Here is a 69255-nt window from a genome sequence, read left to right as displayed (position 1 = left end):
AGCGAAGCCAACCTGTGCGTGAACGCAGCCACCTCCTCTGCAAAAGCAGGCTGGCAGGCAGTTGCTAAGGCAACATTTTTCCCAAAGCCAGGATCTTCCGTGCAGCTTTTCAGCCCAGCTCCATCAGCACCAGTAATTCACAAACCGGGCTTGACCCGTGAAGAGCTCGGCTCTGCTTGCTGAGATCCCGCAGCCCCTCGCCCTGAGGTCCAGTGGAGGTGGGGCTGTGTGTCACCAGGGCAGATGTCCCTAAGGGGGACCCCTTAGTCCTGAGGGCTTGAGGGGAGACCCCAGACCCCCTCTCGGTGCTGTCTCCCATGGGTCGGGTGGCTAGGGAAGATGTGAGCGGCCGTTCGCGAGCCCGTTAGCGACGGCTGCTGGAATCGAAGTCACTAAATAGCGTTTTCTCATCTTGGTAAATTTATGGGTAATGGTCACATCTGTAAAATTACTGTCTGAAATTACACAGGCAGACATCCATTGCATGTCTGAAAGATAAGTGGTAGATAAATACTCATTTATCTAACGCGATCGCTCCTACTGGGCTTTCTTTCCCAATGTCCTCTGCTTAATAAGTTCCTCCTCGGCGCTTTCCAGACAGAAACTCGGGGAAAGTAATAAAGGGATCTGGTCGGGGCCATCTATCCTGCTCTGCAGGCACCCAGTTTGTGCTGATGTAGGAGGGAGAAATTACTTACACTGTAAACAGATATTTATCATGCTAGAAAACGAATGCTCATTTAGTTTGTAGCTAAATCCTAAATTTTTCTGTTTGTCAGGCTATCGGGTACAGCTCTTTGTTTCCGTGATGTTTCCTTCTTTCTCCCTGCTCTAGTTAAATGCTCTTCCATGGGAAACTGGGCAGTGAGTTGCTGATTTTTGTGACTTGTCTTCTCACGGTGGTCACTGGGGGCTTGCCACGCCAGCTCTTGTCATCTCAGTTCCAGAATTACTTCATAGCCACCAGTTTTGGGGATGAAGACGTTCTATAGGAGTAACAGTTGGAAGTTAAAACTGTCACGATCTGCGTGGACGGTGCCCATGTCTTGGGTGCTATTCTGTCATGGCTTTTAACACAATTTTCAGCTATTTGTTATTTTTAGTTATTTGTTTTGGCGTCGAGACCCCAGGGTCTAACGCGATCCGGATGGCTTTCCTAAGAACTGCATTGCTGGTGGAAACTTCACGTTGGGTTGTCCAGCGTGTATTCTTGAAAATATCCTATTCTGGCTAAAACTACTTCTGAATTTCATACATATTGAAGAAAAAATTCCAGCCAAAGACTCAAACACTCCAGCTTAGGGCCGCTGACCCTGCTCTGCACCGTCCCCGGCTCCAGCAACCCGTGAGTGAAAAATGGACACCATCGAGGGCTCGTTTAGCAGAAAATAAAGATGCCAAGTTAAAAATTCACTGGACTCCAAAGACCTCAAAAAAAGAAAAAAGCCATTAAGTGCCTGACACACAAGCGGTGGGAGCACAGGCAATAAATAACAGGCTCTGATATTGCTCTGAGCGCGTTCCTGAGCATAAATTTGCTCTGGTTATTACTTAAACCCAACGGGAGCGTTCCTGCGGCTGGGAAGTGGAAATCGGTGGGTTCGAGTTGTTTGGAGAGGAGCAAGCGGGGGGAAGGAAAGGCAAGAGGGAGCTTTCTCGGCAGCTTGAGCAGCTCTCGTTCATCTCGGGAGGGAAACCACCCACCCGACAAGAAGATGGGTGCTTCACCCAGCACCCAGTACAGCCCTCGCACGGGCGACCAGAGCAGCCGCCGAGGATGACAAACCCCACATGCCTGATGCTCTCACCAGAGATTCGGTGTCCCCAGAGATAAGGAACATTTGCAAACCCTTGCACAGGCTGTTCGTGTCCTTGGGTCCGGGTTGGTGGGAGAACTTCTGCACTTGGGAGTCTGAGAAACGAGAAGCAGGAGCGAAGAGCATCGCGTGGGGTTAACTCGGGAAAGGCAGCTGATCTAAATGAGCGGCGTCAGACTTAATTGCAGAGCTTCTTTCAATTATTGAGGCTGTTTTGTAATCTCCCAGCGCTGCCTCGCGTGCTCCCCCTGAGGAACTGCCTGAGGAAATAGGTATAATTCATGGAATCAATATTTCCCACCTGATGCTCCCGTGGGAACCCGTTATTCCACAGGGCAGATGCAAGCTCTGCCAGCAGCCAGGCACCGAGATGTGCTGGCCAGGGTGGACCCCAGGGGACCGGGGAGCAGGTAACTGGGAGCCTGGAGTTAGCAGGGAGGATTGGGAGAGCCCAGTGCTGCCCGGGAGCTGGGGGAGCAGGTGGGGGGCACGGCACGGGGTGCACCCCCCGGGCACCCCGCTTTGCTGGGGCATGCTCAGGCCTCCCACGCAGATGGATGCTCCTGCTGTGAAGAAGACTTGGGCAACATCTTCTTCAGCCTTAACAGAATTTTTTCAGCTGTGTTTTGAATCAAATAACGATGTTATAGACAGTGTTTGTTACAGTAAAGATTGATTATTGCTGCCAGGGAAAGTCCCACGATATCTGAAAAAAACAATTTACTGTGAAAGGGTGGAGCGGCTGTTGGGAAGCTCCCTGGAGAGAAGCCGTGCTAGCGCCCAAAATCGATGGCCCGTGCACGCATGGCAGCACAGATTCCTCCCCTGCGGGTCTCTGTCTACTCCCGCTCCCCCCCCAAGCCTCCCTGCCCCGAGGAGCTGCGTTAATCCCCAGCCCGGGGGCTCCTGTACCATCACGGTGGTCCCCAGTCCCCAGCCAGCACCCTCCAATTCTGCAATTAAGAGGAGCCCTCGAGTCGTGTCAAGCTGATAATAACACTTCATCTGACAGACGCTAGTGACAGCCTTTTGACAAATTGTGATTGTCTCTGCTCTGCTCCAAGGGCAGCCCTGCCATCGCCGGCGTGCCGGGAGGATGCTTGCTGCAGCTCAGCCTTCTAGTGCTGCTCAGCGCTTCGGCTCTGCAAGGCTTTGTTGTTTCTTTGACAGGTCTAAAATGGATGGATTACACTGGAAATATCCAATAATTCTGCAGAAACTGCAGAGCGTAGCTTGTGGGGTTGTACTGCTTATGCAATACCTGAAACACACAGAATCACAGAATAGTAGGGGTTGGAAGGGACCTCTGTGGGTCACCCAGCCCAACCCCCTGCCCAAGCAGGGTCACCCAGAGCAGGCTGCACAGGACCACGTCCAGGTGGGTCTTGAATATCTCCAGAGAAGGAGACTCCACAGCCTCCCTGGGCAGCCTGGGCCAGGGCTCCGTCACCCTCAGAGGGAAGAAGTTCTTCCTCACGTTCAGCTGGAGCTTCCTCTGCTTCTGTTTGTGCCCATTGCCCCTTGTCCTGTCACTGGGCACCACTGGAAAGAGCTTGGCCCCATCCTCCTGACCCCCACCCTGCAGATATTTGTAGGCATTTCTAAGGTCCCCTCTCAGCCTTCTCTTCTCCAGGCTGAACAAGCCCAGTTCCCTCAGCCTCTCCTCGTAGGATAGATGCTCCAGTCCCCTCACCATCCTCGTAGCCCTGCGCTGGACTCTCTCCAGTAGCTCTTCGTCTGGATTTTCGTGGGAACGAGGAGGAGCAGATCGCAAGGAGAACGCCGGCAAGGCAGAGGCAGCACAAAACCAGTTCTGTTTCATTACAGTTAAATCGCTTCTTCTCACATGTGTAAAATTTAAAAATAACCCAGACAGTTCATCAGAGGCTGCAGGCTACGCTGGCTGCTCCTTAACGCCGCAACAAGCAGCCTTCAGCTCCTGCCTCTGCGAGCAGATGACTGGTGCTAGGTGTAGGTGGTGGAACTGGAAAACTTGCTTTGAAAGAATCGCTTTCCTTCCAGACAACACGATTAGGTATGTTCCCTGTTATGCAGCTTTTCATTTCATGAGCTTCCTTATTTTTTCAGACACAAACGCTGATCCTTGTTTGCATCCCCAGTCTGTTCCTCGCAGCGTACTCCAGGTAGCATTTCGCGACGTAGCTACAAGCACTTGGTGCCATCAGAGCAACTATTGATTTCTTAATCTAGTGCGTGCCCTAAAACATGTAAAAGACAACAACCCCTGCTTATCACAGAATGGTCAGGGTTGGAAGGGACCTCTGTGGGTCACCCAGCCCAACCCCCTGCCCAAGCAGGGTCACCCACAGCAGGCTGCACAGCACCGCGTCCAGGCGGGGCTGGAATATCTCCAGAGAAGGAGACTCCACAGCCTCCCTGGGCAGCCTGGGCCAGGGCTCTGTCACCCTCAGAGGGAAGAAGCTCTTCCTCGTGTTCAGGTTTTGATATTAAGAGTGTATTTCTATATGATTATAATGCGTAGATGATTATTTGGTCTCCTCTGTGGGTAGGAATCCCAAGCCGCATCCCGGCATCCCACGGTGCCTGGCACTGTGCAGGTGCAGACTGGCCCCCTGAAACAGCTGTTGGATGTGCAGAACTGGCCTCTCTCCAGAAGCTGTCTGCTATTTTTCATGTTATCAGTGAACCATTCTCTGATTCTAAGCGTCTTTCTCTTTTCAGCTGTGAAATCAGAATTTTTCCTACTTTAACCCATTTACTAAAATGCTCACGTTATACGAGAAGGTAGCATCGCACAGCTGTGTGAGCAACACGAGTAATTCTGAAGAACAACTTGGCGATTCTTAACAACCCTTTTTAGCTTGCCGAAGGAACTGCGCAGAGCGCTTTGGTTTCAGTCTGCTGGGAGGCTCAGGTGACAAAAAGGAGATGAGATCTTCCCTTGGCTGGGTGAATCCAATCTGCTCAGCTCAATGCTTCCTTGGGGCCAAACTCTTTCCAGTGGTGCCCAGCGACAGGACAAGGGGCAACGGGCACAAACTGAAGCAGAGGAAGCTCCAGCTGAACCCGAGGAAGAACTTCTTCCCTCTGAGGGTGACGGAGCCCTGGCCCAGGCTGCCCAGGGAGGCTGTGGAGTCTCCTTCTCTGGAGATCTTCAAGCCCCACGTGGACGCGGTGCTGTGCAGCCTGCTGTGGGTGACCCTGCTTGGGCAGGGGGTTGGACTCGGTGACCCACAGAGGTCCCTTCCAACCCCTGCCATGCTGGGATTCTGTGAAATGTGCATGAAATGCCCATCCTAGCTAAAAGACCGATGGAGGACAGACAGGTGTAGGTGCCATTTCCAGAGACCCTTCATCCTCTGCGGGTGATGAGCAGCGGGGAGGCAGGACGAGCCGGGATCGCCGGGGCCATCGGCTCCCAAACTGCTGCTCACCGGGTCCCACCGAGGGCAAAGGCACGGGGCGCCTGGTCAGGGTGGGCTCTCTCGACCTCGCCTTCCCTTTCGTGTCTGAGCTGGACAGGAAAAGATCTTTTTCCAGCAGATATTCTCTGTTCAGTGGGGTCTCCAACTTGTTTAACCAGTTACTTGCGCTGTGAAATGTGGTTTGGTCTGTGGCCTGCCAATTACAAATTCTGCTCCGAATATTCAGTATTCAGTAATTTAGCCTGGATCACATGCTAGAGCTTCTGTTCCCAAAATTAATAGTTTTGGGGCAGGTTATACAAAGTCACGTACTTTAGATTACCCAAAGGCAATTAATTATGAGTGGCTACTTGTCACGATTCAACGCAGAAGTCCAAGTTCACAAGTAGTCGGTATTTGGAGTGTTTGAGCTTTAAATTTGTTTTCCACCAACATTTATGTGGCTCCTTAATGACTGTAAATAGTGAAATACAATTTGAAGAAAAGGAGAGCACTGAAATTTCAGTTTAAAAATGACAATTAGAGACTAAGTTTTTATTCATAGTCATCTCAAGACACTACCTTTTATTTAAAGAGAAACTATCTGCACAATTCTCTTCTCGTAAGGTATAACACTGAGAATTAGATCCTCAAAGCAAAAGAGAAACTAAAGGAAACTTTTATGGGTAAAAATTAATGCGTGCAAAACTGTGAAGGCATCAGAGAGAAGTAAATCGTGCATCTCTAGCTACGAGTTCTCGCAGAAAGGAGGCTTAAGCTGCGCCGAGCCAGCCTTTCACCACTCATCGGGATTATAAAATCCTGACGGATTGTTTCCACGGAAAATAAAAGATCTTAGCTTTCTGCAGAGACCAGGAGCACCCCGGGCAAAGCCTGTTTGTGCTCCAGGCACCGGCACTGAAGACGCTGATACATGAGACCCGCAAATAAAAACATGAAAGAAGAGGACGACAGAGATAGGAAACAACTAATAAAAGGCTTGGGCAGATTCTAAAATATTTTAAAGCCGTTTTCAACAGGCAGTTGCAGAGTATTTCAGGGTTCATATTCTCCAAGAGCAGACACCGTTGGAGGTTGGGTGTCCCCTGCCCTTGCTCTCCGTTCACGGGGAGTGAACCCCCGCAAGCATTCTCAGGGCAGCGTCACGCCAGGAGAAAAACCAGCAATATTTTCTGACTGGAGGGGTGTTTTGTTTACCTACAAAATTGAGGCCAACTGGTTTGGGCTGTGCTCCTGATCTGAGCGCATCGTTCCAGCCGCAACGGCGGAGGGACCTCGGAGAGCCAGGGAAACGCAGAAGGAGCAATGCAACCATCGCAGAGCCTGGGGAATGACATGAACAAGCCCCGTTCCCTCCCATTCATGTCCCTCTTGGAGAACAGTGCATGCGGTTAGGGGGAAATAACTAAATAACCCAGGAGAACCTCGAGCAAGACGTGACGATTACACCTGGATCTTGGTCAGGGTGGCGATGGGCCGGGCGCAGGGCCCACCGGCATGCCCGGCACGTCTCGCCGCAGCAGAGAGCAGCTATTCGAGCTCATTTGGATGCCCAAGGCCCTGGACTGCAGCATCTCCACACGCGAGCGGCTCTGCGGAAGCCACCTGGGACCCAGCTGGGTCAATGCTGAGCAGGAGCTAACAAGGCTTGATGAGTCTGATTTGAATTTGCGCCGCTGATTGCCTCTGAGATGAATCTTTATTCCGTGTCCTAAGCTTCCATTTAAATGTGAAGAGCTACTTCTCATCAAAGCTCTGGAGCACTTCGGCCACGTTTGTTCCTTCTGGCCCAAATCCCCCATCCCTTCTCCCAGCTAGGTAGGAAGCGCGTGCGAAGCACCCATGGCACGCGTGTTCCCACGTGTTTCTGTGGCCCTTCCCGCTCCGATGCCGAGGAGCGATTCGGCTCCCCGAGATCAGGCTGCAGCTGTGGTTTAGACCCCATCAGGGTTCTGCATCTTGCCCCCACGCGCTGCTTCAGCAGAGGGGTCAGCCCTGCCGTCCCCACCAGCCCGAGGACATCCCCCGGGCCGTGCTGTCCCGCTGCCCTTGGCTCCAGCACCCTGCTCGCCTCAGGCGTTAATTTGATTTATGAGCCAGAGCGCAACCAGAAGCTTTTCTCTGTGGGTTGTAATTTTATGGAAATCTTGTTAGACTAATTTTTAGCAGGGATAAAGCACTCCTCGTTCTCGGCACTCTATCTTCCAGCGCCTGGCAAATCCGGCTCGCTCAGCGCATTAAGGAGCACTCTGTTTCCAGGTTTTACAGATTAATTTCATTCAGAGCTTTTTAGCCCTTGCCACACTCCGTGTAATAAGAGCCACTTTTGGTGTAAAGATTTTTTATATGATTCCTAGCTAAAATGTCTTGCATTTGATGTTCTGGATGGGGGGATGTATGAGCATATGCACGTATTTCCAGGAGCTGGCAGCTCGCACAAAGCTACATCGGTGGGTTTTCTGGTGGTGACAGCTGGCTCAGATTGGCTGTGTAGGATGTGGTGCCACAGGCCTGAATTACCCCGGTCCTCTGCCTCTGGGACCGACTCACAAAGTCACCCTCATTGAAGAACTCTTGTCGACTTGCGAGATGGGCAGAAGAAATCTCTACAGCCACCTTGTCTGGTAGTTCTGGGTGTAGACCTCATCTACCTGACCATCAGTACAGAATCACAGAATCACAGAATGGTCGGGGCTGGCAGGGACCTGTGGGTCACCCAGTCCAACCCCCCTGCCCAAGCAGGGTCACCCACAGCAGGCTGCACAGGACCACGTCCAGGCGGGGCTGGAATATCTCCAGAGAAGGAGACTCCACAGCCTCCCTGGGCAGCCTGGGCCAGGGCTCCGTCACCCTCAGAGGGAAGAAGTTCTTCCTCATGTTCAGCTGGAGCTTCCTCTGCTTCAGTTTGTGCCCGTTGCCCCTTGTCCTGTCGCTGGGCACCACTGCAAAGAGTCTGGCCCCGTCCTCCTGACACCCACCCTGCAGATATTTGTAGGCATTTCTAAGGTCCCCTCTCAGCCTTCTCTTCTCCAGGCTGAACAAGCCCAGCTCCCTCAGCCTCTCCTCGTAGGAGAGATGCTCCAGTCCCCTCCTCATCCTCGTAGCCCTCCGCTGGACTCTCTCCAGTAGCTCCTCATCTTTCTTGAACTGGGGAGCCCAGCACTGGACACAGCACTGCAGATGGGGCCTCACCAGGGCAGTGTAGAGGGGAAGAAGAACCTCCCTCGACCTGCTGGCCACACTCCTCCTAATGCATCCCAGAAATATTTGGACTGCTTCCTTCTGCTGCAGAAATGCACAACACCCTCATCCAGGTTCCTGGGGTAAATCTTGTCTCTCTTGTATCCCTGGGGGTCGGCTTCTGCCTCCCCGACCAGGTTGGCAGAGCAGCGGGGCCCCAAGCTCGTGTCCGCACGGCAAGGCTGTGCCTTCCTCATCACCTGGGAAAACCCACCCTGCGAGCCAGCAGCTTCCTTGCCCAGGCTGCTAATTAACTCGCCGCAGGAATTAACAGAAAACCCTGCAGTTGTGGCACCAACCGGTGCCCCGGGAGACCACAGCTACCACCACAGGAGAGCAGGAACTGCACAAAGCCGGGTGTTCTCCTTCAGCCCCTTTTTCTGAGTTGACAAAAGCGATCCCACGGAATTTTACAGCTCTGTGGAAACGCGGGAGCAGCTTGCTCAAACGAGATGCAGTTTGGGGCTGCATGAAATATTTTCCTGTTGTGTTTTGTTCTGGTTTTGTAACGTTTCTGTAGATAACGTGAAGATGTCCAGAGGAAACTTAGGGAGAAGGAACCCGCACGGACGCAGTGTGATAAGCTGTTATAAATTGGCTCAAATGAAGTTAAGATAACGAGACAGGTCTGTTCAAATGAGGGCATTTCTTCCTATCACAACAGCCCCAGGTACTGAAAAGGAACGTTATTACGTTTCCAGCTGGCCAGCACTTACTAATTGCTGCTTCTGCAGCAAGTGAGAGTCACGGGAGACCAAGCCAAAATCAAGGAACTGAGAAAATTCAGCGCAGGCTTCATTCTACAGCTTTCCTCACCGTGAATAATGACAGGCAAATGGACACAGTTATTTAGGTGCTGATACTTGGGGTCTGCAACATCAGAGTGATCCTGGTTTATTTCAGCATGGTTGGGCACATCTAATGTTTAAAACATTGTAACACGGGGAATTAGGAAAAAAGGGATGCATTTTGAAGTTAAAAAACAGATCTGATTTTAAAGAGAGATGCAAACTACTTGCAATTGCAGACTGAATTTATGACTAGGCAGAAACGATCAGGGTCACTATCTGCTGGCCTTGGCCATGTTCTTTTTTCAGGAGAATAACATTTACTGGGTCTGAAAAAAATCTGGGGCAACCTTCTAGATGCAAAATGTATTTTAACCCCCAAACTTTGTTGCAATAAAGAACTAAATCACAGAATCACAGAATCACACAGAATGGTCGGGGTTGGAAGGGACCTTTGTGGGTCACCCAGTCCAACCCCCTGCCGAAGCAGGGTCACCCAGAGCAGGCTGCACAGCACCGCGTCCAGGCGGGGCTGGAATATCTCCAGAGAAGGAGACTCCACAGCCTCCCTGGGCAGCCTGGGCTAGGGCTCCGTCACCCTCAGAGGGAAGAAGTTCTTCCTCGGGTTCAGCTGGAGCTTCCTCTGCTTCAGTTTGTGCCCATTGCCCCTTGTCCTGTCGCTGGGCACCACTGGAAAGAGTCTGGCCCCGTCCTCCTGACCCCCACCCTGCAGATATTTGTAGGCATTTCTAAGGTCCCCTCTCAGCCTTCTCTTCTCCAGGCTGAACAAGCCCAGCTCCCTCAGCCTCTCCTCGTAGGAGAGATGCTCCAGTCCGCTCATCATCCTCGTAGCCCTAAATAATCAGGGGTTTTCTTTTTAACATCATTTTGGGCAGAAGAGGATATTGGTTTCTGACCAACCTTGTTCACTCCTCTTATTCTTAACTAATTAGCCCCTGGCTATCAAATCATGGTGCAGAAAATATGAGCTTATCCTGCTGAGCTATTATTGTTTAGGAAAGATATAGCGGATTCAATAGGCTATTGGCATAAATCGATTGAATTTTTTGGAGCTCAGTGGAGTTACACTGACAAGCACCAAGAGGTGAGTGCAGACACAGACTAGACTAGACCAGACTAGGCCAGAACATTCCAGCTAGAAGGGACCTACGATGATCACCCAGCCCAACATCCAGCGAGCACACGAGTCAAAGGGGTGACGGGAGCTCTTGGGGACCTGAACCATGCGTGGATGCCCAGCACAACTGGGAGAGGATGGGGGTGGCAGAGGAGCAGAGGAGGCAGGGGAGAAAGCAGGATAGACATGTAAGACTTACTAAATAAATCTGCAGTACGTGCCTTATCTAATTAACCTGTTGGCCTTCTGTAATTAAGTCAACTGTTTGCTCCAGGTTCACCTCGGTCATCTAATTTCTATGTTCTAATCTCAGTAAGCCTTTTACAAGTGGCTTCTACTACTGCTTGTGAGTTTAGTCTGGGTGGGGTTTCTTTGCGTAGAAGGCCAAGAAATGTGCTTGATACTATTTATAAAAACACACAGAAAGTTTCTCCTCAAAGAATCTTGGCAGTTCAGGCTGTGCTTTTGTCAAGGACGGGATGAGAAAGAATACAAAATACGTTAGCAACACTTTGTCATTGCTCAGTTCAGTCTGACCACTGTCATTAAATATCACTAATTGCTCCTGACAGCCCTTTGGAGGGCCCCTGGGCCATCGTGTGGGTGCCAAGGCTCCCCCCAACAGGTCCCACGTTTGGCACGGCGCATGCTCCAGCGGCAGAAATCCCACCCGATGCCCGCGGCTCGTCAGGCCGCCGTATGAGAGCAGCGTGCCCCGGCCCCTACGGACCCAGTAGTGTGGCCAGCAGGTCGAGGGAGGTTCTGCTTCCCCTCTACTCTGCCCTAGTGAGGCCCCATCTGGAGTCCTGTGTCCAGTGCTGGGCTCCCCACTTCAAGAAAGATGAGGAGCTCCTGGAGAGAGTCCAGCGGAGGGCTACGAGGATGAGGGGGGGACTGGAGCATCTCTCCTAGGAGGAGAGGCTGAGGGAGCTGGGCTTGTTCAGCCTGGAGAAGAGAAGGCTGAGAGGGGACCTTAGAAATGCCTCTAAATATCTGCAGGGTGGGGGTCAGGAGGATGGGGCCAGACTCTTTCCAGTGGTGCCCAGCGACAGGACAAGGGGCAACGGGCACAAACTGAAGCAGAGGAAGCTCCAGCTGAACATGAGGAAGAACTTCTTCCCTCTGAGGGTGACGGAGCCCTGGCACAGGCTGCCCAGGGAGGCTGTGGAGTCTCCTTCTCTGGAGATATTCAAGCCCCGCCTGGATGCGGTGCTGTGCAGCCTGCTCTGGGTGACCCTGCTTGGGCAGGGGGTTGGGCTGGGTGACCCACAGAGGTCCCTTCCAGCCCCGACCATTCTGTGATTCTGTGATTCTGTGACCCGTGCCGAGGGAGTTAAGCAAGGCTGAAGCAGATCGAGTGCGTCTGCATAAGAGGTTTGTAGCAGTTTAAGGAGGCTGAGTATACGTTAATTCAGCTTGCATTAGTGAGATGAAAAATGACGCTATTAATACCTTGTGAAAAACCACAAGTGAGCCACAAGAACTGGTTTAAGACAGCTTACTTCAAGGCATGCACCAGTTTTGCTAAACATAGTTAAAAAGATTTTTTTTTTTTCCCCCCCGAGTAGAGCAGACCTTCAAGAAAAATTTGAATAAGAAATAACTTTCCGGGATAATGAAAGGAAAAAACAGGGGAGACCCAGAGCTGGCTGCAACTTCTTCCTTATTGCTGGAGAAGAGCGAAGCTATGCCATGCTGGGCAGCAGCTGCCAGCTGGTATTCGCTGTGGGCACAGGGAGATGGGGTGAGGTATGGCGTATTTGCTTGTGTTGCGGTGCAATAACGCAAATAGCCTCGTCACAGGGAACAGGAATACCACATCCTGCTACTACTGCCAAAGCAGATCCAACCCTCTTCTGAAAAAAAAGAAGTCTATCAGGAAATACCACCCTTTCCTTATCAATTTTGTATGATTTTCTCCAGTAACTCTGTGAAGTGCTTGTTTAGTCACTGCTGCTCCACGCGAAATTTCTCTATCTGGAAAGGACAGGATCCAGGCACGTTTCCCGTTCTTGCGAACAACGCTGAATTTTAATTGTTAGAGGAATAAGCAGGAAACTGAGGTTACCGGGCGAGACATTGACCTTTCATTTATGGGACCCAAAAGAAATACAACTGCAATAGTTTTATTTAACATTTAGCAGCCTGCAGGAGATAAAGAGAAAACTTCTCTAGAAACTGCCAGGGCTTCGGAGAAACGCTTCTGTCTGAAGCCATCCGTCACAGCCAAACATTTCCAGTTACATGAAAAGCGCTGGCAACCAGCAGAGTTACTAATTGCCTGCGGGGCCAAAGTGAATCACTGCTGATTGGCAAAGCCAATTTGTCCGCTGCCGCGTGGGTGCGAAGTTCTGAGCTGCGAGGCCTCCGAGAAATGTTTGCCAACAGCTTGATCTCCTCCGTCTCCGGGCACTGGGAATTTACTGGCGGGGAAAGGGGCAAACAGACCAGCGACAACCCAGTTAGGGAGGTGGCAGCAGCTAACGCTGGCAACCGGTCTGGCTGATCTCGAAGTGATGCTCCTAGCTGAGCTGCATGGAAGGTGTTTTTCAAAGGCGCGCGCGCCATCGGTGAGAAGGTTTCTTTGTAAGCTGTGCAGCCCAAAGAACAAAACTCTGCAGAAAAACTCTTTTTCTCACGGTAGTGGCGGTGCTGGTTTGAGCCATCACCAGTAACACAGCCCGGGGAAGGGCAGGAGCCGTTTGAAGAGCTCTCAGCGGCTCTCTGTGCTGGAAATCGGGACTGGGAGCGGGATCTGCAGCTGGATCGTCCTCCCGAGATCACGCAGGGTTGGTTATCTACAGCCACCCCAGTTCTGCAGGACATATGGACATCAAAATACAAAAAATAACGGCAGAGGCTTCCGATATGTTCAAGTAGGGTATGAAGTGCAAACTCCAGCCCTTGGTTCCTCACACGATGATGTGTTCTATCAACTTGCTTTATCAGTGCGATACCTCGGCGTTCCCCATCACATACAATCACAGAATCACAGGATGTTCGGGGTTGGAAGGAACCTTTGTGGGTCACCCAGCCCAACCCTCCTGCCCAAGCAGGGTCACCCACAGCAGGCTGCACAGCACCGCGTCCAGGCGGGGCTGGAATATCTCCAGAGAAGGAGACTCCACAGCCTCCCTGGGCAGCCTGGGCCAGGGCTCCGTCACCCTCAGAGGGAAGAAGTTCTTCCTCATCTTCAGCTGGAACTTCCTCTGCTTCAGTTTGTGCCCATTGCCCCTTGTCCTGTCGCTGGGCACCACTGGAAAGAGTTTGGCCCCATCCTCCTGACCCCCACCCTGCAGATATTTAGAGGCATTTCTAAGGTCCCCTCTCAGCCTTCTCTTCTCCAGGCTGAACAAGCCCAGGTCCCTCAGCCTCTCCTCGTAGGAGAGATGCTCCAGTCCCCTCCTCATCCTCGTAGCCCTGCGCTGGACTCTCTCCAGTAGCTCCTCATCTTTCTTGAACTGGGGAGCCCAGAACTGGAGACAGCACTGCAGATGGGGCCTCACCAGGGCAGAGTAGAGGGGAAGGAGAACCTCCCTCGACCTGCTGGCCACACTCCTCCTAATGCACCCCAGGATCCCATTGGCCTTCTTGGCAGCCAGGGCACACTGCTGGCTCATGGTCACCCTGTCGTCCCCCAGCACTCCCAGTCCCTCTCCACAGAGCTGCTCTCCAGCAGCTCCGCCCCAGCCTGTGCTGGTGCCTGGGGTTGTTCCTCCCCAGGTGCAGGACCCTGCCCTTGCCCTTGTTGAACCTCATCAGGTTCCTCTCTGCCCAACTCTCCAGCCTGTCCAGGTCACGCTGAATGGCAGCACAGCCTGCCGGTGTATCCACCACTCCTCCCAGTTTGGTGCCATCAAAACTCGCAGGGCGAGGAAGGGCCATGGCTGGGGCAGGGGCTCCCCTCAGAGCTGCTCGGACCCTCGCTTCCCTCAGGAGCCCACACCCGCGCCTCGTTCCCGGCTGGCCCCGCCCCCCGCCCCGGGAGCGAGCGCCCACATCCGCGCCCCGCCCCCTGCTGGCCCCGCCCCGGGCGCGAGCGCCCAGCTCGGCGACGCCGCCTCCCTCAGGCCAGCCCTGGCGCCGGGGCTCCCGCAGAGGGAGGGGCTCCGCGCCTCGCTCGTCCCCTCAGCGCCGGGCGGCAGCGAGGAAGGAGGCGCAGCGCTCCCGGAGGACAGGTCTGGGAACCGGGGGAGAGGAGAACGGGGAGGGGGGGGAAGCTCCGACCGTTCCTGCGGCCCGGCGAGGCGGGCTGGGCCAGGCCGGCGGCGGGGCGGCCCTGGGACTCGGTGGCTGAAAGGGGGGGGGGGGGGGGAATGGAAACCGGGGGGGGGGGGTTGGAAGCGCTTGGGGAAGGGGAGCACCGAGCGGGCTGGAGCGGGGCGGCCGGCGGGAATCCCACCCCCGACATGCACCCACTATCGCGACTGTAGTCTCACGACAGCGTTGCGGGGACGTGCAGAGGGGCTCTGTCTCTCCCCATTCCTGTCGCACCCTGCGTTTGGAGCTGGCGGAGGAACAGTGGCTGGGGGGAAGGGAAGGGGGGGGGGGGAGGGGGTGTGTAAAGCACCTGGGGAGCGATGCAGGTAAATGAGCGAGGAGCGTAAAGCATAAAATGGCTTTCTAACAAGGCCCTCTCCTTCCAGAATGTCCAAATGCAGGCACCCTGAAATAGTTCCTCCAGACGTGGTTTTTTTGCAGCGCGGGTGTCCGCTGTCGCTCCTCAATTTGGGCGGAGGAGCGAGATAAGAACGTGATATGAATTATGTGAAAAGATCGGCTGAGACGGACGCAGAATGCACGTTTCGCTTCAAAAACGAAAAAAAAAAAAAAAGCTGGTTCAGAAATACCGTGTAATGCCAGTGTGTGGGTAACACTCCTTCATACCTATCAGATCAGGTTATTGTGGAGAAGCTTCCTTCGCGCGGTTCTATGCTCTTCGCAGGGATCGTGGAAGCAGATCTGGTCCTTAAGTTCGTAGCCAAGCGCATCTTCTGCGGAGCTGAACTGAAGCATCTTTGGTTTTTTTTTTGTGGCAGGAGGAGACAGGCAGGTACACAGAGCAGCGGAGAAATAGTCTGCCTCGTCTGTTATAAAAAGTAGCTCTGCGCCGTGGGCTGTAGGCAGGGAGAAAAGACAAAAAAATTGCCAAAGGTAAAATGAATTGCATATTTGCAGGCATATGGGGGGGGAAACCTGAGTCTCGGAGTTATGTTAATTCAAACCAGTGAGAGCGAGTGTGACTCCTCTTTCAGTTCTTTAATCAGACTTTGACTCGGAGGAGAAACAGTTTCCCCGTGCTGAAAAACTCCTCTCAACAAATCTGGTGGGTTTTGGCTGCGTGTGAAGTTCTCAAGATGGGGTGTTACCAGTAAATGCGCAAGAAGGCACTGTTGGCAGTTTTGCACGCGGCGTTGTTGGAAAGCTCTGTTAAAGCATGGTGCTAGGGAAGTTGGAACAGCTGTGGAGAAAAGCGACAGCTCTCGCGGCGCGGTGCTTATTTTTTGCCTTCAAAGACACGGCGATAGATTGCAGCCTGCTAAAATGTGCGAACTGGGGAGCAGCAACACGCTCCCTTGGAGCGTGCCTAGGAACGGCAAAGGCTGACGTTATCACAACCTGGCCAGTACTGAAATCCGTGCTGTCACTGTTTAAAGCTGGCATAATAGCGTCTCAAAAAATACGCTGCCCTTGAGAACATGTCACAAAATACAGTTGTACACTGCTTACCTGTGTACCTGCAAGCCCCGCCTGCTGCAAGTCCCAGTTTGCATTTGCAAGAGCTGGGTAGTTGTTTGTTTTTTTTTTTTTTCCCGGGGAGAAGCTGTGCTTTTCTCACTGTTCGTGCATGGCAGCCTCAATTTTCCAAGCTGATTTTCCTGTTGGCACGTGTCGGGTGTTTGGTCTCAGAACTGCTGCAGAGGCGACTAAAAGTATGCGGTGCGCTGGTTCCCACCAAAGCTTTGCGTTTCCTCTTTCTTTCCCTGAGAAACAAAATAGCCGAGAGTAAGTCAGCAAAGTCTGTGTTTTGCATTCTGTGTGCTGAAATGTGACGTGGGGAAGCAACGTGGTCAGTAGCGTAACGCAGCAGGTCTGGGTTTGATTTGGGTGGCGTTGGGGAGAAGTTTGAGCCTGGTGATCACTCCTACCCCCCCTGCCAGCCCGAGGTGAGGTTGTTGGCCTGGGTGGAGGTACCCGTGTCCAGCCGGGGTGAAGAGTGGCCCTGTGCCTGCAGCCGAGTACTCCCTGCTGTGATACTCCTGAACTCTGCTCCAGTTAATGCAGCGTTGTGGAACGGCCAGATGGCATGGAAACAGGCAGTTTCTGTGATCTAAACCACAGCAGGTTGATCTGGCAATGGGTAATTCTCTGGAATGACTGAGAGTGCATTAGGAGGAGTGTGGCCAGCAGGTTGAGGGAGGTTCTCCTTCCCCTCTGCTCTGCCCTGGGGAGGCCCCATCTGCAGTGCTGTGTCCAGTTCTGGGCTCCCCAGTTCAAGAAAGATGAAGAGCTACTGGAGAGAGCCCAGCGGAGGGCTACGAGGATGAGGAGGGGACTGGAGCATCTCTCCTACGAGGAGAGGCTGAGGGAGCTGGGCTTGTTCAGCCTGGAGAAGAGAAGGCTGAGAGGGGACCTTAGAAATGCCTCTAAATATCTGCAGGGTGGGTGTCAGGAGGACGGGGCCAGACTCTTTGCAGTGGTGCCCAGCGACAGGACAAGGGGCAATGGGCACAAACTGAGGCACAGGAAGCTCCAGCTGAACCCGAGGAAGAACTTCTTCCCTCTGAGGGTGACGGAGCCCTGGCCCAGGCTGCCCAGGGAGGCTGTGGAGTCTCCTTCTCTGGAGATATTCCAGCCCCGCCTGGACGCGGTGCTGTGCAGCCTGCTGTGGGTGACCCTGCTTGGGCAGGGGGTTGGGCTGGGTGACCCACAGAGGGCCCTGCCAGCCCTGAACATTCTGTGGTTCTGTTTCTCTGTAATCCTGAAATTTTGTATCGGGAAAGGAGCTTCGAGATGTAGGTTTCCTTTTGATTCTTGAAGAGCTGGCAAATTCCCATAGGTTGTAGGATGATGTGGGATCATGTTGGATGATAAATCTCCTTGCTAATCTTGCTGGTGGCAGCTCCTAATTCACACCTCATCCTCGCCCTCAAAACCTTTCATTTGCTTGTCTGCCCCTAAGCCCCATCGTCCCCTCCCGGCGCCATCGCCGTGGGACAGGCAGGGCTGGCATTAGCCGGGGCGGGGTGGGTATGGCTGTTTCTTGAGAGACAGCAGAAGAACCAGATACTAAGAAAACTTCAGAGGTGCTGTTTCTGGTGTCTGTCCGCCACGAGATGAAGGCCATGGGTGCAGAGAGGGGAGAAGCACACCCTGGGAAGCTTGCTGGCGGCGGCATGGTCACAGGCATGAGCAACATCCCGGGAGGAGCATCACGGGGAGTGGAGAGGACGGGCGTGGGAAGGCCTTTCTCCTCCCCGGTACAGCCACAGCTGGAAGAGGGAAATAACTGTGCTCTCTGCGGCTTTAGAAGGGGTTAAAACTTCTGGGATAACCAATTTGTGCCTGAGCAGTACAATAGACTTTAATTACAGAATCACAGAATGGTCGGGGTTGGAAGGGACCTCTGTGGGTCACCCAGTCCAACCCCCTGCCCAAGCAGGGTCACCCACAGCAGGCTGCACAGCACCGCGTCCAGGCGGGGCTGGAATATCTCCAGAGAAGGAGACTCCACAGCCTCCCTGGGCAGCCTGGGCCAGGGCTCCGTCACCCTCAGAGGGAAGAAGTTCTTCCTCGGGTTCAGCTGGAGCTTCCTCTGCTCCAGTTTGTGCCCGTTGCCCCTTGTCCTGGCGCTGGGCACCACTGGAAAGAGTCTGGCCCCATCCTCCTGACACCCACCCTGCAGATTTTTGTAAGCATTTCTAAGGTCCCCTCTCAGCCTTCTCTTCTCCAGGCTGAACAAGCCCAGCTCCCTCAGCCTCTCCTCGTAGGAGAGATGCTCCAGTCCCCTCCTCATCCTCGTAGCCCTCCGCTGGACTCTCTCCAGTAGCTCCTCATCTTTCTTGAACTGGGGAGCCCAGTACTGGAGACAGGACTCCAGATGGGGCCTCACTAGGGCAGAGTAGAGGGGGAGGAGAACCTCCCTCAACCTGCTGCCCGCACTCCTCTTAATGCACCCCGGGAATGCTCCAGTGTTCACAGAAGATTGTCTGCTGTAGAAAGAAGAAATGATTTACTATTTGAAAAGCAGCAATTTAAATGTATGATAGCCGTTAGCTTTTTAGAACTAATGACTTTCTGTCTCGAGGAACCTTCCTTACGATTTGTAGTCTTTGAAGAGCCACCATAAAAGGGATCGGATTATTTGACAAGCCAGCCCATTCTGATCACGGTTGTACATTTTTATTTGAACAGAAGGGTGCAGGGAGTGGAAATCCGCCTCACCGTGTGGCGGGAGGTGTGAGTATTGCAGCAGTTGTTTAAAGGGACACGCCAAGTATGAGAGCTTTCCGGGCCTATCCTAAGCGATATGGGACAGAGCGGTGTGCCAAAAATCTTCTTTACCTGTCTGACAGCAAAAAGGAGACTGCTTTGAGGATTGCAGAGGGGCTTTTGGTGAAGTGCCATCAAATGTGTTTCCCTGGAGAGCATTCCCTGGGATCAGGCGGGAGCTGAGCGTGCAAACGGCAGGGCCGGTCTCTGGCGCCTTGGGGTTTGCGAGAGCTGTGTAGGGCTGCGCTGCAGCCGCAGAAAAGCCTCCGTGTCTCTAGGTGAGCCCCTGCACAGGCCTGGGATACAGCGAAGCGAGTTTGCCACCCTGAGGGAGGCTGGGTGTTAAAGGAACTGAGAACCTAGCCCAGAGGTTTTGGGAAAAGCCGTGACGTGTAGAAATTCGGACCTGGCAAGGGTGCCGCCAGCCGATAGCTTAACTGTAATGGCAGCTTTGCTTTTTATTTACAGGTACGACGAGCTCCTTCGTCAGGTGTGGCTGAGGTCTCCCTGGCTGCAGTGTGAGCCCGGCAGAAGCCGTGGAGAGGGTCCCTTCCCCATGGTGGCTGTCCTCCTGCTCCGGAGGAGGCCGGCAGTGACAGGGAGCACTGTGTTGCGAAGTCGGGTCGGCAGCGTCCGTAGCGGGTATCCGTAACACGGCGGGCCCCGACAGGCGATTCCTTTCGGACAGCATCGCAGTGTAGTTCCTGCTGGCTGCAGCCTGGCAGGGATGTACAGGCCACTTGCACAGTGAGGCAAATGAACAAGTTCAAAGGAAGCTTGGAACTTCTTTTCTGGGAAGAGGATAGCTGTTAGAAGGACGGTCAGCTTGACGGGAATGGCGGCCGTGGCGTTTCAGAGCTGTAACGGGTGCTGTAGCCAGCAGTAGGCTCCGCTCGCTGCTTTCTGTCCATTCCCACACCGATACGGCTGGGTTTCCTTTTTTTTTTTTTTGGCTCTTACTATGCAGGCAGCACAAAATAAACCTTCTCCTAGCCTTAATCTTGCTTCAGACGTTCCATCAGATACTTCACTATCAAGGTGCTCCAAAAGCCAGCTTTGGATTGATCCGGGGGCCAGTTAGAGAGCTAACGATGGCCCCTGGCTGGTCATGGTCAGCCCTGTGTTCCCCTGCTGCTTCCCAAAATATTTTTGGAAGGAGATTCGAAGGGATCCACAGTATGGAAACTGAGCTGTATTGGCTGACTGTAAACCAGCGTGGCCGTTTAGTGGAGCGGTGCTCTTTCATGCCATCGGAGGACGGCCCCAGGCATCGGGACGGGCTTTCCGAGCTGCGGAGCTGACTTCCCTCCCTCCACCCCCTTGCTCTTTACTCTGGTGATAACTGCTCGTTGCGCATCTTGATTCACGTATGCAGGAGGAAGGGGAGTGTTATAAAAAACATGAGTAGCTGGCAAACGTTCAGGTCTTTTAGATGCAGTCATCCGGTTTGGAGTCTTCATCAGCATATCAGGGTTCCTAAATTTAAATAGAGAGCTGGAAAAAAACAGTGTAACAGTCACGTGCTTGGTGGCAAAGGCTGGGCTTTGTCAGAGGAGTTGTGCAAAAGATTTATGATGAGTTTTGGATTCAAAACATGGATTTGATAAGGTCAGGGAGAGATGAAGTAGGGATAATAATACCATGCTTCTGCAGTTGAAAGGGAAGTCTAGCCCACTTCGTGCCTTTCAGATAACTATATTAGCTCATAAATTTTCATAGAATTTATTTTTTTTTTCCCTGACACGCAGACAGAGAAGTAACATAATGAATGGTAGCTCTCGCTTGCCTTCAAAAGAGCAGGAGAGACTTGGAAGGTTTGAACAGCGAGGCAGCAGGGAGCTACCCAGCTTCTCTCCTGGCATCTGCGGCGTCTGGGGCCGCGGCAGCGGGATGGGAAGTGGCCCTGCGTAGGGACAGCAGTCCCGATGCCCCCCTGCTCTCCCCTTCAGCCAGGGGTGCTGCCCTGGGCACGTCCAGTCCTTGTAGAAGTTTTGGACTCCGTCAAAGGGCGTTACATGATTTATGGATATTTTATAAGATTATTTTTTCAATGCGCCACTGAAACTTCCTTGTACTGGCTTTCTTCCTTATATACATTCCTCTAAATGTCATTAATGCCTCTGCTTGTTTTCCTTTTTGAAATGTGAATTAAAGGTTAGAGTATTTGCCATCTGTGTTATTTTACAGTGGCAGGATTCAGCTGCCTTTTGCAAAATCCCTTTCTGGCTTGTGTATTTTGCAGGTATTTTGTAAATCATCGTTATTTTCTGGTCAGTAGCGCAGTTATGTTTGTGTAGTCAATTGAGTGTGATAGACTGGATTACGTGCTAAATGCAGCCCTGCTGTGGCTTCCTCAACCCAGAACTAACTCCTGTGCTTGCCGAGCAGGTTTTTGAAATGGTGTAACGGAGGAGGAAGATATGTACGGTTGCTTGTGTTACAACCCGCCTCCTACTATGTGTTTGGCCTAGAGGAAAAAGGCACTGGGGAAGCGTCATGATAACAGCTTCTGGTAACAGCTGGGCGCGGTCCTTGTCTTTGCCTTTTTTTCTTTTTTGTACTGCATGTATTTTTCATCTCGATTCATAGTGAAAATGACTGAATGAGTCACCCTTCTCCCTTGCCCACACAAATGTAAATACGCGTTTGCTATGTGTGTATGCGGCGAGAGAGTTTTTAGGCAGCGACACCGCATCGGCTGGAAGGGAAGGGCTTCAGCACCACCTTTGCTCTTTGCGCACGAGTTCACAGAATCACAGAATCACAACATGGTCGGGGTTGGCAGGGCCCTCTGTGGGTCACCCAGCCCAACCCCCTGCCCAAGCAGGGTCACCCAGAACAGGCTGCACAGCACCGCGTCCAGGCGGGGCTGGAATATCTCCAGAGAAGGAGACTCCACAACCTCCCTGGGCAGCCTGGGCCAGGGCTCTGTCACCCTCAGAGGGAAGAAGTTCTTCCTCGGGTTCAGCTGGAGCTTCCTCTGCTCCAGTTTGTGCCCGTTGCCCCTTGTCCTGTCACTGGGCACCACTGGAAAGAGTCTGGCCCCATCCTCCTGACACCCACCCTGCAGATATTTAGAGGCATTTCTAAGGTCCCCTCTCAGCCTTCTCTTCTCCAGGCTGAACAAGCCCAGCTCCCTCAGCCTCTCCTCGCAGGGGAGATGTTCCAGTCCCCTCCTCATCCTCGTAGCCCTGCGCTGGACTCTCTCCAGTAGCTCCTCATCTTTCTTGAAGTGGGGAGCCCAGCGCTGGACAGAGTACTGCAGATGGGGCCTCACTAGGGCAGAATAGAGGGGAAGGAGAACCTCCCTCGACCTGCTGGCCACACTCTTCTTGATGCATCCCAGGACCCTGTTATCTCTCTTGGCAGCCAAGAGTTGGGGTGGCAGAGCACGCCGTGTGAGAAGGGACCCCGAAAGGTGTGAGTACGTGAATGGGAAACATGGGTGGACGTGGGTAGCTGAGAGCGTGCTGCTTGGTTTCTGCTGAATGCTACCCCTGGGCTGCGTGGTGATGTGAATGGGTTCGAGCTTTAGGCAGTGTCTGGTGTTCGCCCATCTATTTAGAAAGCGATATTTGGAGGTTTTACTGGTTTTGCTTGTGTGAGTGCTCACTGCGGGCTTCTCGTGAGTTGAAGGGCAGTTCAAAGTGGAAGTCCTGACGGCTCCTTCGCGAGGCACGTGTAGCAGTGAGGAGCGTGGTAACGAACCCTCCTCCTTGTTAACCCCGTGCTCAAATGGGTGAGAGCTGAAAGTCCGTGTATTTAAAGAGGAACTTCTAAAACGCCCTATGTTCTGTATACATTTCATTCTCTATTAAAAAGGGTATCCTGATTTACTAAAAGAGAGTAGGACGTGGCTGTGGCTTGCCAAGAGTCTTTTGCATGCTGAAGCCCGAAGCTGTCTGCGCTCAAATGCCGTCAGGCATCCGTGCCAGAAAGCATCCGTCTGGTCCTCGGGGGGTTTCCACTGTAAGGAAGAAAATGAGGAAAGATCATTTCTTTCACACTGCTGCCACGTTTGGTACGTATTGTTGCTCACCGCGCCTAGACGGAAATCATTGCCTGATTTTGAGCAGAGAAGCCAGCTTTAATTTCATCTCAGCGTAGCTCCAGTGAGTTGTTTGATTTCTGAGGGGAAAACATGTTTGGTTCATCGTGGGCCATTTGCATGGCAGCTGTAAGGCTCTGCTTTTTTGGCAGATGATTGCAGACAAATTACAGTGTGATGCTGGGATGACTGGATGGAGTTTTTTCTTACCTTTCCTACATCTTGTCTCGTTCTCCCACTCGGGAAGGACTTGTGAGGCTGCTTTCTGAGAATGCACTCTTAAATTTAATTCTCTCTCTGTTCCACTTTGCATTGCAGATGGTCCTGTATGTTCTCTCTGCCAGGGAAGAGGTGTGTAACATGACTCTGTTAATGGCTTTGATGTAAATAATTTGGTCGCCATAGGGTTCTCTCTTGGCTGCTCCATCGGCGAGAGACGTTGTCCCACAGCCAGAGAGTAAGAGGCTGTGGGGCTTTGAGGGCGACGGGGGTCTAGAGTTTAGTTCTGCACTGTACTATTGATGGCTGGGGTAGAGTTAACACCAATCAGAATCCTGAGGATGGAAAAAAAAAATGAAGTTCTGTGGTGTTCTGCAGAAGACCAGGGGAGGCTTTCTGTTCGTGTTGCAAAGCTTTGTGTTTCTGTTCAAAGGACATAGCTAAAGAACTTCAAAGACCAGCCACGTCCAGGTTGATCTTGGGATGTCTTTCTGCTGCAGCCTGAATGATTTCTTTAGGAGGACAGACAGAGCTAGAAAAAAATGCATTTCAAAACTCTCTTTGCGTAGTGACTCTGATTTCCAGCAGGAACCTGCTGCCATCAGTGTTTGTCATCTCCTAGAAGTGGCTCTTGACAGGAAACCTAGCAGGCAGCCCGTCCTCCCACAGATCAGCTTTGCCTGGCTCTCTGCTCTCTTCTTCGTCGGAAGTCTCCATACAGCTCTTTGTTTATCAGAAAGTTAATGGTAAACACAGAATGTTAGAGGTTGGAAGGTACCTCTGTGGGCCACCCAGTCCAACCCCCCTGCCGAAGCAGGGTCACCTACAGCAGGCTGCACAGGACCTTGTCCAGGCGGGTCTTGAATATCTCCAGAGAAGGAGAGCTCCACATCTGTAGAGTGCCTGGAGATGAGAACAGGTTGTCTTGGTGGTACCGTGCCAAACTTGGTCAATGCCCACCTGTCTCTCAGGTCCTATCCAAAGTATTTCTAAGCCGCGAGCTGGTATTGGGGTCATCACTCTGCATGCCACGCGTTGGTCATTGGTGCCCTTGTCACCTGCATCCACTTGCTGATCTTGAAAGGATCCAGGAGCGGGATCTCCAGAGTGGAATGATGCTGCCACCATCATTCTGGGGGATCCTGAGGTCATCTTCATGCTGTCCAGTACCTTTGCCTGTGCGTAGGAATCTCATACCATGACCCCGGCCATGATGGCTCATGCCATGCACTAAAGAGAGTTGAATGGGGTTGGTCTGTAGTTTTTTGGTACTCTTGGGTCTATCAGGATGTTGCTGGGCTCTTGGAACAGCATTGCATTTTGAGTGTCCAGTTTGTGTCAGCTGGTTCACTCTGTCCGGTTCTGGGCTCCCCACTTCAATAAAGATGAGGAGCTGCTGGAGAGAGTCCAGCGCAGGGCTATGAGGATGAGGAGGGGACTGGAGCATCTCTCCTACGAGGAGAGGCTGAGGGAGCTGGGCTTTTTCAGCCTGGAGAAGAGAAGGCTGAGAGGGGACCTTAGAAATGCTTACAAGTATCTGCAGGGTGGGTGTCAGGAGGATGGGGCCAGACTCTTTCCAGTGGTGCCCAGTGACAGGACAAGGGGCAACGGGCACAAACTGAAGCAGAGGAAGCTCCAGCTGAACCCGAGGAAGAACTTCTTCCCTCTGAGGGTGACGGAGCCCTGGAACAGGCTGCCCAGGGAGGCTGTGGAGTCTCCTTCTCTGGAGATATTCCAGCCCCGCCTGGACGCGGTGCTGTGCAGCCTGCTGTGGGTGACCCTGCTTGGGCAGGGGGTTGGACTGGGTGACCCACAGAGGTCCCTTCCAACCCCTACCATTCTGTGATTCTGTGATGACACTTCTAGGCACCAGAGGCTGTTGAAAAAAGGGAAGGCGGTGAAGGTGTTACTGGCGCTGGAGAAGTCGGACGCCGGCCCCGCTGCAGCAGTATCCAAGAGGAGCAGCCAAGTCTCCCAACGCCGGCTGCGGTGGGGAGCGCAGAGCTTGCTCGCTCGGCTCAGGGTCTGCCGGGTCGAGTACGTGACGGTAGCTATGCCCCTGTGGTGTGCCTCTGGTACAGTCATCCCTGAGCTGGCCCTCAGGACAGCGCTGGGGTTTTTTTATTATTGTTTCTACATTTGAAAAAAGCAAAACAACCTTGGATGAATAGTAGTGGCGCTGATTTATTTTGCGGCAGAGGGAACAAATCTCTTGCTGGCCAGCTGCTGGTACAATATGTGCACTGTGATTTTTATATCCTGCACTTTCTAGAGCTATTGCTATTTATACAACATTTTTGGTTGCTCGACTTTTAACTAGTAGCGTGTCAAGGGAAGTAAAATCTTATTTTCTGGAGCTGACTTTTCTCTCATTGTGCACGTAACTTTTCCTTGATGATATTCCCATTAGCTACTTAATTGTTGAACTCCTTGCAACAACCCTCTCCGTTAATGAGAAAATATGTTGTCAGAAAATCCAGTAGATAGTCTGTTTGATTAGGAAAGTCTTTTCAAATTTAAAAATCTGCAAAATTTGAAATGTAGAAGTTTTAAAATTTTTCAGTCTTTTCCAGTTCTGAGAGGCTAAAAGTATGACTGACAGGCAGTGGTTTTAGGTTAGGTTCATCGGAATTTTAGCCTGCTTAATTTGCTTTTCCTGCACATGTAAACGTCTTGAGATGAAAAAAAGTTTCTGGATCGAAACCATTTTTCTGCAGAGTTTGTTCCCAGCCAAAAGTAACATTTTTCAAAAGCAATTTAGATGTCAGCAAATTGCCTTTCTCCCAGCTTTTAAGGAACGTGCTAGGAATGGAAGAAGAAAGCCAGACTTACAACTTTGCTCCTCGGCATCCCTTTCCGTGCGCTGGGGTGGATCTTCGGGAGCAGAGATCCGCGTTCCTTCGGAGAGAGCTGCCGACCGGTGCTGAGGCTGCTGCTTCGGGCAGAGGGGTTTTGACGGATGTGCCGAGGGCCGGAGCCCTCCTGCTTCCCACCTTTGGAGGTGCCGCATCTGGGGGGCTGCGCCGGGCGTTCCAGGCCGGGTGCGGTGGGATGTGCCGCGGTGCATTTCCTCTGTGCCGTGGGTGCGGGGCTGCAGAGCGAAGGCGCAGTGCCTGAGGAGTAGATTTGCCTCTCCCCGTGGGCTATAACTGAACGTCTTAAGGTGTGGTTGGTTTATGTCAGGCCATATCTGTCTACTGAGAAAATGTTCTCTGGAGTATCTGCTGACAAGTGCCGGATTTTAAATGTTCTCTCACACTGTAGTCAGAGAACGTTACATAGGGATGGAATGAAATAATCAATCCAGAAACACAGAATCACACAGAAAGTTCAGGGTTGGCAGGGCCCTCTGTGGGTCACCCAGCCCAACCCCCTGCCCAAGCAGGGTCACCCAGAGCAGGCTGCACAGCACCGTGTCCAGGCGGGGCTGGAATATCTCCAGAGAAGGAGACTCCACAGCCTCCCTGGGCAGCCTGGGCCAGGGCTCCGTCACCCTCAGAGGGATGAAGTTCTTCCTCATGTTCAGATGGAGCTTCCTCTGCTTCAGTTTGTAAACAAGATGCTACTTCTGGTCTAGATGGGAATGTTGTCTGCCAAGACAGACGGCGTTCTCCTTCCCCTCTACACTGCCCTGGTGAGGCCCCATCTGGAGTACTGTGTCCAGTGCTGGGCTCCCCAGTTCAAGAAAGATGAGGAGCTACTGGAGAGAGTCCAGCGCAGGGCTACGAGGATGGTGAGGGGACTGGAGCATCTCTCCTACGAGGAGAGGCTGAGGGAGCTGGGCTTGTTCAGCCTGGAGAAGAGAAGGCTGAGAGGGGACCTTAGAAATGCCTCTAAATATCTGCAGGGTGGGTGTCAGGAGGACGGGGCCAGACTCTTTCCAGTGGTGCCCAGCGACAGGACAAGAGGCAACGGGCACAAACTGAAGCAGAGGAAGCTCCAGCTGAACCCGAGGAAGAACTTCTTCCCTCTGAGGGTGACGGAGCCCTGGCCCAGGCTGCCCAGGGAGGCTGTGGAGTCTCCTTCTCTGGAGATATTCCAGCCCCGCCTGGCCGCGGTGCTGTGCAGCCTGCTCTGGGTGACCCTGCTTGGGCAGGGGGTTGGGCTGGGTGACCCACAGAGGTCCCTGCCAACCCCGACCAGTCTGTGATTCTGTGAAGAAAGCAGAAAAGTGTTTTTTAAATCAGGCTCCGTCTAGATGCACAGCCTGGAAGAATGGCATCAAAGGGTCCCACTTACCATCCTCTGGCTGCCGGCCATGCTGGCAGAGAGGGTCGGGAGGGACGGTCCGGAGGCCTGTCTGGGTTTTTGTAAAGCTTCATTGGTACCATCAGATTGGAGACACAGCACGGGCCTCAGAACTGGAGGGTGAGATTGCTTTGGTTGAGTGGAGGATTGGCTTTGGTCTGTACGGGTGCTTGTGGATTGACTGAGCCCCGTGGGACGGACAGCAGAGAGACCTTGCAGGTTCTGGCTGCAGATGCTCTGAGCTGGAGACACTCTCGCGGCAAAATGAGTTGCCATCACTGGTATACTACAAGTGCAGCCCCATTTAGATGCTGTCAGGGTGGTGAGGGCTTGAAAGTTAAGTTCCTGGGAACAGGGATGTTTTTTGAGGGTCGTCATGGAAAATCGTGGATTGAGTTGCGTTGTTTTAGCCGTGCAAGGCTTTCGCGTTAAAGCCCAGGGGTGTTTCTTTTCAGCAGCTCAATATATCGAGCCATTTAAAATTAGCATTGAATAAAGTATATTGCACTTTTATTAAAAAGCCTTGTTAATAACCTCATAATGGAAAATGCTGAAGTGTTTTTCAGATTTTTGTTAGAAGAAATTCTCTTGAAATGTAGTTTCTTCCCTTTAAGAAACCCAGACCTCCTCCACTGAAGAACCTTGCTTTGTTTCAGATGTGGTGTATGATTTTTCTACTCCAGTTGTACGTACCGTTTAAGTTAACATTTGTCATGAACCATTCAGAATTTTCAAATCCAGTTAATTAGACACGCTTAAAAGCACGCTTAGATGTTTATCTAATAGTAATTATTAGCAATCAGTAGTCATTTTAACTCTTTCATTCGAAAGGAAAGGAAAATCTTAATGCTCAAATTTCCCGTGGAACAGGAACTTGGCTTGCTGCACTGCCGCGTTTTGGCAGCGGTTGGAGAGCGCTGGCGGCGTGACGGCAGCGGATCGGTCTGGCCTGCGAAACTCTCCCCGCACCCAGGTTTCTGTGAAGCGCGCTCCTCCCGTCTCCATCACGTAGCTGGTCCAGGAGACGAGAACTGCTTGGTGGCTTCGGGTTAAAAGCTGAAGGACTAAAACCCCTTTTGTCCAACCGATGACTGTTTTACCTGGCTGCGCGGTACGGAGGAGGAGGAGGAGGAGAGCGAAGGCAGAGCGGCGTTGCCAAAGCCGCGGGGACCCGGGGTGACGGCCTTGGCTCGCGCCGGGCTGGGAGAGGCTGCCACACCTGGGCAGTCCCAAACGGGCAGGAACTTCTGGAAAAGCAGCCGGTGCCGGGAACAGGAGGGCCAACTGCCTTCTCCTGACACGCTGACAAAACCAGGATTTTAATCATCCTCGTCTGCTGTATATTTTGCTCAACGATTACAGGTTTGGTGAATTCTGAATATTCTGCTTCGCACGCTTGCGTAGCAAGGAGGTGCTGGATTTCGGCTCCCAGAAAACACGGGTATCTGGGAGCAGCACCTAATCCCAGGTTAATGCTGTGTATTTCCAGTCAAGCTTTTGGGGGAGAATCATCTCCCAAAATACCTTTCTTTTTCTGATTTGTTGAATGAAATGCCTAAAGAACAGTTTATGTCATTGATCAGGAATACTTTGATTTTGATAATCCTCGGACTTCTGGGGAGAAATCGCACTTGCTCGGTGGAGCCTTGTGGTAAACTTGGGATGTTCTGGAAAAGATTAAAGGCGTGGAATTAATTTCTGTGAACGTGCTATGTCGGTGCTCTGGCCTTCCCCTCTCCAGCACAGACCAAAGGCAGTGCGAGGCAGAGCAGCGCTGTCGGAGCAGGGGCATTTTTCTCCGGATTCGTTAAAACTTTATCATCGGAAGATGAATTTCTCAAAAGCTTCTCCCGCCTCGCTGGGTGGCTCTGTGTCTGTCAAAGGTATAAGCTCGTACAAAGAAACTGCTCAGTACGCAGCTGGCCTTTTTATCCTTCAAACTGTTGAAATGCAGGATAATCAAACGGGCTTAGTTCGCTGTTTTAGTCAAAGCAGGTCAGTACTTGCTAATTTAAATGCTCGGAAAGGTGGGTTTTATTCTTATGGAAATTAAGGTCTTGTACTGAGACAAGCAGTAGTTTTTGTGAATGGGATGTGGCCCAGGGTCTCCTGCTCTGATACCGCAGTAATTAGTTTCAGCATAGAGATCCGAATGGAACGGCTGTTCATAAGGATTAACAAGATATTGGAAATAAGAGAAGGCTTAAATTATGCTGAGAACAAGGCAAGAGAGGATGTAAACGAGGTGGTGTTTCATATGATTCCAGTTTTCTCATCGTCAGGGTGTTTCATACATAGGAATAAATACTTTGTAGGTCTGTTTCACAGAGTCACAGAATCCCGGCGTGGTCGGGGTTGGCAGGGACCTCTGTGGGTCACCCAGCCCAACCCCCTGCCCAAGCAGGGTCACCCACAGCAGGCTGCACAGGACCTTGTCCAGGCGGGGCTGGAATATCTCCAGAGAAGGAGACTCCACAGCCTCCCTGGGCAGCCTGGGCCAGGGCTCCGTCACCCTCAGAGGGAAGAAGTTCTTCCTCACGTTCAGCTGGAGCTTCCTCTGCTTCGGTTTGTGCCCGTTGCCCCTTGTCCTGTCACTGGGCACCACTGGAAAGAGTCTGGCCCCGTCCTCCTGACACCCACCCTGCAGATATTTGTAAGCATTTCTAAGGTCTCCTCTCAGCCTTCTCTTCTCCAGGCTGAACAAGCCCAGGTCCCTCAGCCTCTCCTTGTAGGAGAGATGCTCCAGTCCCCTCCTCATCCTCGTAGCCCTGCGCTGGACTCTCTCCAGTAGCTCCTCATCTTTCTTGAAGTGGGGAGCCCAGCAGTGGACACAGTACTGCAGATGGGGCCTCACCAGGGCAGTGTAGAGGGGAAGGAGAACCTCCCTCGACCTGCTGGCCACACTCTTCTTGATGCACCCCAGGATCTCTTTGGCTTCCTTGGCACCCAGGGCACACTGCTGGCTCATGGTCAACCTGTCGTCCCCCAGCACACCCAGGTCCCTCTCCACAGAGCTGCTCTCCAGCAGGTCCGCCCCAGCCTGTACTGGTGCCTGGGGTTGTTCCTCCCCAGGTGCAGGACCCTGCCCTTGCCCTTGTTGAACCTCATCAGGTTCCTCTGCACCCAACCCTCCAGCCTGTCCAGGTCTCGCTGAATGGCAGCACAGCCTGCCGGTGTATCCACCACTCCTCCCAGTTTGGTGTCATCAGCAGTTTCTTGCATAGTTGCCCTTTCTTTCTCCTGTAGAGGTTCATAGCAAATATGAAGAGAGTCAATATGGTAATGGGAGCTTTAGGTTTAGGGTAATGCAGCACTCCCCTTGAACTTGAAAGAATATAAAACCTGCCGGGGAAGCAGTCCGGTTGGAGAAGGGGTGCTCCTGCTCTGGGTGAAGGCTGGGCCAGGCTGGGAAGGAGTTTCACAAAGGTGCTCTGCTCAGGCTGGGTGTCCATGGCGTGGCTCTTGCAGGAGGCTGTGCCCTGCTTCAGATGATGTTTTTCCTCTTTCTGCAAATTTATGTTACTTTCTGACGTGTCCATTTGTTATACAAGGGCTGAATGAGGTAGGCTTTGCTGCTCTTGTTCACTGCTGTGTATGGAAAAGAGCCTGCTGGTGCTGTCGAGGTGGGTAAGCTGTCCGTGGCTTTCTCCGGCCGTCGGCGCTCTCCTTTTACCAAGAGTGGCCCTGGGATAGCTGCTTACTCTGCTTTTTTAATTAGTTCTGTTGGGGGGGGAAATAGTTCTTTCAAGATAAAAATACATAGCCCTGATAGTGTCATTCTGGTTAGAGCTTGAGCCCTGAGAATGCTCTGTGCCCTGTCCGGGTTTCCTTTTCACGCCTGCTTCTGCACTACGCTTTCTCTTCAAACTCAAATAAAATAGTTTGAGCAGAAGGGTTTAGCCCTGGGTTTCCTACCTGTGTTCATTATAGGTCTTACTGATATCCTCAGAACAAAAACAATCTTGCTGTCCCAATCTGTATCATTCTAAGCTTCAATTTTATTTGTTTAGAAAAGTGTTAAGTTGTATTATCTCCTGCCACCTGCCCTGAAATTGAGAGTTTCGCTGCTGCTTTGCATTAGTGTTTTTCAAAATACACACAGATAACTTTCAACCCTGAGCACAGGCAGCAGCGTTTCAAGGAACAAAAATAGAAATGAGGCAAAACCAAACAGAAAGTGAATTTTATTATCATTAAATCAATTTTTTTTTTCTTCCTCTTTACATAGGTTCCTAAAAATTAGCACTATGACTGATGGAGACTATGATTATCTGATCAAACTCCTGGCCCTTGGAGACTCTGGGGTTGGAAAAACAACGTTCCTGTACAGATACACCGATAACAAATTTAATCCCAAATTCATCACGACAGTAGGGATAGATTTTCGGGAAAAACGAGTGGTAAGTAGTCTCATGCGAATGATACCGCCTTCTTTTTTCTTGATTCGTTTCTGCTGAGAACAGATTTTAGGTATTGTGTACCACCTCTTACTGCGGGGTGTAGCATGTGTTCCTGATGCTTTTCCTGGTCTAGTTCCTGGCTTAAGCCAGTCATAATTAGGAACTGGATAAAGGGGAAAGATGCCTTTATCCTTATCAGTTCAAGAAAGATGAGGAGCTGCTCGACAGAGTCCAGAGGAGGGCTACGAGGATGAGGAGGGGACTGGAGCATCTCTCCCACGAGGTGAGGCTGAGGGAGCTGGGCTTGTTCAGCCTGGAGAAGAGAAGGCTGAGAGGGGACCTTAGAAATGCCTCTAAATATCTGCAGGGTGGGGGTCAGGAGGATGGGGCCAGACTCTTTCCAGTGGTGCCCAGTGACAGGACAAGGGGCAACGGGCACAAACTGAAGCAGAGGAAGTTCCAGCTGAACCCAAGGAAGAACTTCTTCCCTCTGAGGGTGACGGAGCCCTGGAACAGGCTGCCCAGGGAGGCTGTGGAGTCTCCTTCTCTGGAGATATTCCAGCCCCGCCTGGACGCGGTGCTGTGCAGCTTGCTGTGGGTGACCCTGCTTGGGCAGGGGGTTGGGCTGGGTGACCCACAGAGGTCCCTGCCAACCCCGACCATTCTGTGATTCCAAGAGCGGGTTTCCGTAGTGCTCGTGAATGAGGGGTGGTTGTGACTAGAAATAACTCTGGCCCCCAAACTCATAAAGAGAAAAGATGGATAGTTACAGAAGCACAGAAGTTTCAGCTTACTTCCAGATCAGGGAGTAAACCGGCGAAGGCACACGAAGCGGTTCCGCGAGCTGGACCCCGTGGCTCCGCTGAGTCTCGGCCAGCAGCAAGGCTGGAGGCTGAGCGTGCCGAGCCTGGGATCAGGAATCCTCCTAGGTGAGGATCGACGTGCTGCTCCGTGCAAGGTGTGCGAGCCTGCTCTGCCATGCGTTTGTTTCCTGATGTTAAATGGAAGAGGAGAGTCTTCTGCAGTGTCATTCAGATGCTTTTTGTGTGTATGAGAGCACGCTCACTTTGCTTTAATTTAACGTGACTAATGTTTCTGCTCACAGATCCTGACAGCTGATACAGCCTAAATTCAGCTTTCTAATAGGAATCCCTCTAACTTGCTTGAACTGTAAAACCATAATAAATACCAGATATTAGATCCTGGGCAATTTGTTTAGTAATTTCCTTAATAAAAAGAAATATAAATATTTGCCCAGTTGAAAGATGGAGACCCCTTTAAATTTGATTCTTTTGAACTTCATGTTTTAAGCTCTTGTTATTTCACTGGAATACCTTGGAAAAATGGGCATCGCTCCCGCGTTCTTCCCTGGCAGCTTTTTCATGACTGCCAGTATTTTGCTGGAGTGTGTCCGGAGAAGGGCAGCGAAGCTGGTGAAGGGTCTGGAGAGCAAGTCTTATGAGGAGCGGCTGAGGGAGCTGGGCTTGTTTAGTCTGGAGAAGACCTGAAAGGAGATTGTAGCGAGGCGGGTGTCGGTCTCTTCTCCCAAGTAACTAGCAATAGGACAAGAGGAAATGGCCTCAAGTTGCATCAGGGGAGGTTTAGATTGGATACTAGGAAAAATTTCTGTACTGAGAGAGTGGTCAGGCAGTGGACGAGGCTGCCCAAGGAGGTGGTGGAGTCCCCATCCCTGGAGGGGTTCAAAAACCGTGTAGATATGGCACTTGGGGACATGGTTTAGCAGGCATGGAGGTGTTGGGGTGATGGTTGGACTTGATGATCTTAGAGGTCTTTTCCAACCTTAATGATTCTCTGATTCGATTTGTGGCTGCTGTGCCGAGTTCAGTTTTGCCTTGGTGGCAGGGACATGCAGGCTCTGCCTGGAAGATGGGGGTTCAGAGGTCCCCTGAATAAAAGAACCGTGGATCTGGATTCTGTCTGAAATTTCTCATAATCAGCGCTACGCAAGTTCAGGCTGGTTAAGCGTGATGCTCAGGTCGGAGTGGAGCCTGGCTCCTTCTCTGCACTGTGGGATTGCGCTGCTGTAACAAGAGTAAAATATTAAAAACAGAGTTTTATTGCAAGGAAATGTCTGAACGTGCAAATTGCCAGAATACTCTTTCCCTGACTGGTCAGACGCTCATTAATGCGTTTTGAACATGGGTGCTGGAGTCTTTCCAGGAGGTTGAACTTTTCTGGTAAAGGTTGCAGACAGATTTCTTCCGTAATTTTGCATGACCGTACATTTTGGGGTAAGATAGTTTAGAAGTGTGGGAGAAACTACACCCTGCATGAAATTACCAGCTTTGAAACGTCTTGAAGGTCCATCTAATAAATTGTCTTCTAAGAGATAGACCCAAAAGGTTAAATACATTTTTCTGTTCTGTAAAAGCCCTATTAAAAAATGACCTGGTAAGACTCCTTGCTTATCATGTGAAATATTACAGGAACATGCTCCCGCAAACCAGTTGAACTCACAAACGTGGTGCAGTGGATCCATTGATTCTTTTCTGGTTTTCAGGTCAGGCCCCTGCCAGAAAGGAAAGGCAGGCACGTTGCTGTCAGAAGTTACCTGTTGAAGGGAGAACAGTTGAACCAAGTCCATACAATCACAGAATAGTCTGGGCTGGAATGGACCTCCAGAGGTCGTCTCGTCCAAGCCCCAATTAATATTAACTTGGCTGTGCAGGAGAACGAAACGCTGTATTTTACAGCCCAGGGAGGGCAGGTGAGGAAGTGTTCCGCTTCCCTGGGTAAGGTCAGTGCAGCCTCTGAGTACAGACACGTCCAGAAAGCCCATATTCTCTTGATCCAAATACAAAGGCAATATTTGCCTGCTTGTAAAATTGATGAGAGCCTGCTAAACTACCTCAGATAACAAAACCGGCTCATACTTATTTTATCCCTCTGTCTTTTACTGTGACAGCTAATTTACACGCCGTTTCTGTTTAATAAAGAGTTGAGCCCCAGCAAAAGGTCACAGTGATTTCTCTAAGCACTGTGAGTTTGCAGTTGCAGTTAGTAAGGAAGTCATTAATGTCCAACAGAAGTTAATGAAGAAAAAATAGCTTTTTATAACAGTGGTTAATCCTGTCACCCAGCTGTAAATTTTGTAAGAACAGCAATGAAACAGAACACAGACAGCTTGCTCAGCACAGTGCTAAGCCAAGTTTTAAAGAACTGAGATCTAATTTGCAGCACTAAATATGACCAAATTATCTTTAAAGTGCAGCTTTCATAGACGTTTCATGTGGCTCCTGGGTTTTTAAATATGATTATAAGCAGCCCTCTGAAGTGGCTTTTAGAGGTAAGAGCCAGCTTTTACTGAAGGACTGAACTTCTTAACTTATGGCTTGCACAAAATAAGAACGGCCTGTGACCCACGCGATGGATTTCCGTGTGAGCTGTACTGATTTGACTCTCTCGTTAGGTGTACAACAGCAGAGGACCAAATGGATCTCCAGGAAAAGCCTTCAAAGTACATCTCCAGCTCTGGGACACCGCCGGGCAGGAAAGGTAACAGACTTCAGCTCATTGAAACGCAGTTCTGGGTTTTTCACATTTCTGGGTAAACCATTAGTCCATTCAGGTGAAAAACAGCAGAAATCGTCATATTTTAGGACAAGAAAAATGTCTTCCAGAAATAAAGTTTTTTTCTGATGCCGCTTCAGTGCGGTGATCAGAGGGTCTCGGAAAACAGGACTGGAAGAGCTGAAGGTGGTCTGCTCCCTGCCTTGGCACATGTGGGTTATTGGTTTGTTAGTTAGGTTTTTTGGTTGGTTTTGTTTGTTTTGGCTTCATAATACATTCCTAAATCTCCTCTGGAAAATACTATATAGCTCTGTTCTTGTATTTCACGTTTTTTTCTGGTAGGTTGGATGGTAAGGTGTGTTTTGATGGAGGTGCACAACTTATGGGGCTGCATTGGCTCACAGGTCTCCATCAGACTGGGGGAAGCGATTATTCCCCTTAATGCAGCTCTTCTGAGGCCACATCTGGAGTACCGTTTCCATTCTTCCATCCCATCTGTGGGATACTTTGTGCTGATGAACTCAGGCTAATTGCTGTCTTCATCTACCCAGTGGTGAGAAGACAGAGCCAGACTCTTCTCAGCCTCGCAGCCAAAGGGCAAGAGGCAGCGGTCACAAGCAGCAGCAAGGATATTCCAGTTAGGTAGAAGGGCACAAGTGTTGAACCCTGGAGCAGGTTGCTCTCAGGGGCCACAGTGTGTGTTCTCGCAGGTGTTCACAACTCAGGTGGACAAGGTGCTGAGCAGACTGATGCCTTCCTGACGTCCTCTCCAGTTTACGTGCCCCAGGCTTGCTCAGACATTTCCGTGATGAGCAAGCTTTCTGTTCTGTACTGCCCCAGGCTGGTTCCAGCCTCTCCCACCAGCAGTATGCAAGTGTGATGGAGAGTTCTAGTTCAAGTCTTACCAGTGCTGAGTACCATGGAACAGTTGCTTCTCATCTTACTTTTATGGTTTTGCTTGTGTTTGCCTTCTTTGCAGCAGCATACCGGGGTTGACAGATGAAGTTCATGACTGACCAGAATCCTCCTTTGCAGAAGGATTCTTTTATCTAACCAGTGGTTCCCCACCTTCTGCATGCACACTTATTTGTTTTTCCAAAGCCCTTCTTGACTTGTCACTATGAAATTTCATCCTGTTATTTTTTTAAAGGGAGAAGTGTGCATACTGCTTTCTTAAGCTTCCCCTGGCTAGTTGTGCACACTGGTTTTCGCTGTCATAAATTACATGAGGTCGCCCTCAGTGTGACTACCGATGTCTGTCAACAAGGGGAGAAAAACGCAGCTCACGCCTGTTTGCTGGGTTATAGGGGCTGGAGCGCAGCGGGCTGAAGTGTTTGTCCAGGGGGGAGGAAGGAAAGTCGTGATGAGGCAAATTTCAGGGAGTGAACAGAGCAAATACTATGTGGGAGGGGTTGCTGCCGGATGGAAAGCCAGAAGCAAGCTGAAATTTTGTGTCTGCATCTCTACCCCTTACTCTCAAACACTTTTTGCACATGCACCTCTGCAGGAGATGAAACATTTTGAGGCTACTTATTTTTTTTTTTCTTGAAAACAAACCCTAAAAGTAGTGTCAGGTATCTGACGTGTTTCTATGGAGAGCTTTTGTTTTCACAGAATCACACAGAATCACAGAATAGTAGGGGTTGGAAGGGACCTCTGTGGGTCATCTAGTCCAACCCCCATGCTGAAGCAGGGTCACCCAGAGCAGGCTGCACAGGACCTTGTCCAGGCAGGTCTTGAATATCTCCAGAGAAGGAGACTCCACAAAGTTTTCATTTTCTTGGCTGTGTGTCATAAAATATCACTTGCTGTTTCTGGTGCCGCTAGTTTGTGTGAGATTATATCGTGCTGTTTTGTGGTTTGATAGATTCCTCCCGTATACTAAACACCAGAATGCCATTTCATGGTTTTCCAGCGCGCTCTGAATGTTTTAATATTATTTGGACTTTCTTCGTGTTTCTGATTTGAATAGGCTTGTGACCTTTTGGTGGCAAACAGAGGTGCATTTCATGGTTTGTGGTTTCATCCAGCCTTGCGGGAAGCCTGTGACCCGTGTCCCTTGTGAACGCACGCTGATGCGGGCCTGCTCACCGAGTGCATGTGTGCCTAGAGCTCTGCAGGGGAAGGTTACCTCTTCCTTTCCACTGAGCTTCACAGCAGAGAGTCACAAGCCATGTAAACAGCCGCCTACTCTTCCTTGGTTTTCTTGAATATTGACCGTGTAGAGTCGTGCACATCCCTCGACGAAGTGCGTGCAGTCTTGGTGGTGAATCTGTCACTGGGATCTGTGACACACTAAACGCTTCGGTATCTTTTTTGCTTCTAACCAGCCCTTCTGTCTCGCTCTCGGTTAAATCAGGCGGAATTTGAGCTAATAGATTAGTCACTGACAATGTTTATATTCTCACCTATAAGCTTCCTCTGGTAAATTACTAACACACTGATTAATAAATGTTGACTGGTGTGATGCATCATAGCTAAAAGGAAAGTCAAGGATTTTTTTGCTGGTGACAAGTGGTGTCCCTCAGGGGTCAGTACTGGGCCCAGTCTTGTTTAACTTCTTCATCAACGACCTGGATGAAGAGTTAGAATGTACCCTCAGCAAGTTTGCTGATGACACCAAACTGGGAGGTGTGGTAGATACACCAGAAGGCTGTGCTGCCATTCAGCGTGACCTGGATAGGCTGGAAAGCTGGGCAGAGAGGAACCTGATGAGGTTCAACAAGGGCAAGTGCAGGGTCCTGCACCTGGGGAGGAACAACCTCATGCACCAGTACAGGCTTGGGGTGGACCTGCTGGAGAGCAGCTCTGTGGAGAGGGACCTGGGTGTCCTGGTGGACGACAGGTTAACCATGAGCCAGCAGTGTGCCCTGGCTGCCCAGAAAGCCAATGGGATCCTGGGGTGCATCAAGAAGAGTGTGGCCAGCAGGTCGAGGGAGGTTCTCCTTCCCCTCTACACTGCCCTGGTGAGGCCTCATCTGGAGTACTGTGTCCAGTTTTGGGCTCCCCACTTCAAGAAAGATGAGGAGCTACTGGAGAGAGTCCAGCGGAGGGCTGCGAGGATGGTGAGGGGACTGGAACATCTCCCCTACGAGGAGAGGTTGAGGGAACTGGGCTTGTTCAGCCTGAAGAAGAGAAGGCTGCGAGGGGACCTTATAAATGCTTACAAATATCTGCAGGGTGGGTGTCAGGAGGATGGGGCCAGACTCTTTCCAGTGGTGCCCAGCGACAGGACAAGGGGCAATGGGCACAAACTGAAGCAGAGGAAGTTCCAGCTGAAGATGAGGAAGAACTTCTTCCCTCTGAGGGTGATGGAGCCCTGGCCCAGGCTGCCCAGGGAGGCTGTGGAGTCTCCTTCTCTGGAGATATTCAAGACCCGCCTGGACGCGGTCCTGTGCAGCCTGCTGTGGGTGACCCTGCTTGGGCAGGGGGTTGGGCTGGGTGACCCACAGAGGTCCCTTCCAACCCCGACCATTCTGTGATTCTGTGATTCTGTGATTTTGCTTTGTTTTTACTTCCAAGGGAATGTATGTCTGCTGAATCTTGCAGACTCTTCAGCTTTCGAGATAGATTTAAATAGAATTTTTGTAGAAGCAATTCAGAAAAGCTTTATCTCTTTTTCCTTTGCTCAGTTCAGGCTTGCCAGGAAAGAATCACAGAATCACAGCTTACCTTAGAGACCGCTTTGTATTAATAAAGCTATGTTGTCTTTTTTCTTCCACCTGCAGATTTCGAAGTCTCACCACAGCGTTTTTCAGAGATGCTATGGGCTTCTTACTGATGTTTGATCTCACCAGTCAACAGAGCTTCTTAAATGTCAGAAATTGGATGAGTAAGTCGAACCGTAGAGCTTGCATTTATCACTTGACTCGAAGCTTTCTTGTGTATTTTAGGCTTCTTGTGAGCTGGAAAATGCTCAAAGCAAGTAGCTATGTCTAAGGCAGGCTAAGTGGGGTACTTGCAGCCTGCAATTTGGGGTGAAAGCTTCGTCAAATTAGAAAGATACAAGCCCTTTTTTTTTTTTTTGCACAAAAGACCATTTTGGGCATAATCGTGATAATCTTGTTTGGATTCGGTGTAATTTGAATAAATCTGTTGCCTCTTGAAAATTCATGGCATTTGGCACTTCGCTGGCCATACCCTGTATTTCAGGTGATATGCAGGAGCTTGGAAACTGTATTTCGGGTATCGCTGTTATCTTTATTGTTTTGTGTTTTCTATTTTTAAAGCAGAATGTGGTTCCTTCTTCTCTGCTTTGAGGTTTAAACTAAAATTAAGGTTGGGCTTTGAGGATGTGGTTTGAAAGCACATAGTGTTTGCTGTTGGTTTTCCTTCAGACAACACCTAGACTAGAAGTGAAACAAAGGTTAAATTCTTAAAGTTTGTTTTTAATTGAGGATGTTTAGAGTGCTGGAAGGACCGAGGCCAGTATATTTCCAGCTGGCAGTTTTCCAGCAAACAAGCCGAAAGGGGGATAATGTGAGAACCCAGAGAGCTCTGTGAAAACAGCTTCATCTTCTTCAGAGATTCCTTCCTCCCACTAAACAATCCCTGTGGACACAATCTTCCACTGCTTACCAAGCCCAGTCTCTAATTTCTTCTGTGTATACTGCACCTTTTCGAGTCAGTCCCCTCAGGATTGAGGCAAGTATAAGTAAATAGCTTTGTACAATTACTTACAAGGGGTGAGGCTGCGGACAGTACTGGTGTCTGGATGTTCAAATGGGTAAAACTGGATTTAAACCATGGAGTACACGCAAGAGAAAAACACACTTGAGGATTTTGTCCTAAACTTCTGAAGAGCTATGTGTGGGGGATGTTGTTTGTACGTCCACAACGTCCTTAGGAGTCTTGCAGAATAAAAGCTCTGGCTGGTGGAGGTTCTCCTCTGCTAAAGCACTGTGTTTAGTGCACCTCATTGCACTAAAGTTTTGTTGTATGTTGGTAAAATGAATACTGGAAATAATTTTCTAGTACCATTTCTACTTCCTATTTTGAAAAATTCCCTTAAGCAAATAAATGTACAACAAGGAAATGTGTTTGGCATGAAGTGGTTGGCTGGTTAGCCTAGGGTATTTTGAGGTGGGGAGCAAGAAAGGTATTTTGAATTATTTTGTCAACAGTCTTGGTCTCTAAGGTGCTTCCAACATTCTCTTAACTCCTGTTTGTTTTTGTTTCTAGGTCAGCTGCAAGCCAATGCATATTGTGAGAATCCAGATATCGTCTTAATTGGTAATAAAGCTGATTTATCAGACCAAAGGGAGGTAAACGAAAGGCAAGCAAAAGATCTGGCAGACAAATACGGGTAAGCAAACTATGACAGCAGCTAAATTTGGTCTGTAACCTTTGTATGTGTAGCTGATGACTGGCTAGAGAAACTTGCAAGTACACTTATAAACTCTAAGATTTGTAGGCACTGCAGTATCACATACACTTATAGAGGTATCCAGCTTGTTAACGCTCTCAGATAGACCTGTTTGGGTGCAAAAGAGATAGAATGAACCACACTGTTCTAGTAGTTTGGCCAAAACATTACAACATGAGAAACAAGGCTGAAATGACACAGTCTTACTAGAAAACTGCGCTCTTGAGACCTTGGCTTGTCCTGAGAGTTCAGGACAGAGTATACCAAAGGCAGGTGCACGCTCAGTGTCACGAACCAAATAACTGACAATATTTAGAAGGTGCTTTCCTCGTTTGTTTGGATGTGGAGACACCTGTGGGCTTTGGTCAGGTTCTAGGTGTACTGTGGCACCAAATTTATTTATTTTTCCCTGATTGATGATAAAGTTGTTAATGGGCTTTTTCTTGTTTTAGTGAGCCTTCTACATTTCTTTGCACTAAAAACACCTGCAGAGTGTCCTGTAACTGGATAAATTGGCTGTGTAATACAGTTAGTGAATAGTGCTGTTGGCAAAGAGAGAGTGTATTTTTTTCCTTAGTTGCCCTTACTGGACGGTGAGTGATGTTCACAGAGGATTGGGCCAAGAGCAAAAGATGGCCTGAGAGACTGTGAGGAGTAGGAAGTAAATCAGACTTAAAAATATTAAAAGAATAGTAAGGAGTTGTTGGCAGCCAGAGAAGGAGAAAGGTTAGCTCATTCCAGATTTGATACGATGGAAGTGCTGAAGAAATTGATAATCTTCTCTTCTGAGAAAGGTGACTTGGGAATCAATATTCTGGATTCAAAGGGGATTTCAGAATGGAAACGATTCAAAGGGGATTTCAGAATGGAAACATCAAAGTTCAGTTGTGCTGAGAAGTAGGAAGGCAAGGAGGGAGATAGTACTTACAGGCACTACTCAACAGCAATAGTTGTAACTAATCTGCCTAAAAAAAAGGTTTCTGGTATGTTCTGTGGTCCCTGAAATTTTCTGTAATGCAGACCTAGGTTTCTCTTTAAAGTACAATTTCTGGTTAGCTGAAAGACATTTTCAGCCGAGGTTTGTGCCGATGAAGCAAACCTCACAATTTGAGGTCAAAATACATACATTTTGTTAAATTAACGTGGTGGTTTTGTGCTCATATCGTCGTGCCACTGTGTGCTAGGCACAAGAGTTTGGGTTCTGTCCCAGTCCTTTCATTGCCACTAAACCCACCATTGATAGCTGCACTGAGAGTGTTACAGAGAGCTGGATCTTGGTGGTCTTAAAAACCTCCCCAGTGAACCTTTTCCTTCTCACCGTAGCATACCGTACTTCGAAACAAGTGCTGCTACCGGCCAGAACGTGGAGAAGGCCGTGGACACGCTTCTGGACTTGATAATGAAGCGCATGGAGCAGTGCGTGGACAAGACGCAGGTCTCCGACGCAGCCAACGGGGGAAGCTCGGGCAAGCTAGATTCAGCGAAACCGGAGGAGAAAAAGTGTGCCTGCTAAACGTCACCTCGAAACTGTGAGAAGCAATGCAAAATGTGTCATCAGAATATGGCTGACCTCCCACCAAATTCAAACCGGCTCTCTTGAGCCGGGCACAGAAGCAAAGTCACATCGTTTTATTGGGACTGTGCGTTTTTCTCCAAAGGACTGGTTTAAAACGAAAAGCTGTGTTCCTGTCAGGCTCTTGTGCTGAAATGATTCTTCCTGATACGGTGCCATCTTCGTGGAAAACTCTCCCGCTTCTTCTTCCCCACTCCTTTTCCCCCAGCCCTCATCTTTATTTTTCACGGGATCAGGATACTGAATAGAGGAAAGTAACTTTATTTTTTTAAAAAAGGAGGCAAAGAACGTAGTGTCTGCATACACTGGATGTAGAAATTTAAGTGGAGGTGGGTGGTTTTCTAGGTCTGTGCCGTTTTTCCACAGAATCCTGTTCCTTTACAATTCTTAATCAGGGACCGTGTGTTTTCTAAGGCAGAGATACAAAAGATTTTGTGTGGCCTATTAAGAAAAAACTTCTGTCGCTTGCACAGAGTAAGCAATGCTGTGAATCCGTCCTGACTGAATCTCTGAGATGGTGGGGGCTGTGTGTGTGTGTTTTGGGTTTGGGGGGAGGAAGTAGGGCATTTAATTAAAAAAAAAAATTATCAGGGAATTGTGCAGCATTGCTTGTGTTGCCAATAATCCAAGCAGGGATTGGAGCGGTGTGGGAAAAAGTATGGAGAGGGATTCTGACGCTGCAGGGACAGTTTATAGAGAAGAGAGTATGATGTATGGGAACAGAGATAAACTATATTTTATGAAACAACTTCATACCATTAGCAAAAAATCTTCTCCCCCCTTGAACTTAAGGAAACTATCCTTTTTCTTCTTTTTCTCTGGGTGACTGCATATCACAGGTAGGACATGGGAAGGGACCTGTGGCTGCTTGCACTGCCGAGAAGGGAACTGTAAACTCTGCCGTGCTGAGAGAGCCTCTCGATTATCGCTACAGCTTTGTCGGGTCCTCCAGGCACTTAGGCTTTCAGCAGAGGACAGCTTTCTCATCCTCTTAAATTCTCTGCAAGGAGACAGAGTGGAAAATAAAATCTGACTTGGGGACTTGGAAGGATGGGAGTCCAGAATATGTGACTGACTAGATAGAGGCGTGCTGCAGACGTCTGCAGGTATCTCAGCTCTCTTGGTGTGCTGCTGCCGCGGGAGGTTGCAACGCAGGAGATTTCTTCTACGGGTGAAAGCAGGTTCTAGTGAAATAGCAAGTTGCTTATCACAAAGACAAATACAGGAAGAAAAAAAAAAAGAAAAATACTATATTTATAAGTAGAGATCATTTTCTAAACCAAATTACAGCATATTTATTAGCCTACCCTGTCCCTTTTTGTAGAATAACAGTTCTGTTTTTATACAGGTGGTAGTTAAAGGTCTATTAGTGTTTTTTGTGCTCTGAGCTACTTGCAAATCACTTGGGGGGGTGCAGACTGGGGGAAGGGGGGAACTGATCTCTTCACAAGTCAAGCTGCTGTAGTTGGGTTGGCAGGATTGCAGGCTTTCGTTTATTTAAATGTTTTCAGCTTTGATTGATTGGAAATTGCAAACTTTGCGAACAGCAAGCTCATAAAGTGTTTCAGCGCTTCCCAGAAACGGAGAATTCACCAGATTCACTGCTGAAAAAAGAACAGGTTTTTCTGCCCAGCTCCTAAAATGATGTTTACTTGATGATTTGGCATGTGAACAGGGCAGATGGTGCATCCGTAGGAGCATACCCGTTGGGTGAGTAACCAAATAGCTGCGATTACCGTGCCAGAAATCTAACTTGCAGGCTGTAAAGATTGTATAAGTGGCAGACTACACCTAAAGGTTTTGCATAGTGGATACTATACAACCAGATACCACACGGGTCCTTTCATAGGCTATAAACAACGCTACCACCTCAAGAGGTGGAAAACCTCTTGATGAGGTGATTTCCCGGGCAGAAGGTGTGAGTAGACTGGTAGCAAGCAGGCTGATGTACAGGTAGGTTCCTCAGCTACCTGAGATAGGTAGACTGGGAGCTCGGGGTTTTCTTTGAAGTGGAGGTGTATTGCTTTTTCATAGGTAGCATAAAATGGACATGTGATTTAAAAAAAAAAATAGTAATATGTCTTGAATTCCTGAAAAGGGTGATCTGAGGAGCTCCCTGTCTCGCTGTCAGAGAAATCTCTTATTTTGTGGCGTCAGACTTGGGTCTGATGAACAGGAGTGAAAGAAGTTGCTAAGACTGGTAAATCCCCGACAGTCAGCCAAAGCACGTTTCCCAGAGCAGCTGAAATACAGCTTGTCAAAAAGCTGTTACAAAGCTGAAAGTGACTTCAGGAGCAGACAGATGATTCAGGCAAAGGTGGGTAAAATCCCAGACCTGGCACTGTTTCAGACACCTTGACGAAGCTCCGTTGCTTCTATTTATCTCCCCACCTGCCGAAACTAGTACTCTTAGAATAATAACAATTGAAAAAAGAAAAAAAAAATACAGCAGCGATACCCAGAGCAGTTTGGTCTGGAGGAAGGTTTCTCCTAACCTTGCCAGTGAGCTTCAGTGACTGCGAATTGTCAGAGCTGGCGGTCCGTTACCAGGGTCCCCCGCTCCGTAAGGATACGGTCTCTGACACCCTCCAGCACCGCTGGAGCGAGCTCGTGGCCAGCCCTCGCAGCCCAGTGTTGCTCGAGGGGTCTGGGGATGAATGGGGAAGGACTGTAATCAAAATTCCATTGCTTTATTTGTATTTATGTGCTTGCCAATACAAGAAACTGATTATTAGTCTGTGTTTTTCACAGAATGGTAGGGGTTGGAAGGGACCTCTGTGGGTCATCTAGTCCAACCACCCCCGCCAAAGCAATGCGTGTGAAAACTGTTATCCCAAAAGGATTTTGCCATCAAAACTTTGTTTGGAGGAAAGGAAGAGAAGTTTGAACATGTTTTTCTTTCCTGGTGGGTGGTATAGTAGCTCTCAGTTATTAAATTAGGAAAAGAGGAACACGCTAAGTGATTCCAGGTGGCTGCTAACAGCTTTGTGGTTTATCAGGTTAACTCTCTTTGCAAAAAAATAGATAATGAACTCTTACTAAAAGTCGCCTTCTGGCTCCTCTCCATCATTGTTTGACTCTTGCTCCGTTTTTTTCTTCAGAACCGTTAGGTTTCACGTGCCCACCAGCAGACTGACAATCTTACACGTCCGCTTGGCGACGTCCGTCTGTCTTCCGGCAGCGTCTCGGCCCTTGCGAAGCCCCCCTGAGCAGCTGCAGCCCTGCACAGATGACTCGGGGCCGCTCCTTGCTGCTGTGGTAGGAACCGAAAGCGCCAGCAGCGCTGAGGCTCACCATTTCTGTGTGATAGCCAGGAAATAATGGTACACTACACGGGGGCTACTCGCAGTTGTAGAGCCACACCTGGATGGAAAGGAACTTTTCTATCCCGCTTGCTGGAAGAGCCTCTCGGTTCTATCCAGTACCTGCTTTAAGGGCTTTTCTTCACTGCTGCTGTAGCTCTCTAAGGGATCCCCTTTGGTAATTTTTCTGACTCGGCTGCGCAGCGAGCCCCTGCCAGCGCTTACGACCTGCTGGAAGAGAGCCGGTGGCGCGGCACAGCCGAGTCGCCCGTACGGTGGGTAGCGCCGTGCCGCGTACCGGCGGCTGCCATGCCAGCCCTTCTGTATTCTGAGCTCTTCTGCCTGCGCCGTGAGCTCCGGCCTGTATCCCTCACTGGAGCCAGGAATCCCGCCGGTCGCATCCTTTTCTCACTTGTGCTGCTCCAAGCGTTTGACTTGTTCAGTCCTAGAGATACGTTCAGGACACCGGCCTGGGAAATGAATTTGCTTTCACTTAACGTCTCTGGTAGGTTATAGCCTCACCCCATCCCAGCAGCATTGGAATTCAAATTCTGTTGTTTATATGCTTGATTTTTTTTATGTATACAGCTTGTTTGTAAGCCTGCTAGACATCCCGCATCAGGGCTGGAGAGCGAGAGGTGGGCCTATGATATTTTATCCAGGGTGATGCTAACAATTAAATGTCACTGCAGGGCTTCTAACCCTGTGAGCTTTCATCTCGAATTTCAGTCCAGGCTTCTCAAGGTCTCTTTTTGTGTCCCTTTAGGAATATCTTGTTTCAGTTTACCAGTATTCCTCCAGTAAAGTGCTCTTGCTGCAGACTTTCTTGTGCTGTAATTTCTGAGCTGAACAGTGCCATGCACTGAAAAAGGTGACTGTAGTACCCGTCCTTCAGCGGTGCCACGTGCGGGGTCTTACACTGAGCGTAGTTTTGGTTTCCTTTTCTCTCTGCATAGTTCTGCCTGCCTTCTCTCTGGCAGCTGTCTCAGGCTGAGATATTTACCAAGACAGTTCGAGTTATCTGACATCTTGTTGAATCTGTTCCCTTAATCCCCCAGTTATCTATAGAGCTAATGGCATTACACCTCTCGTCCTTAGAGGAATCGACTACGGCGAGCTCTTCCTGATCTACAGGTATTTTTGTCTTCTGAGTTTTAAGCTGAATGTAAAAATGTGCTGCCAAAGCACGTTAATGCACTGGGGTAGAGCAGTGCTGGCCTGTGGCTGCAGCGGTGGCAGCTCCTTCCGTTGGCCTGCACCTTCCACGGCCAAATAGTTGCCAAATAGTTGCATTGCCAAAGCGCAGGGCCAAAGGCTGGCGTTGCTGCTCCGGTTCTGAACTGCCACATTCGGTGAGACCCCCCGGGGGTGATATTCAGAGGAGCCCTCCAGTCGGCAGGGACTGGCTCAAGCTGATGTTGCTGCTCTTACGCTGGCGTTGGCGCATCCCTTCCCCAGTACCCACCCCTCGCCTTGGAGCAGTAGTGCCAAGATCTTTTTTTAGGAGTGCAAGAAAGGAGCTGTGCTGCTGTCAAAGGGGATGTTTTTGTTTTGCTGCATGCATTGAAAGCACCTTTTTGGCTGTAGAGATGGCTCCGGTAGCGAATTTACCCTGCCTGTGTGTACCGCTGTGGTGCCTGGGCCAGCCCTGCTGCCACTGGGCAAGGGGAGATGCTGGAGATGCTGGGCAGGGTTCTGTGCTGCTTTGCATCCTTAGGAATAAAACCAAGTTACCTGCAGGGATGGGGAGAGGTGGGAATACCTCAGGCTGGCGCAAAGTCACAGGGCAGAAGCGGTGCTAAAGGCAACACGCTTTAGATGAGAGACGTGCCCTTAAATGTTTACAGTGTGCACCAGGGAGCCCAGTCTGAGCAGTTACTCAGGCTTGTGTGTAAGCAAGCGCTTGGCTGAATGGGGTCTGGAGTGTCTCTGAAGTGAGGAGCTGCTGTCAGGGCAAAACAACTCCAGCTAAACCGGTGGCCAGTGAAAAAACCTGCACGTTAGTACCTATTCTACGAACACAGAGATGGGAATGAGCTTATTTTTATTATATTTTAATTATATATATATATATATTTAATTATTGTCCAGCCATGAAGAAGGGCTACCAGGATGAGGAGGGGACTGGAGCATCTCTCCTAGGAGGAGAGGCTGAGGGAGCTGGGCTTGTTCAGCCTGAAGAAGAGAAGGCTGAGAGGGGACCTTAGAAATGCCTCTAAATATCTGCAGGGTGGGTGTCAGGAGGACGGGGCCAGACTCTTTCCAGTGGTGCCCAGCGACAGGACAAGGGGCAACGGGCACAAACTGAAGTAGAGGAAGATCCAGCTGAACCCGAGGAAGAACTTCTTCCCTCTGAGGGTGACGGAGCCCCTGCCCAGGCTGCCCAGGGAGGCTGTGGAGTCTCCTTCTCTGGAGATATTCCAGCCCCACCTGGACGCGGTGCTGTGCAGCCTGCTGTGGGTGACCCTGCTTGGGCAGGGGGTTGGACTGGGTGACCCACAGAGGGCCCTTCCAAACCCGACCATTCTGGGATTCTGTGAAAATTATTCCACCCACTGAAAAAGGCCAGGAGATTATTCATGACTGTTCTCCAATGCGCAGATTTGAAGCAGGTGCTCGCCAGAAGCCCGTACGGGGTCTGTTGCTGCCACGTAGCAACACCACGTCAGAGCCGTGGCAGGGTTCGAAACGGTGGGCGATGGTGTGGGGCACATCCACGTAGCTGAGGCTTTACAATCATTTAAGCTTCAGCTTTCGTTTTACAAAGTATTTTTATCTGTGATCAGCTAGAAATGCGTGGGTTTTTTCTCCTAATGACTCATTTCCCAAGAAAAGGCTTTGGCTGGGGAGTGTGGCTCTGCCCTGGCAGGTCCTGAGCTGCGGTCACAGCGGAGAGCTGCCCTTGCAGAGCAGCGCATCCTCGGTTCTCAGCCCCCAGCTTCACTATCGCCTCTTCCAGCCAGGGTGCTACAGAGGAGCCAGCTTGGAGCCCTGGCCGAGTCCCGAGCCTGGCATCCAGCTCAGCACCCACCTGCATCTAAGAGAGGTGCTGGCACTACAGAAAAACCAGTAGCAGGGGCTTAAGTAACTCTCATCTTTTCTGTAGCCATTGCCTTCTGGGGCTTTTTAGAGACTTTTGCAAGAGGAAAGGTAGTTGCTTCTCTTAAAAGGAAAGAAAAGAGGGGTTTTGGGTGCCTGAAACGTGTTTTTTTTTGCCAGATATAAGGCAAGAACAGGCAATTTGCCGACTGCTCCCATGGCTGAGACTGGCAGTAAGTATGTTGTAGTAAAAGACAGCAGAGAGCTGTCTTGGTAACTTCAGCAAAACCGACTGCCTTAACTGTTTTCTGAAGGCTACATCTTATTTAACGTTCTGAATGCGTAAAGGGGTGTCATACATACATTTACATTTTAGAGGGTCGGATCCCGTAAGAAACTTAAAAGTTGTCTAAGATGCGATTTTGATACCCGTTCCGTAGCGACTCTTTGGGACCGTTGCAAGGTAAGAGGCTTTATCTCCTGGAACTATTTTAACCCATGGTTACAACTAAAGTTTTCGGCTTAAATTTCAAAAATAAAATAAATGAATCTGGAGCTGTTATTTTAAAATTTGCTTTCTTGGCACTATAACTGAGGAAAAGCAGCAAGCGTAAAAATAACCTCAAATGACTGCTGTTTTTATACAGGTGTGAAGTGCAGGCGTTTCAGACCGTGCTCTGATCTGACTTACAAAGAAAAGGAGGAAAAAAAAAATGTGAAGCTGTAAAAACTAATAGTTTTTTACCTGACTGCTAGGAAACCTGGCTTGAGGCATCTTTCAAGAGAAAAGCCAAATTTTCACAGCTTCTTTCCTGTCTTAATCCCTCCACTTTAAGCATATATTCCCACCCCACAAAAAAAACCCTACACACCCATCTAGGACAAGTTATATGTGTTTTTTTTCCCCCAGAGGATGCTGGAACTGTTCTCTTAGATGCTGGGCAGAGCTGTTCTGATTTATTATTATTATTTCTATCTAAAGTAGTTAAAGGCAACCCAGGAAACGATTCTTTGCTATGTGCTTTGGTTCCAGCCGGTTACCTAGTTAAAACCCACCGTTAGGCAGTAGCCCCTGAAGCTGTCTGTCCTCATCGTGCAGTAGGGCTTAACGGACAAACTGTATATTTAGCAGCAGCCTGTTGTATCTTACTCAACTTACGGAAGTTCAGCGGTTCTTCTCTGGTTCTGTGGAGGTCTCTCTCACCTTCTGGACAAACACTAAGCATCCTCTAGCGCTTCCCTTTTAAATGTTTCCTTCTGTTCTGCTGCTGTAAGCGTGTTTTACGTTCGTCTGCGCCAGACCCGTGCTCTACCGAGTGAAACTACCTTGGACACAAAGAGTATTTTTTATTCTCGATGCCCCTTGACTGGCCCGTGGCGCTTCCCGACCGATGTTAACGTCACTCCGTTGTACCAAAGTACCCGTGGCTTCGAAACCTGCTCTCAGCTGATTCACTGGTGTCTGGGTTCGTGTAACACGGCTGAGGAATGTAGCCCCGTGACTCAGTTGCTGCACTGTTATTTTCGGAATAAAAGTACATTTTTAAATCCGGCGTCTCGGCTGGTTTGGGAGGGGAAGCACAACCTGCATTAAGCAGGGGCCAAGCGTTTATTTGCCCCTTAACTGAGCTAAACCCAGTATGGGTACTGGGTATCTATGCATATACACCACCTATGCTTAATGTATCTAAAGTCAGGTAAGAAAAGGGACAAACTGAAACTTAGCACCTTTAAGCCTTACTTAAGGATCAACACCTTCCTTCATGTTTTTTAATCCCCCCAAATGCTGCTCTGTCTGCACATCGGGGATGAGAAGAATGCCAGGGACACAGCCACTCTCGAGGTCCCACTGTCTGCAAAGCCACCGTCACTCCCCTGGGGACACCAAATTGATCCCTCGCACGGGGGGGGTTGCTGAGCACGGCAGCACATCTCCCATGGCAGGGGGGAGCAGAATCAGCCCCCCCCCAGCCTGCAGCAGCTGCTTTCCCCTGCAAAGGGGATCTGAAAATCCGATTTTTCAGGAAATCAAGGGCCGTTTTAACCCAGAAAGGGACGCGCTCCCTCCTTGCCCGAGGACACCGTGCTGCTACACACCGAAAACACGCCGTGTCCGCAGGGTCGAATGCCAGAGGACAGCTAAGCCCCCTCAAAGGGCACGGCCACCGCTCCACCTCCACCTCACACCCCAAAAGTGGCAGCTGTGACAACGCACCAGGTAGCAGAAGGTTTATTTTAGTCTTACCTAAATGAGAGTCACGCTTAAACCACGTGTTTGCTGCGGGGCAGGCGCAGAGCTGGTCCCTGGTCCGGCGACGCAGCATCTCCCGCGCACGGCCACTCGTGAGCTCACCGCCTCCCTCGTCAGCTCTCCCCTTGCTTCATCTTTGTTTAATCTTGTTTAATCCAAGCTTAATCTTTCTTAAGTGCAGCTCTGCAGCACCGCTTCCGCACGGCGACTTGTAGAGAGGCGACGCGTGCTGGAGGTGCTTTGCAGTAACAGAGAGGCCGCAGGGAGTTACAGGTCCCAACACGCAGGTAAAGTCCTTCCAACGAAGGTAGGAGACAAACATCCAGCCGTCCCTTTAGCTCTCCTGCTTCCTTAGCCTGGTAAGCATCAGGTAAGGGGATGCTCCAAAGTCTCGCAGGGCGCTGCAGAGTGAAGCACAAGACGGTAGCGATCGCTCAGATGCTTTCACCTGCCTAAGCCTGGCTTAAACCCACCACAACCACACGTGAAGGAGGTCAGAGGTTTGTAACTACGGCCCTGGATGTGGAGGAGCTGCCTCCAAATGCCTGTGCTGCTAACTGAGGGCAGGAACGTGCGTCCAGACCTACTACAGCAAAGGATGGGACCCCCAGGATAGGTTCTCGTTTAATGATGAATGGGTGTACGAGCTCTGGAGATCATAGAATGGTTTGGGTTGGAAGGGCCCTTAAAGATCACCTGGTTCCAACCCCCCTGCCATCAGCAGGGACATCTTCCACCAGCCAAGGTTGCTCAGAGCTCCCATCCAACCTTGGCTGATGTGCTGAGCGGGAGTCATGGCTCAGGGTACCACCGTCACACCACCAGCACCTCGGCTGGAAGCAGAGCTTGTGTTTTGCCTTCTCCTTTCTGGAGAAGATGATCTCTGCAGGATGGAACCTGAGCAAGGCCTGCCTCGGCTCACCCCAAGCCGGGCGGGATGCCAGAGGCTGCCCACAAGAGGCACGGGCTCAGCCCTCTCCATGCCCCACCGTACCTCCCCATGCACTTACTCCGTCCCGACAGCTTTGGAAATTTTCACCTGGGGCTGGCCAGACCAGAACTCCACTCTGTCTTTCAGTTCTTTATTCTGCAAGGGAAAAAAAAGAAAATAAACCCCTCTCAGCGCGACGCAGCAGAAAACAGGCGAGCCTGGACACCAGCTAGGAACTGCCGCTCCTCCAGAAAGGTTTTGGGAGATTTTTCACTTGGTTTGGGGTTTTTTTGGTGATTTTGTTTTGTTTCTTAAAAAAACCTAGTGAAAGATGCAAGGAAATACCACCCCAGTGTCATACTGGCACAAGCCCAGCAGCGCAAAGGGCCCCCCAATTGTGGAGAAAAACTTTTGCTCCCTCCCTTCAATAGATCTTTTTACTTTCCAGCTTCACCTGTGCTTCCAGTGCAGCCAGCTTCTCCGTCAGGTGTTCTATTTGTTTATCTTGGCTTCCAATTTCTTTTTTCAGTTCCTCTGCCTGAGAGTTAGGAAATAAAGTTTGCAAGAGATTCGAAACCTTGATCCATCAAAACTATCCCTGTGCCAAGCAAAGCCATAGAGTTGAACGTCTCGCTGTACCAGGGGAATAGCAGATCAGCCAAGTCCCTAGTCTTTTACCACAGCAGAACTCAAACTGATTCATTAATTGATTTCAGAGAATCACAGCATGGTCGGGGTTGGCAGGGACCTCTGTGGGTCACCCAGTCCAACCCCCTGCCCAAGCAGGGTCACCCAGAGCAGGCTGCACAGCACCGCGGCCAGGTGGGGCTTGAATATCTCCAGAGAAGGAGACTCCACAGCCTCCCTGGGCAGCCTGGGCCAGGGCTCCGTCACCCTCAGAGGGAAGAAGTTCTTCCTCGGGTTCAGCTGGAGCTTCCTGTGCTTCAGTTTGTGCCCATTGTCCCTTGTCCTGTCGCTGGGCACCACTGGAAAGAGTCTGGCCCCGTCCTCCTGACACCCACCCTGCAGATATTTAGAGGCATTTCTAAGGTCCCCTCTCAGCCTTCTCTTCTCCAGGCTGAACAAGCCCAGCTCCCTCAGCCTCTCCTCCTAGGAGAGATGCTCCAGTCCCCTCCTCATCCTCGTAGCCCTCCGCTGGACTCTCTCCAGTAGCTCCTCATCTTTCTTGAACTGGGGAGCCCAGCACTGGACACAGGACTCCAGATGGGGCCTCACCAGGGCAGAGTAGAGGTGAAGGAGAACCTCCCTCGACCTGCTGCCCACACTCCTCCTAATGCACCCCAGGATCCCATTGGCCTTCTTGGCAGCCAGGGCACACTGCTGGCTCATGGTCACCCTGTCGTCCACCAGCACTCCCAGTCCCTCTCCACAGAGCTGCTCTCCAGCAGGTCAGCCCCAGCCTGTACTGGTGCCTGGGGTTGTTCCTCCCCAGGTGCAGGACCCTGCACTTGCCCTTGTTGAACCTCATCAGGTTCCTCTCTGCCCAGCTTTCCAGCCTATCCAGGTCACGCTGAATGGCAGCACAGCCTTCTGGTGTATCTACCACACCTCCCAGTTTGGTGTCATCAGCAAACTTGCTGAGGGTACATTCTAACTCTTCATCCAGGTCATTGATGAAGAAGTTGAACAAGACTGGACCCAGTACTGACCCCTGGGGGACACCACTAGTTACCGACCTCCAACCAGACTCAGCGCCACTGATGACAACCCTGTGAGTTCGGCCATTCATCCAAAATATAAAAAAAAAATTATAAAACAATTTCTCAACACACAGTGTCGCGTTTTCCTTAGGATAAGAAGTCTACCTCTTGCTGGCGTATGCACAGAAACCTGATTGCGAAAGCCAATTAGCGCGGGGCCTTGCCTTAGCCGGTTGGGAAAGGACAAGCGCTCTGCCAGGGGAGCGCAGCAGGCGTTCGCACCGAAGCTGTCGGCCGGTAAAACGGCTCGTGTCACACCGTGACTTTGGGAAGCGGGCTGATCGCTTCGGGTTTTGTCGCAAGCCTTTCGAGGTTGGCTTTGCTCGTGGGAGTGGCTTCGCATGAAACCAGCTGCAGGGTGGGTGCCTGCAACGGAGCATCCCCTAGTCGGCCAGGTCCCCCCTAGGAGCACTCAAGGAGAACGCGGGGGTCCACCTGAAATCATCAACTCCACCACAATCACCCCATTCTCAGCGGTGCCATTCCCCCCTCAATGTTGAAACGCGTACGGCTGTGTGAACGCAGGGTGTGCAAAACCAGGCTCAGCGCGATGAGCAAGCTGCCCATCCCCAGCACACACGCGCCAGACAAGAGCCCCCATCCCAGTGCCTCCCAGTCCCTCTCCCGATGGCAAAGACCTGCCCGGTGGGACGGCCGCGCCAGCCTGACCTCCTGTATCACGGCGCGCAGGCCGTGGTGCTGCACCCGGATCACCAGCTGCAGGTGCTGGATCTGCTCCCGCAGGGTGGAAATCTGCCTCTGGAGATCCAGGCACCTGAGGGCGAGAGCAGAGCAGCCCGTGTTCAGGCCCCCCGGAGCGCCGACCCACCCAGCTGCTTTCCCACCGCAGCATCAGCTCAAGATCTTGTTGCTAGCAAGGATGCTCCTGAGGCTACACGGCAGTAATTCATGCAGAACTAGACATATAAAGGCTTCTTTATCGAGCAGAACAAATAAAACCATAGTTTGAGACGCCTCTTGCCTGGTAGGACCACCCTTACTCACTGTTGATCAGTAAATTCATGAATAATGAAGGCTATCGCCTTACCTACCACATGCACGACGTGCCCAAAGCAACATCGGCTCCAGGCAAGAATCACGACAGGGAAGCATCTAAAGCACGCAAAGTGGAAGGAAAAGCACTAGGAATTCGAGCAGAGTCAACTTCTGAGAGCTGTAGGACATCAACATCTGTTTGGGTTTCTTCCAGCAATCACGGTAAATTGGGTTTTGAACCAGTTGCTTCCATCACGAATAATTTTACTACCAGAAGGAACTTGGGCAAGTGATTGTTCGGTACTCTACATGAAGTAATTCCCCAGAAAGAAAGAAAAACACTTTATAGCGTGCATGTAATCACCGTTTGCCATCTTCATTCCTCGACATCATCTGCTGAAGCATCTTCTCAAATGACATCTTCTTCTCTATCAGAGTTTTCTTTTCCTAAAGAAACAGTTCAAGTTCTACAAACAACTATATCACATTTCCCGAGATTCAGTTGGCACGAGAAGTTTGGGTGTGCCTTCCACAGGTCCACTCAGTGTCTGAAAACAGACCGAACTCAGCAACCACCACCCCCACCAACCCGTGTCCACCTCAGCTGGGGACACAGACCAGCCTCGCCTCTCCGAATCAAACCCAGGAGGGGTGACGGTACCGACTTACCAGGAGAAAAGCCCACACTCTCTGAAAGCAGCACTTCTTTACTTAATTAACAAAATCCTGAGGTCTTGTGAGAGTCCGTGCTCAGCGGCCAGAGGATACCGCATTTCTGCTACGCCCTCCTCTCAAAACCTCGGCCACAGAGGGGAAAATCTGAACAAAACTGATGCCAAAATGCTTGGTATCAGAAAGATTACCGACATGTGATGGGGCTGGGAAGACGCTCGCTGACCCTGCCTGCACAGTAACGCCAGGACAGGAAAAGCTTAGTTTTAAAATGGCAGCTCTACAGGAGTGATTCCCACCACTGCTGAGCGAGTAGGTCGGAAAAGAGCAGGCACGGAGCCACCGCTCCTTCCAACTCAACTAAAACCACCAAAGTCACAGCAGAGGAGAAGAGGCTTTCCGCCAGTTCCCGAGCACGCGGTTGCCAGATCGCTACGGCAGCCGTCTTGCCTGCCCGCGATTTCGGATGCTCACAGTGGTGTTTTCTGAGGGTTAAAAGGAGCAGGTTTTTAGTGCTAGGATGGCTACGTTTTCATTTCCAATGCTAGAAGTGTGTCAGTGGGGGAAGGTGAAACAGCAGCTCCTCCAGAGTAGAAATCATTAACAGCTACAAATTCAGACCTCTCCCTGACACGCTACAGATTTTAAGCAAGTACGAAAATAACTGAAAGAGGGAGCTCAAATTGCACGACTTCTTTATAGTTACAGCTAAAGTCTCTCAGTTTGGGGTCACACGGCGGTCTTCTCAGTCCCAATTCCAACAGCGAGCATGCCCCAAACCCTGAAAGCAATTAACTCCTCGTCCCCAGCGCTGGCTGTCCCGGGGCAGGCTCCCAGGTGGACATGAGGAGCGGGTGGACGTACCTCCTCCATCCTTTGCACGCGCTCCTCCATCTCCGCGATGCGGGTGTGCTTTTCCCGGATGCGGGCAGCGAGGCGGCCGGTGGTTTCTGCACCCTTCTGGAGCTCCTCTTCACGTTGGAGGTTGGAGGCCTGGGACCCAGAAGGACACGGTTTAGCAGGCATGTGGTGACGGGTTGGCGGTTGGACTTGATGATCTTTGAGGTCTTTTCCAATCTTCATGATTCTGTGATTCTAAGGGTGTGAATGCGGGCGTGCATGGAGCTGGGAACCCAGTGCATGGACAGAGAGAGACGGGGCTGCCACAGCAGCTTGAGGAATTCTGAGCCAACTCTACCAACCCGATTCCAAGAACCAGGAATAAAGCCAAAAGAAGTTTTCTTTTTAATTTTCCTATTTCACTTCCCCACTTTGCTTTATTCTCCTTCTCTGGAGATGATATTCTCCTTCTCTGGAGATGATATTCTCCTTCTCTGGAGATGATATTCTCCTTCTCTGGAGATATTCAAGACCCACCTGGACACAGTCCTGTGCAGCCTGCTCTGGGTGACCCTGCTTCGGCCAGGGGTTGGACTGGGTGACCCACAGAGGTCCCTTCCAACCCCTGCCATTCTCTGATTCTGTGACTCGGCAGCTCTTCGGTTGAAGTTTGCAGCACGGAGAGCCAGAGCCCACATCGATATTTTGATCGTGACCAGGATGCTCGTGCCTGCATGGGGCGGGGGGGGGGAGATCTGTACCTGTATTTGCTGCTTCTCATTCTCATGACGTTTTTTCGCCTCTTCTGACCGAGTCAGGTAATTCTCGTAGAGTTTCTGGGAGGCAGATCTGAGAGCCTGTACGCCCGCTTCTCTCGTGGCTTCCAGCTGAAAGAGTAAATGTATGATACATATATACTGTGCGTTAAAAAAAGTGACGTTACAATCACACGCTGAAAAATCAGCCTCCTATACAAGACCAAATTTCAGTATTTGCCCTTGTCCTAAAAAAAAAAAAAAGGAATCCTAAACACCTGCGGGCAATATTTGACAGGCATTTTAGTTTCCAAACAAAAGCAGGATTATTCAGTATCAAGCCATCCCCTCATGCCACAGGATGATGGTTTAAAAGGAGAGATGCACTCCCAACTGCTCCTAAATACATTCGCTGTCAGCTACCAGCAGAGCTGGCTGTGCTGTCTCGCTGCCCACAAACGGGATGCGGCCTCAGAAGCAGATTTCGACATGAATTTCGTTGCCTGCTGGAACGCAAGGGTTTGAAGCAGCAAAGCGGAGCAGAGCCTGCGCCTTCCCCAAAGGAAAGGCTCCGGCACGGATCGCTGAGCAGGCACCGGGCTGCACCAGCTGGCACCCAGCTCGACCTGGGCTGCAAGGCGCACGTATTCATCTGAAACCTTAAGAAAACCCAAGCCTGAACGCACCTTGATCTTCAGCACTTGGTTTTCCCTGCTCACCAGCAGCAGCTGCTCTTCTGTCTCCTTCATCGTCGTCGCCACGGGACTGCAGCTCCAGCCGCTGCTCTGTGCCTCCGCTCTACTGCCTGAAACTGGAGGAAGCTGCTGAAGGAAACGCACGTGGAAATTGTTTTAAAAATCAAGGTAAAACAGCTTGGGCAACTGATCTGAAGCCTGAAGAAGAGAAGGCTGAGAGGGGACCTTAGAAGTCCTCTTCTCCTCCAGAGAAGGAGACTCCACAACCTCCCTGGGCAGCCTGGGCCAGGGCTCCGTCACCCTCAGAGGGAAGAAGTTCTTCCTCGGGTTCAGCTGGAACTTCCTCTGCTTCAGTTTGTGCCCGTTGCCCCTTGTCCTGTCGCTGGACACCACTGAGAAGAGTCTGGCCCCGTCCTCCTGACCCCCACCCTGCAGATATTTGTAAGCATTTCTAAGGTCCCCTCTCAGCCTTCTCTTCTCCAGGCTGAACAAGCCCAGCTCCCTCAGCCTCTCCTCGTAGGAGAGATGCTCCAGTCTCCTCACCATCCTCCTAGCCCTCCGCTGGACTCTCTTCCAGAGACCACACACCCACTCATGCCATTTCCATCTTCCCGTCTCTTTCCACAGGACAGCAAACTTCTGACAAACCTCTGATGGACCCAGGATAACCATCAGCCCAACATCAACCTGCTCACCGGCCCCGCTAGCAGACACCCTCTCGCTTCAGCTGCGACGCCGAGGCTTCACGCTGCGGACACGACTACGTCCGTCCCCTTGGGCTGCACCGGTGCCGGGCTCCGGCATCCTCCTCCTCCTCCCGCATCCCGGCACACAGACACGGCAAGGGGGAGGACACGACCCGCAGCCCTCTCACAACAAACCTAAGCGAGGGCTGGAAAAACCGCACCGGGTTTTAAAGCCGTTTAACCCAACCCAAGGCAGCGTACGCTGCAATTAAATCACTGCTGCGGAGTGAGCAGCATTGCTAGGACCCACGTGCAAATCAAAGGCTTTCCACGCGGCTCAGGATCTTCTCTTTCAGGGGTTATCGGCGTTGCTCACCCTGCTTCCCTCCGAGGCAAAGAAAGGAACGGAACAGCGGCGGCTTCGGAAGTACCTTTTTGACGTATTCGGCTTCCTCGGTGATTTGGGAACAGGAGGATCCGTAAAGGACGTAGTTTCCCTCCGAGCCGCGGTCCTCCCGTGTTATTTGCTCGGTGAGTAGCAGGGTGGTCATCACTATCCGCGCGTTCTTCTGCTCTGCACAAGCGAGAGAAGACAGGGGCTTGTTTCATTCCGCAGGGATGGAGAATAATCCCTTTATCCCATCCCATCGGATTCCACGGCATCTTCGGGGACACGCTGGAGCTGCGCAGCTCCAAGCTTAAAGCACTGAACTTTAAGGACCACTTTAAAAAAAAAAAAAAGCAGACACCTGACGATTTTTTTTAATAGATAAACAGATATATTTACACATCATTTTCACTGAATATTTCCATTGCTTTTTACTAGCAGCCTGCACCCCACTCCTGTTTTATTCCAGCAAACAAGTGGCCAGAGATCCCAGGCAGAAAATAAGTGAATAACTCGCACACGCACGCAGTTTAACCAAGGACAAACCGCAACTTTTGCCACCCATCTGCGAAATTTATGACCCAAACCCGGTCACCCTGCGCACAGCAATCCCGCCGCTGTCCAGGAATCCAGCCCGCGCTTGGCTCCGTGTTCCCAGCAACCACGCCGGCGCAGACTGGGTTCTTACTGGGATCGGGAGGATTACCCCCAGCCTGCTTAGATGCCACAGGCAGCACAAAGCCGGAAGGATATTGTAACTTTTGGGGAAAAATATCACCTGTCTGGGGGGGACAGATGGGAGACAAGGCTTTTTTCCCCAGTATCAGGCAAGGAGAATCCAGTCCCGCTGCCTTCGGCGAGGTTTGTGCTGTACAATGGTGACATCCAGTGTCAGCCGCGCTGCTCTGAAGCCAGCGTCGGGATCCCAGCCCCATCCCAGCCAAGCTGGGTGGTAGCGAGCACGTCGGAAGGGTCTGGAACCAGTTCAGGGTGGAACGGGGGAATAACGAAGCCACTGACGGAGCACGGAGGGTGTGGATCGGCTCGTAGTGGAAGAGACAAAAAAAATGGTTGCCCTTTGCAAAGCTTACAGATAATTTACAATAATATTTCACAGAATCACAGAATGCTCGGGGTTGGAAGGGACCTCTGTGGGTCATCTAGTCCAACCCCCTGCCCAAGCAGGTTAACCTACAGCATTTCATTTTAATATGTATTTATTTTGAAGCGTCCAAGCGTCTAAGGTCCTGGGTGCTCGCCGAGCCGCCCCGGAACGAAGCATTTCAGCACTACCAGGACGATCGCTCAGGCTAGCACACCTCTTAACCGGCTCATTTGCTAATAAATCATAACTAGGCGACTCGAAATGTTCACAGAGCCAGCTGTCCTAACTGCCCAACAGCACACCCACGCCGGAGACATCTCCACGCACTGCGACCTTGCGTCCCAGGCCGACAACACCGGGAGGCTAAATTAGAAATTAGCCGTAACCAAGCGTAAAGAAATTTAATAAATTAGCTTTTAATGCCCCAGGAACTCCAATTCTTAGGCGATCTCAAGGGCGGGTGTCAGGAGGATGGGGCCAGGCTCTTTCCAGTGGTGCCCAGCAACAGGACAAGGGGCAACGGGCACAAACTGAAGCAGAGGAAGCTCCAGCTGAAGATGAGGAAGAACTTCTTCCCTCTGAGGGTGCCGGAGCCCTGGCCCAGGCTGCCCAGGGAGGCTGTGGAGTCTCCTTCTCTGGAGATATTCAAGCCCCGCCTGGACACGGTGCTGTGCAGCCTGCTCTGGGTGACCCTGCTTGGGCAGGGGGTTGGGCTGGGTGACCCACAGAGGTCCCTGCCAACCCCGACCAGCCTGTGATATCCAGGCTGGCAGATAAAGCAGAAACGCTGGATGCCTACAGCTGCAGCACGGAAGAGGTTTTCCATGGGCACAGAAGATTGTTCCCACCAGCGCTACGACGGGTTAAACAAAGTTTATTCTGTCTTGCTTTCCCTCCTGCCTGCAATCCAGCATCTCCCAAGTCACCCAGCAGAAAGGCAACCCAGGATCAATTTATCTTTCAGCCTGGGCTAACTCAGGCTGAAACCTCCGCTCGCCCCCGGGCGATAAATCCTGGAATGGAAATGTTCCCCAGCTCCGAAGCAGCAGAGCCAGGAGAAGCGGCAACAGCCACAGCTCTCTGGCTTGACCTGATGGTGGCTGTCAGCTCGGTTGGGGAGGAGAAGTCCTTGGGAAGATCCTCCTTCCCCAGCTGGGCAGCCCTCAGCAGCAACCTGTGGGGCCGCACAGCTGGATCAGCCATGGGGCCGCACAGCTGGATCGGCCACGGGGCTCACAGCCGGACCCCAATACCCCAAGACGGCCCCTCCATCCCGATGGCCATCACCCCAAAGCCACCCATGCCACCACCGAGCCCCGCAGCCCCCCGTGCTGGTGCGGGGCTGCTCGGGGGGTGCCCCCGAAACACCCTGCCCGAAGATCGGCTGCGGGGGAAGCACCGCGCCCGCCAACGCTCTCGCCGCTTGGGAAGCGGGCGTGAAAAGGAGCACCAAGCTCATCTGCTCCTCACGGGCTTTCCTTGCTAGGAGGCACAATTCCAGCGGCTCAGCGCTTGCAGAGAAGTCCCGCGGCCACCCTCGATGAGCACTCACCTTTCGGTGACGCGTCCAGCGCACGAGATTTTCTCTGCGAGCCCAACACGGGTGTGACAAACACAGTAATATTCAAGTTATATTTTTATGATTATAAGAGCGTGTCCCTCTGCTTTTGCTTACGATGGGTTCCTTGCTCTGGAGCTCATGCAAGAGAGAATCCGGGACACGCCAAGCACCACCCTTGCTTATATAAGGAACATCCCAAATTACTCAGAATAATGTTATTTTGAGCTACTTTCCATATAAAATAGTGTTTCTGTCGTTATACTCCCGGCCAGAAAGAGGTGCAGCTCCTTGGCCACCCCAGCAACAGGTTTTTGCCCAGACCAAAGGTCACAGAATGGTCGGGGTTGGCAGGGACCTCTGTGGGTCACCCAGTCCAACCCCCTGCCCAAGCAGGGTCACCCAGAGCAGGCTGCACAGCACCGCGTCCAGGTGGGTCTTGAGTATCTCCAGAGAAGGAGACTCCACAGCCTCCCTGGGCAGCCTGGGCCAGGGCTCTGTCACCCTCAGAGGGAAGAAGTTCTTCCTCATCTTCAGCTGGAGCTTCCTCTGCTTCAGTTTGTGCCCATTGCCCCTTGTCCTGTCACTGGGCACCACTGGAAAGTCTGGCCCCATCCTCCTGACCCCCACCCTGCAGATATTCATAGGCATTTCTAAGGTCCCCTCTCAGCCTTCTCTTCTCCAGGCTGAACAAGCCCAGCTCCCTCAGCCTCTCCTCACAGGAGAGATGCTCCAGTCCCCTCCTCATCCTCACAGCCCTAAAGAACCTCCTCTCCTCAGGCAAACGGACGCAGTTTATGTTGTCCCACTGCACAAAACCTCTTCTGCAGAGAACCAAGGGAGAAGCTCCGAGAACCAGCCACCACACGCAACTCGGGGCGAGAAATCAGCAGGGGGACAGCAAGCGACCCACGGACCCTTGGCCAGGGGACATTCGCTCGCCCAGACGGCACCAGCTATGCCGCAAGCCGGGCGGAATAATTCGCTTTTGGCTTTATTTAAGGAAGAAAGGTGGGGACAGGGGAAAAAAAGGGGGGGGGGGAAGTGGGTTCTGCTTTATTAAAAGCAGGTGGTGAGAGGTAGCTCCGGGGATCCGTCAGGTTTCTCGGGGTGCACGAATTTGGGGGGGTGGGAGAAGGAGGTGAAAACACTCAAGGGCTCAGTGAGCAAGAGGCGGCGAGACCCGGCAGCTCGGTCCCTGGGGACAGACCCGACCCCACCTGGTGACACCCCCCCCTTCTTCCCCCCCCCCCCCCTAAAAAATGCCTCCCCAAAGCCCCCCGGACTCACCTTCTGAGGGAGCAGCCATGCTCCCCGCCGCGACCGGGCAGCCCCTGCGGGTCCCCCCACCCCAGGGTTGGAAAAAACCTTTTCAGCTCTTCGAGGCTGGCCGCAAGCCCAAGGCTGCCGAGTTCACCCCCAAAAGCGTGTCCCCGAGCGGGATTTTTTCCCGCTGGGATACGCCATCCAACTCCGCTTCTCCTACCGGGGGTGTGAGGCAAAAATGGATGGGGAAAAGGATGTCACACCCCAGCAGGGTGACGAACGCTACCTCCGAGTGCTGATGAGGGAGAAGGAAACTGGAAGGAAGAGAGGGAGAAGAAAACTGGAAGGAAGAGAGGGAGAAAATCTGGTAAACGCAGATAAAAGCAAGGCACGGAAACGCAGATAGCGCGAAGGAGAGAGGAGCGCCTCGAAGAAGAGGGCTTTGGAGAATAGTGGTGATGGAAACACAGCCGAGAAAGGCACCAAGAAACTGGGAAACACAGCTGAGAAAGGCACCAAGAAACTGGGAATCACAGCCGAGGGGGAGATGACAAAGCGGAGAACGGGAAGGTAAAAGTGTATCATCAACTTTTTTTTTTTTTTACAAACAGGAAAATCTTGATCAGCAAGTCCCAGCCCGAAGACCTTTATCCCTCCCGATCACATAACACTCATAAATAGCTGCAACTCAAGTTTACTTTTTCCAGCCACGTTTGGAATCCGAGGGGGCTTTCGCCCCGGGGCAGGCAGGGGAGGCCCAGGGATGCTTCCAGGTGGGCTGGGTGAGCCCTGGGCTTCCACATCAGGTTTCTCTCGGAGTGTAGAAGGATTTTTCTTATTAGAAATGGAAAGGAGGAAAATAATGCTGCTTTTTTTCCTCCTGCCTAGGACTTGCTGCCCCTTTCTTGCCTCCCCACAGAAGCGAAGAGCGTTAAGGGCAAAGCCAGCCCGCTGCCCAGCCCTGGCAAACAGCAGCACCCAGCCCCCAAGGAGCAAAGGGCAAGCAGCCAGACCCCCCCCTTACCTGCCTGCTCCCGCCCTGTCTCACCACTGACTCCCAGGCTGTTGCTTCCTCATCAATAGAAGCTCTTAAACCTCTAAAATGGAGGTGACTTTCCTGCTTATCAGACCAGTTTAAATAGCTAACCGCTGATGGTTAATCTTTAGCACATGCCTGGGACTAGCAACCTTCTCAACAGGATCCAGCTGTCCTCTGCAGCCCAGGGAGGCTGAATCCGGGGTGGTGATTTCATTTGCATTTATTGCTTAAGGAAGGCGAGGCGAAATGCAGCCTGGTATATCTTTGAAGCCACCTATAGAATCGCTTTCAAACTTCCATATTCTCCCAGGGTTCAAGATTTAGCACGCTGCAGCGCGATTGTGGCAGCGGAGCATCGACACAGGGTGATGGGGGGATCTCTCTTTTGACAGGGAGGACCATTGGAGGTGATTTACGGGGTACTGAATGCACTGACACCCCCCAAAAAAGAAACCCCAGGGCCCATGCGATCCATCCTAAAGCTCTGAGTCAGCCCCGTGCTCCGGCACGGCGATGCTTGGCTAGGCAACGTGTTTTCCTGCCCTGGCACAAAAGACGTCTCTCAATTTTTATTGCTAGGTGGTTTGGACTCCAGGATGAACCTGAGTCCTTGACACCCACGTAGCAGCGGAGGTTAACGAGCCCTGGTAATTTAGGTTAGCGATTCAGCCTTGCCCTGGGATCGTCGTTCCTCCTTCCTGCTGCATCCTGTTTTGATCCAGCTATCGCAATGCACGTCGGGTTTTCTGGGACGTGCAGCGAGCTCAGCATACGCATGGCCACTCTGTCAGCTCCAAGAGCTTGTTCAATTAGTCAATCATTTCTTGGTATTATTCAAACATCTCATTTTTACCTGCATAATAGCACCGTTATACCCTCAAACTCATGACAAAGAAAATGGCAAGGTTATTCTGTTGCTGTAGGTTTTCCCTCGAAGCTTTGGCTGTATGTTTTGATGAGGAAAGCATGAAGCTCATCCACAAATTTGGGGGGGTCTGGCCCAACGCCTGTTGAATATAATCCAACGAAACCTTGTACGTGCCTGCGAAAGAGGGTCTGCTGAAAACAGAACCAGTCATTCAGCCAATCTTCCCTCTGCGTGCATGATGGCCCTTTCCTGGGTGTGCTCCGGCAATCCCATCCCAGGTCGCAATTAGCATCCCAGGTCTCAATTAGCATCCCAGGTCTCAATTAGCATCCCAGGTCTCAATTAGCATGACGTGGCTCCCCAGCTCCCTCGTAGCTGGGGATTGCCTTAGCGGGAAGGCTGCTGATCGGTAAGGCGCGACTCATCACTGCTTGGGAACCGGTTCGCCTTGACTGGTGTTTCTCCGCGCAGACGGCTCTCCCGCACGGCTCTCTGCCCCGCGTCGTGCCCAGCGCTGCCCGACTCTGCCCGCTTCTCTTACCCGCACCGCCCGCCCCGGGGAGCGCGTCAGCAGCCGGCTTCCGATGGAAGTGGAAAAACAAAATTCCCAAGGCATGGACAACAGTACAGAAGATTTAAAACAAAGATTTATAAATGGTAATAGGGGTTCTGAGTTCCTTCAAGCAAAGGTCCCCAGGCACAAACAGCCTTTTATCGGTGGCTTTGGAAATGCTTTCCGTAAGTAACCCCAGAAAGAAGGAGTTTAAAAAAAAGTCTTCGCATTAGGGCTTTTAGATAAGAATGTCAAAGAACATTTTGGCCCTGCCAAGGCCATCAGCTCAGTAAAAACCATGAGTCATTCGCTCGTCTGCTGCCTGGCGTGAGTCACCCTGCGCTCGCACAGCGCCGAGGAGATGCCACATACCCGGTGCGTCCCTGGAAGCCACACGCGTGGGCTTTCACCCGTGGCGTCTTCCCTGGCCCCACCCCAGGCAATGGCTTACGGGCATTTTCCTACCAGTAAAATCCTTCTGCAGCTGCTGTCTGTGCCCAGCTCTTCCAGCTCCTTGTTGCAACCACCAAAATAACCCCAAAACCGGAGGAATGGGTCAGAGGAGGTCCCAGCTCTTGGTCATACGCGGGTTGGCAAAGCTGGAAAGGCGAAGGGGTTTGCGGCTACGGGTTTGCGCCACAGAAACTAACCTGGACTGTTCAAGGGAATGTGCAAACTAAGTAGTAATGATCCTTCAACAAGGAGCAAAAGACAGCTCTTTTGCCTCAAGTGTTTAATAGTCACCAGGGAAGCCGGGTAATTAATTTATTGCTTTAATTATACAGTGTGTTAACTGTTCCTGTCAATGTCTTTTTCAGATAAGAGTTTTGTTGCCTGAGTAGTTTGGGCAAGAATAAAGAGTATTTCTTATCTCGCCTAGGCTGAAAACACAACATGAGCAGGAAGATGAAGCCCTCACTCTTCCCGCAGTTTATAGAGACGTTTTAAAGGCATCTAACCAAGACTAGGAAATGCCTGCTTACTCCTGACTAAACAGGTCCTCTCACAATATTTGTTCTTTGAAAATGAAATAAATATTGCGTCTGGTCTCACCAACCACTAATTTGAATGAAGTAGAAACTAAAGCTTGATTTTTGTTCCTTCCGTTTCATATGTACAGAAGAGCTCGTGAACCGAAGAGCTCGTCGGTTTTTTTTTCCCCCCCCGAATAAATCATTTGTTCTAACAAAATGCTCTCCCTATAAAACTTGCTTCACTGTAATTAAAATTAGGAGTGGTTACTGGCAAGATTTATATGCTCTACTGGTAGTAAATAATCCTACCAAATGCTGCTTGCCTTTCTAACCAGTCCTGTGTAATTCTCCAGTTGCAAACCGAGATCTTCTCCACCACTCCTCGGGGCAGGCGTGTACCCGGGAGGCGATGCTTGGTGGCTGTTACCCACCGACGGACCTTCCCTCGGCACTCGCCCTTCCCGGGATACCCAGCGGTCTCAGGGACGTGGGCAGGGGTGGCCGTGCCCGGGGCGTCTCGCCCACGCGTGGCCCTGGAGCAGAAGGAGGGGGGCCGGCAGGCACCGTGCGCTCCCCGTCCGTCTGGGCAGCGGGGAGCAGATGGGACATTTCGTCTGGGATAATCGTCCTTTCCTTTCCACTCCAGACTCTGCTGACTCCTACAAATAATTTTAAAGTCCAGTTTTCAATTTCTGTGATTTCAGTTTTCAATTTTGTTAAGTCAGCAGAAAAACCCTTACGTTTCCCCAAGACCAGCCACGGGTCCTTCAGTGGCACATCGCCTCACCCCATGGGCCAGCTCGGGGCTGGCAAACGCCATCGTCCCAACCAACTGATCCAGTTCACCAGCGCACAGAGACCACCCTAGACGGGGGTCTCTGGTTAGGAGGACGGACTCTTTACATAAACAAATTCAAAGGAGCAAGGAAAAAACCTGATCTGGCCCATTATGGTTCTGTTTACACCGAGCTATTCTAAAGCATCAGGGCTAGTTTTCGGCACTCAGCGATGAGGAAAGTAAGGTCTGGAAATGGTGAATCACCAGTTTCCACCCTGGTCTGCTGTGCAGCTGCATGGCACAGTAAAGCCCAGACACTTGGATTTTTTCAATCTTCATACGTGACTGCTTTTAGAAAATAACTACTTTCACGGTCTGATGCTGAAGAAGAAGATCCAAGACACACATTTTCTTGCCGATGTGAACACTCTGGATGATAAATGCTTCAGTGATATGATCTTACTTACTAGCAAATCAGATGTCTTCTTCCATTCTGGGTTTTAAAGTTACGGTTTTCTCTTCCCCCAGACCTTTTTCCTCTCATGAACATGGTGGGACATACATATTATATATCTTCTAGGATTTGCGCTGCATGGTGTTACCCTCAGCCGCAGGAAATACTTGAATCTGCCTTTCACAGCCTTGGGTCGTATAATCTGTGTTTGACCTGTGGCAAGAAAGTTCAGCCCAGAAGAGCACAAGATGGGCAAACACTGCTGGACCAGACCCAATTGCTTTGCTGCCCAGAGGGAGCCCACGGCCTTGACCATTGCACTCCGAGTTATCCTGGAGGAAACGAGTTGCAGTGCATGGCTTTGACACCAATATGATACAAGACCTGGGGGACGCTGCCCGTAGATGGGCGGTGGGCTTTTGTATCCACCCAAGAAGAAAGGGGGATTTGCCCCTGGTGAGGGTACGGTGCACAGGCACACCAAGTCAAGGGCTGACACCATCCTTCTGGAGGTGCTTCCAGTTGGCCCTCACCCAGCAGATACACCCAAGGAGCTCTTGTGGGTGCGATGAACAGGGCAGGGCCTAATCCCAAAGTCCTAAAGTAGCTGAGATGTGACCCAGGTGTCTGGCGGGCCAGCAGCAGCCAGGTGCTCAGCAGGAAATGCTGATGATTGACCTGGAGATCTACCAAGAGAAATGTCTGGGCTTACCCAAAGTCTCCCCGGTGTTGAGGACACGCATTCATGCTTGATTTCTTAAAGCAGCACTTTGAGGAGACACCTAATGCTTTTAATGGGTTTAGCCTTGAGGTGTCTTCCTGCCTCTCAGCACAGGAAAAATCCCATTTATCTGAGCATTAGTCAGGTGCTTGGAAAGCGTGCCCAGAAGTGCTTCGGTGAGCCGGGCAGCCGGCGCTGCGCTCAGAGCCAGCGTGTGTAAGGGTGGAGGAATGAGACGTGCTGGATTCGGGCTTGGAAAGATGAAGTCATCGTTACCACCACCGAGCAACTTGCTGTAGTGAGGAGGAGTTACCAACGTCCTCGTTTTACAGAGTTATCTCGGAGATCTGCAGTCTCGCAGCACCCTCCCGTATCGCATTATCTCTTTGGGATCAGGGCAACAGGAGCTCTACACGTATCCCTGTTGCACTTCTTGATCCTATCACCCACTATGGTTTCTCACTGCTTTTCCAGCAATTGTGTCACCAAGCATTAACTTGAAACACAGTAAAAACAACATGACTATGACAGAGTTGGACCCTTACTAGCCTTCCTTGTGGGTTACAGGTAATCTGTAGTCCATACTTTGGAATTACTATATTTAAACTCCATTACCAATGTTTTTTCTGAGTGGCAGTTTGTATATCAGCATCTTTTCGCTGCTTGAAACTCATTTGCCTTCATACCTTGGCATTATGCTCAGAGTCCTCATGCCAGGAAACACGGTGCCAGTAAATGTCAGATGGAAAATGAGAAAACTGCTCAAAAAACTTGCAAAAATGCAGTTAAAAAGCTGTTTAAAAATATAATTTCAGTGTGTTTTTATAGTACTTACGTTTATTTTGATAGGGTTGCTGTAGAGAGTGGAAATGAGATGTAGATGAACTACATGTCATTTTTACCATCTAGACACGAGTGCGAGAATAAACTTAAAAAATGGGAACTCTGTCCATGCAAAGCCTTTCATTCCCAGGAAAGGGTTAGCAGTCACCTCTCGGGGGACGCTTTGCTGCTGGCGGCAGTGGGGCTGGATCTCGGCCGGCCATTTACTGCCATAAGCCTTGGCTCAGGGTCCAGGGCGTCACTCGGGTGGGCTGACACCACCACGCGAGTAGAGCACCCTTGGTTTCGGGAGGCTCAACGTGCACCTGGATGGGATTGTAATGAACCTGTGATGACTTTAGGGATCAGGTTGGTGTCTAATACGTGAGTCCGCACTCATCTCGGTGTCTTCCCGGAAAGCAGAGATTCTTGAATTTTAAAATAAAATAGCCCTCGCAAATTTCATTCCACGAAGTCCATTTGGTCTGAATTTCTAACCAAAGGTGTCTCTTCTCGCCACAGAATAAATACGTATGAATAATGAATTCTCTAAACCCAATCACTCTGTGCTGCC

At 50.9% G+C, this 69255-nt stretch overlaps 2 protein-coding genes across 2 annotated transcripts; one reads left to right on the top strand and one right to left on the bottom strand.

Moving 5' to 3' along the window:
- The first annotated feature begins 14451 nt into the window (after positions 1 to 14451).
- LOC104339062 (ras-related protein Rab-27B) lies at positions 14452 to 50138 on the top strand. The gene is made up of 6 exons (XM_075446506.1): positions 14452 to 14568; positions 31627 to 31798; positions 35229 to 35314; positions 39058 to 39161; positions 40511 to 40634; positions 42018 to 50138. The coding sequence occupies exons 2-6, from the start codon at positions 31646 to 31648 to the stop codon at positions 42205 to 42207; spliced, it is 657 nt and encodes a 218-aa protein (XP_075302621.1). The 5' UTR covers positions 14452 to 14568; positions 31627 to 31645; the 3' UTR covers positions 42208 to 50138.
- A 785-nt stretch (positions 50139 to 50923) lies between these two features.
- On the bottom strand, positions 50924 to 62515 carry LOC142365648 (coiled-coil domain-containing protein 68-like). Its single transcript, XM_075446659.1, is given in 10 exon segments — positions 50924 to 51109; positions 51111 to 51260; positions 52245 to 52328; positions 54181 to 54286; positions 54872 to 54954; positions 56044 to 56172; positions 56781 to 56906; positions 57461 to 57598; positions 58587 to 58729; positions 62497 to 62515. Coding segments are annotated over 10 exon segments (1098 nt in total). The 3' UTR covers positions 50924 to 50989.
- Between the last annotated feature and the right edge of the window lie 6740 nt (positions 62516 to 69255).

The sequence above is a fragment of the Opisthocomus hoazin genome, chromosome W (genome assembly GCF_030867145.1).
Source record: "Opisthocomus hoazin isolate bOpiHoa1 chromosome W, bOpiHoa1.hap1, whole genome shotgun sequence".
Taxonomy (NCBI): Eukaryota; Metazoa; Chordata; class Aves; order Opisthocomiformes; family Opisthocomidae; genus Opisthocomus; species Opisthocomus hoazin.
Note: the sequence above shows the minus strand (reverse complement) of the source record. Positions and strands in the feature narration are given on the sequence as shown.

What these genes read in the sequence shown, in the direction of transcription:
- LOC104339062 (XM_075446506.1), top strand. Translation starts at nt 31,646, where the DNA reads ATGACTGATGGAGACTATGATTATCTGATCAAACTCCTGGCCCTTGGA. An exon ending in ATTTTCGGGAAAAACGAGTG is followed by an intron (nt 31,799 to 35,228) that starts GTAAGTAGTCTC and finishes CTCTCTCGTTAG; the next exon opens with GTGTACAACAGCAGAGGACC. An exon ending in AAATGTCAGAAATTGGATGA is followed by an intron (nt 39,162 to 40,510) that starts GTAAGTCGAACC and finishes TTTTGTTTCTAG; the next exon opens with GTCAGCTGCAAGCCAATGCA.